This window comes from Humulus lupulus, chromosome 2 (assembly GCF_963169125.1).
Source record: "Humulus lupulus chromosome 2, drHumLupu1.1, whole genome shotgun sequence".
NCBI lineage: Eukaryota > Viridiplantae > Streptophyta > Magnoliopsida > Rosales > Cannabaceae > Humulus > Humulus lupulus.
In genome coordinates, this window is record NC_084794.1 from 155,930,378 (window position 1) to 156,002,466 (window position 72,089).

Sequence of the window (72,089 nt, forward strand, 5' to 3'; positions counted from 1 at the left end):
AAACAACAATTGAACGACCCTTGAGAACGATCGATCCTTTAATCCTTTAGCAGTCACCTAGTCATAACCAAATTTAACCTTCATTAATGAAAATCAACAAAGATAGGGTCTTGATCTAAACCCCAATCTCGGGACCTCGAAACATGCCCATACGGTGAGTAGATTCGATCCCGGGCCTTAAGGATTGAAACCCCGATCCAAAATCCCTTAAAAACACTCCAAACGGGATTTTGAAGAATCAGGGTAGCGCTACCCTCCTAGCGCCCCAGTGCTTTTCACAGAGCCAAACTGCCCCAGCACTCCCTGCAGGTAGTGCTGTAGCGCCCCTTACTGGGCGCTGTAGCACTACCTTCAGCCAAAGATTGCCCAGAAATCTCTTCCTTCAATTCTACCATTTCTAACCCAAACCAAAAGCTTCCAAACATCAAATTAAGTCCCAAATGAACCCGAATACCACCTCCACATGTCCTAAGCGTCACAACCCCAAGAACCCTAGCCAAAACACCCATTGAAACTGAACTTTCCAACTCACAAACCAGCTGGAACTCAAATGGAAAAACAGAGAAAATACTAATGTTTTTATGGCTAGAATTTTACCTTAATCTCAGCAACACACCTTTTTCAATGGTTCAACACAACCCTAACTTGGCAAAGCTTGGTTCCCCAGCTTGGTTCCTCAAAAAGGGCTTAAAAATCCAAAGGAAAATGAAAGAGGAGTGACCATCGGGAGAGAAGGGAAGAAACACTTTGTTTTGGTAAACTTCTACAGCCTTAGTGGCTGATATAAATCCTTTAGGGGTGAAAAGACCTAAATGCCCTAAACTCTGAAATAAAACCTTACCAGCCACCAAGGGCAAAATTGTCCTTTCGCACCTATTTTCGTTAATCATAATTAACACCCTCCAATTCCCACTATTCTCAATATTCTGAAACACCAATAAATTATATCCCATTACCCTTTAATTCCAGGTAATGTTCTAATCATTAAAATCTCTCCGAGACTCACCCCAAGCCCCGAACTTAAACCCGTTATGACCAGACCAAACACTTGCATTTCATGATCGTCTCATGCCGAAAGGCTCGAAAAAATCCACATATATTGTGGTACCATTCATGACTCACCCACATGCACGAAATTATACAATTACGCCATCAACGGGCCAAATTACCAAAATGCCCTTATAATTATAATTACACCCATATGCATGTATTTATCATCATATAATAATATAATTCACATAAACATGGATATAATCATTTAATGTCATAATAAATAAATTATGGCCCTCCCGACCTCCTAATCAAGGTCCCAAACCTTATTAGGAATTACATTAAACGATCTCGTAGATCAGGCTGTGGATCGAATTGGGGACTCTGAGCCGAACTCAGGTGATTTCTCAGATCGTCTTCGGACCTGCCACTTCAGTGGCTCTCAGTCCAATAACTTCCATTAGCGAAGCTCACTGCTCGTGGTTGAGGCTGAGGATCCAGACTATTGACTCGAGTCCGCGGGACATATGTAGGGGCAGACGGAGGAGGACTTCTCCTGCTGTTTCCATGAACAAGAATATCCCGTGCAGAATGAGGTGGTGTCGGAAGTCTTATGGGTGATGGGGAATGCCTAACTGGCGAGGCAATTCTAAATTAGCACGCAGTCGCTCTGCCCTACCATTTTTAGCTCTTTCTGCCTGGTGATCCGATCGTGATGCAGGAAGATTGATCGGAACAATTTTTTCTCTGTGAGCCCTCCCCGACTCCCCCTTGTCGGTTTCCATGGGTATTCCCATGCGCATGCGACGGTGGTACCGAACTTGGGGTCGCAGTTCTAACCGATCGACTAACCTGCTGATGACCTCATTTTGGCGATCTCGCGTTGTGGGCATAGAACTTGGGGTGGCAGTTCTGACTGACCGACTTGGTTTGGATCATTTATTCCTGTGGGACTTATGAGACCCACTTTGCCTCTTTCTGACATTAACATCGGTTGCAAGAGGGGGTAACCAGGCCAAAAGCTCCTCGATTTGCCTGTTTTCCTTAGCAAGATGGCTCCTTAACTGCATGTATTCTAGTTCTACTGCAGTTAAGTAGTCTGGGTTTGGATTCAGCGGCAATGACGCCGAACTCCCAGTATCGTTGTGGCCCACCGGTTGCTTTCCAGGTCATTGCTGAACTTCAGGGCCATGCTCATTTGAAACAGCAGTATGGTGGGCCCCTGCCCACCAGGCTGTTCCATCTCATTGTCATGCATCGATCGAGTGACCACCATGATGAGATTTGATTGGGATTTTGATGAAAGCACTAATTTTCCTCTCAATGAAAGAACCAAACTGTTGACGCGGTTTTTTGCGAACAGTGAATTAAGAAATAACAAGGTTGAATTAGTGCTTGATGGTAAACCGAAGTAAGAAAATAACTCTCAAGAACACTGGTCTTTTTACGTGGTTCAGTGGTTAAAATCCACCTAGTCCACGAGTCTACATATTTACTGCTTTTCTCTCTCTATTTTGACAGCGTTTCGGTATTACAGAATAATCGTCCCCTTTCCTGTCCAATATTCTCAGTATTTATAGAGAAATTCCTTGGACAGGTTTGGGTAACCCCGTGAGTCAATCACAGATTTGCGTATTTATTACATTTATTATGGAATAATCCCATTTAGACTAGGATATGACCTGATCATGAAATAAATAGACTCCTAATATCTGGGGCATTAACTATCACAGGCTGGCCATAAACGATCGTATAAAGTATCCGGGTCTTCGGGGATCTACGGACATGCCATATGTTCAATTCACCCCGAGCTGAACACACCACCAAGTTCGTATCATGGAGGCCATGCCTTATAAATACTATAAGCTCGTGCTTATCAATTTATGCATCCCTAGCTCATACAACCATCATGAAAATCGTGTTGTCTATATGGAACGTACATGGACTCCTTGTCTATTTCTTCCATGAATTTATTTTCCAACTGCATACGATCTGAGGGAAAGACCCGTGCTGAAATTAGGATACACAACATTAATTGTAATTTCTCGTATTATCTAGATACGCAAGTTGTAATTGTAATTAAGGCCCATTGGCCCATGTAACCTTCTTGAGCCTATAAATAAGAATCAAAGGGCTCAAGGAAGAGGACTTTTGAACCTTTTGAATTCTAAGAGAAAATTATAGTGTTATTATTCACTGAAATTGTAATCATCCCAAAGCTTGTGAAACTCGTGAACCCTATTTCATTGATCACAGTGTGGCGAATCTACATCAATAAGAGCACTAAGTGGACATAGGTCATTACCATCTAATTCGGGTCGAACCACTATATATTGTTTGTGTCGTTTACCTTTTCGTCTTGATTTCTTCTTGTTTTCATCTCATTTTATATCGTTTATCTGACTCCATGTCGTTGACCAATTCGAGGGTCAACAAACCTCGTTGTGACTTTTCTGCTAATTTTCTCACTAGGATCATCTCGTGCCAAATAACTCAAATATATCCACATAATAATGTGGTCTCAATCACAAAACACATATATTTACAAATATATCCTCAATGGGTCAAAATTACAAAAATACCCTTCTAATAAGACATGGGCCAACATGCATACTTAATACACCGAAACATGCTATAATAGTCATATCATAATATAACTCACATAAACCAAGAATTCCTAATGCCTGTACCTCGTGCGAAAGGTTGTCTTTTGAATATCCTCCTCCTTGATTCTCAGTTGGTGATAACCAGAACAAAGATCCATCTTCAAAAACACGGTCTTGCCTTGTAACTGATCAAACAAGTCATCAATCCTAGGAAGCAAATACTTGTTCTTGATATTCAGCTTATTCAATTTCCTGTAGTCAATACACATCCTCAATGTCCCATATTTCTTCTTAACAAATAACACTGGCACACCACATTGTGATAAGCTGGGTCTGATAAACCCCATATGATGTAACTCTTGCAACTAAACCTTTTATTCCTTTATTTCTACTAGGGTCATTATATAAGATGCCATGGATACTGATTTTATCCTTGGTGAAAACTCAATAACAAACTCGATCTCCTGATGCACTGGACATCCTACCAAATCTTCTAGAAACACATCTAGAAACTCGCAAACCAATCTGGTCTCCTCTGGTCTAGCTGGTACAGCCTTGGTGGTATACACCACACTACCTAGGAACACGAGGCCCGTTCACAATACCCATAAACATAAACGGGTCCTCTCCCTCAGGTTCAAAAGTAACCATCCTCCTTTTACAATCTATAGTCTCCCCGTACTTTGCTAACCAACCCATGTCCAAAATCATATCAAAGCCCTCCATAGCTAACTCAATCAAGTCCACTGACAATTCCTTGTTGTCCACTTCTACTGGTAGGGATCTAATCCATCTGCTAGAAACTATCGATTCCCTAGTAGGCAATAAGGTCTCAAACCCTACAGCATACAAATAACAAGGTCTACATAATTTATCAATCACCATATTGGATATAAATGAATGTGTAGCACCAAAATCAATCAGTAGAGTATATGAAGAGCCAGCGCTAGAAATCTGACCTATCAATATCGAAGGACTAGCCTCAGCCTCTGACTGGGTCAGCGTGAATACTCAGGTTGGAACTAGATTGTCGCCCTTCTTCGGTTCCTCTTTCTTTGACTGCGGGCAATCTTTTCTGAGATGTCCCACCACCTTGCAAAGGAAGCATGCCTTAGCAAGGCATTCTCCCAAATGGTGCCTCATACACCTAGCACACTCTAGATAGCTCCTACAGATCTCACTCCCGCCCTGACGGCCACTATGAGTACCTGAGAACCTTTTATCTGAACTACAAGTGTCGGACATATTCACAACATTCATCTTCTGATCACTGAGCCTCCGCCCCTACCAGACCTAGTAAATGGAGGTACCATCCTCCGTGCATCACACCTAGCAGTGTTCTCACACCATATCTTATCCTCTGTGCCCTCTGCAGTAAAGGCCTTCTAAACTACCTGAGCATATGTAATAACTCCGATACTGAGGTGATTCTAACATTTTGTGCTATCATCGGGTTTATTTGTAATGCCCCAAATTTCCTAATAAGGTTTAGGACCTTGATTAGGAGGCCGGGAGGGCCATAATTGATTTATTATAGTATTTAATGATTATATGCATGTTCATGTGAATTATATTATTATATGACGGTAAACGCATGCATATGGGAGTATTTATAGTTACGAGGGTATTTTGGTAATTTGGCCACTGTGGGCGTAATTGTATATTTTGGGTGCATGATTGTGATTAATTAATATAGCCACACTATAAGGTGGATTGGTTCGAGCTATCGACATGAGACGATCATGAGATGTAAGTGTTCGGTCTAGTCATAATGGGTTTAAGTTCGGGGCTCGGGGTGAGTCTCGGGGTGAATTTAATGATTAGAGCATTACTGGGAATTAAAGGGTAATGGGATATGATTTATTGGTATTTGGGAATGTTGAGATTAGCGGGAATTGGAGAGCGTTAATTATAATTAACGAGATAAACGGGAAAGGACGGTTTTACCCTCGGAAGCTTTTAGAGGGGTTTATTTGGCTTAGGGGTATTTTGTTCTTTTGACCCTAAGGATATATATGACATAAAGGGCTGTAGATTGATACTAAAACAGAGCCTATCCTCTCCTTTTCCCTTCCATCCCGTACAAATTTCCTCCCTCACCTCTCTTTGAATTTTGAGAGCTCAAATGGAGGTGTTGAGCTAGGGGATTAAAGGTGGCAGCTAGGGAACCTATAACAACCATCAAAGGGGATTCAAAACCGTGTTTGAGGTGAGTTCTAGTTATGAATTTAAGGTGTGCTCTGTTTTTTTGAGTTCAGTTTTGAGTTTCTTAAGTCTTTAAGCTTAGGATTGGACTTTGTGAATTGTTGAGTTTTTGGTTGGTTTGAGCTTCAGGTTTTGGTGGTTTTGGACCATTGAGAAGTTTGGTAATATTGATTTGATGATTTGGAGATGTTTAGATGGGTTTTTGGAAGGTTTTAGAAGTGGAAAAACGAAGAAAAATGGTTGGTGCGAAGTTGGGCCGCGGCCCTAGCTTGAAGAAGGTGGTGGAGGCTCTGTCAGGGGGGCGCGCCGCGGCATGGTCCATGTAGGGCCGCGGCCCTTAAGGGAAAAAAAATACTAAATGGTGGTTTTGTGATGGGAACTTAACTCTAAGGGCCTAGGATCGAACCTACTACCTAGTTGAGTGGGATTTGATATTCCGGAGGCTAGGGTTGGGTTTGGAAGTATTTAATTACTCATTTTGATGAGGTTTTATGTTTGGTTATGACTAGGTGACTGCTAATGGACTAGAATTTGATCGTTCTCAAGGGTCGTTCTTTTAATCGTTCTAGCTCGACTTTGAGGTAAGAAAACTACACCCTATGTATATGTGACATGCATGGCTATTAATGATGCATGTTGGTTGATTATTGAGTATGACATGCATGGCTATTATCGATGCATGTTGGTTGATTATTGAGTATGACATGCATGGTTATTATTGATGCATGTCGGTTGATTATTATGTGTGACATGCATGGCTATTCTTGTTGCATGTTGGTTGACTATTAAACGTGACATGCATGGCTATTATTGATGCATGTTGGACTATTGGATAAATTGCATATGATGCATGAGAAACCTGTGATTAGGACATGCTTTGTATACTGGGTGTGATATCGTTCAGAGCTTGAGCCTCTGTGTTAATGCATAGTCCTAATTGTACTAATATCTGTTAAGTAAGAATGTTGAATACCTTGTTTATGGTTATTGGACATGTGGTATATGTTTGGTGGCATGGCTTACCTGTGTATGGCGCTGACTTATTAGTCAGAATCGACAATGGTGTCAGATCCGTCTGTGAAGCTGTGACTTATTAGTTAAGTTCACCACGGGCTGAGCACTGGTCGTGTTTTACCGACCCAAGGGTCAGAGGTGGCAGTGCGTTGTAAACGCCGGGCCAAATAAAGATTAGATCTAATCGAGGTCGGCATTGAATGACTCATATGGGGTATTAGTGCTGGACCGACCGGAAGATCAATGAGAACTATAAGCGCTTGCCTGGTCTACGACCAGATGACTATAGCCAAGGTATATGACCCCGGTGACTGGTTGTCACATGGCTAAGGGACGTTGTCCATAGTTTCGACTCTAGAGTCGTGAGGAAGGTTATGTTGGTGACTAATCACCTTGCACCTGTCCTAATCAATCTTAAGAAAGAATAACTTATCGATTAAGCCCTGGTGACCCTATCGTCACATGGCTAGAGGGAGCGATGCTCAATATTGTAACTTTTGGTTATTGTCACCTATCTGTATGGACCGTTGGTTCTGAAGGGTTACTTTGGTTATTGTTGATATTATATCATGTTATACCGTGTTTTCTTGCTGGGCTTCGGCTCACGGGTGCTAGGTGGTGCAGGTAAAGGCAAGAGGAAGCTAGACCATCCTTGAGTTGGAGAGCTTAGGTGATGACGTGTACATATCCGGCTGCTCGTCCGCCATGGCCGAGGTTTAAAGTGGAACTAGGGTTGTACCCTGTTTTGCCGCTTAGAACGGCCTGTTGTAAATATTTTCGGTTAAACGTTCTAGTGAAACGTTACATCTTAACCAAAGTTTTTAATCCCTAAACCGCTAATCATACTTAGTTCACGATTTTGGCCAAATGACTCGGTTAGCGAGTTTAGCACTGTTTACAAGGCGCACCGTAACGGTCCCTGGAGTTTGGGGCGTTACAACTTGGTATCAGAGCGAGCCAAGGTTTATGGTTCCTGAAGACAAGCTGGGCATGTACACTCATCACTGAAGATTGCTTCACTCAAGGAATGGTAACTATTTCTGTAGCTATGTGTATAGCTGTTTAAATAAAATGTGAATTATTTACCTGCACATTGTATTAGGGAGCATGAGATTCTGATAGAGCCTAGCTCTTGACTATGTGATTATATGCTCCGTGAATATATATATATATGACTGTGATCATATGATTACCTGCTCTGTGAATATGTAAATTGTGTTATTGCATGCTGGAGTTGAGGCATGGTTTGAGTATTGGAAGAGCAGGGACTATGAATAATGTATGAATGCCATGGGCATGTTTGCAGCACTACAAGTGGTTTATGATTGTGGTGTGGTAAGGTTTATCCCATGGGAGAAAGCCCTTGACATGGTTATTATGATTAATGGGTCAAGTTATTGACTGCAGATTGAATCAGCAGGTTTATATTCAAGGCAGATTATGAGGCTTGGTGATAGCTATACAAGGGCTGGGAGTTACAGCCAGGGTATTAGTTCTTCGTCTGCATCTCTGAATGTTCAGCAGATGCTTACAGACTTGCAATTAAGATTGCAGAGGCAGGAGGAAGAGATCAGGTATTTGAAGCAACAACGGAGTTTGTTGGGTGGTACGTTTTCCTTTGCTATGCCAGGGGTGGCATCAGTTTCAGCTCAGCCTAGGGTTGAGAATAGATGGGAATTTCTCTATGGAAGATTCCTGAAGTTTTATCCTCCAATCTTTGAGGGAGGCCTAGATCCATTCAGAGCTGAGCAATGGATGGGTATGATCAGCTCCATTCTGGATAGTATGGGACTGGTGGGTCACGATAGGGTGATCTGTGCTACATGTGTATTGTGGGATGATGCCCGGATATGGTGGGAGGTAGTATCCCAGACACGAGACACAGCTGTGATGGACTGGAAAGAATTCAGGCAGCTGTTCAATGAGAAGTATTATTGTGATGTAGCTAAGACTGCCAAGATGAATGATTTTCTGAATCTTCTTCAGGGTAATGCATCAGTGACTGAGTATGTTACTGAATTTGATGAGTTGTCCAAGTTTGCCTTAAGCATGGTACCCACAGATATAGCTCGGAAAGAAAGATTTATTCAGGGGTTGAATCCTGGAATAGCTCAGGGCATTAGAGTTGCCCCAGTGAATGAAGTCTTTACCTTAGCTCAGGTGGTAGAGAAGGCTCTTGCTGTTGAGAGAATAGTAGTTGGGCAGCAGAGTGCTGGAGAGCATAGAGCCCAGGTAGTGGTACCTCCACTTATTGGAACAAGTAAGAAAGAAAGCTGGAAAACTCGTCCCATATGCGCACGGTGTAGGAGGCGTCATGTGGGAGAATGCCGAGCGAGGTCATGCTTTGCTTGTGGCGTGGTTGGACATTTCTAGAGGGATTGCCCAAGCCGAGAGGCAGAGCGTGAGCTAAGGGGGAAAAACAGCTCGATTCCAACTCGAGTGTTTATTCCAGGGCAATCAGAATCTGAGACCGAGACTAGCTCCTCGGGGATGACAGGTCAGTTTTCTAGTTCTGAATTGTGAATTATGTTGTTTGGCTTTGGCGACATGTTGCTCTTTTGTTAGTGTGTATATGGATGGCATATGTGGATCACATGGTTATGTTGCGATGGGAAAAGTAGCATGGTATTGGTAACTTAAGGAATAAGTTGGGTTATGGAAAGGACTCATCGTTGGTTTCATGAGTTAGTTATGACTGACTATGATTGATCCAGTGTGTGGATTGGTTAGGTAATTAAAGAACAGTCTTGAATGGCAAGGAAAGTATGGTAATTCTTGAGTTTGTTAGCGGAAAGTCTTGTGACAATTGGCATTATGCTTGAATTCGATATGTTTATGATACCGGATGTGAGGGCTGGAGTTTGTGCAGGGAGGTGCATGAAACTCTTAGCCAGCGGGGTGGATACCACTTAGATTGTGCTAGTGAGATCAAGACAGACTGGACTAGTCTGTGAGTTCTGAATGTGTTCCCAGGTGGTCTGCCAGGGCTCCTTTCTATGAAAGAGACTAGAATGGTGATTGGTCTAGTACCAGAAATAGAATCAGATATAAGTATTTTTTTGGGTGGCTCAGTGGAGTTATAAAAATTAAAGAGTTAGTTGCTGAGTAAGATGGAATTCTTAAAGGTGGATCTTGGATCTGGTTAGGACCAGTTAGAGATCAGGGAGAAGAAAATTATGTAAAAGATTGTGCTTGTATCAGATTAGAGCACTGCAAGTGCTGAATCTATCTTGAGAATTGTTTGATGCTAAGTGTTTGTGAATAAGATGTATAGCGCATTCAAGGGTAGATTTGAATGGGATTTATGACCGTCTTGGACGATGGTATAGTGGTGTTTTCTCTGTGGAGAATTGCCAAGAGTGAAGAGTGCCTTGGGGACAGGAGTGTCCATGGATAGTAAAGATATTTCAGGTGCCTTGGGAAGAAAGTGTTGGGTCTTCATAGACCAGGATCAGTTTGAGGATTGTTATGACATCCTAGTGATAGAGAAAAGTACTTGCCTATGCAACATGTTGGTTAAAGGATCTGGCCAGGACTGGGTAGAGTTTCTGGCGGGCCAAGTGGCCAGTTTATTGTTTGAGATTATTATCTCGAGAAAAGTAAAAGGGAAAGATGGTTAAGTGAGCCACAAACGGGCAAGATTGAATGGAAAGCTTTAGCTGGATTAGCTAAAGGTTGTTTGGTGACAGACATGAGTTTATGGTGGTATAGAGATCGGATTTGGGATCCGATGGACATTGAGATTAACTGAGAGATTTCTGATGAATCTCACTCTATTCTTTTATTAGCTTCATTCAGGCATCGTGAAAGGGTTACATGATGTGAAATCTTTATAGTGATGGCCTGAGATGAAGGGACATATATTAAGGCATGTGTAAAGTTCTTAACCTGTTAGCAGATCGAGGCAGAATATCAGGAAACAGCAAGGCCATTACAGCCTTTGGGTATTTTATAGTGGGAATAAGAGAGCATCGTGGTGAGTTTCGCGGTGGGATTCCTAGGTTGATGGATCGGTATGATTTGGCATTAAGACATTGTGGACTGGTAGTCCAAGTGACTTTATTTTATCAGTAAGGATAGAGAGCCTTCATGAACTCAAGGTCTATCTTATCAGATGAAGACTTTATTGTGACTTCCAGGTTTTGGAAGGGTTAGGAAGGCGATGAGTATATAAATGGAACTCAGTACAGTTTATCACTCTCAGACTGGTGGTAAATCAGAGAGAGAGGGTTATCCAATTATTGTTGGAGGAACATCTTATAAGATGAGTGAGGAAATATATATATATATGTCTTGATCCTGAGGTGGTTCAGGGGATTTGTGAGATTGCTGGAGCTTGAATTTTGGTTGCTCATTCCTCGGAATAGAGGGAAAGTATTATTGAACTGGAAAGTAGGAATGTGGAATTCCAGGTAGGAGAATGTGTTTTCTCTAAAGTATTACTATAGAGAGAAGTGAGGAAACCCCAGTTCAAGTTAAGCCCTAGTTTGCTTCAGCAATTGGAACCTAATTGGGTCAGAGCAGGGTGACTCTGAATCAGTTTTACTTTTGGCACTGGCAGTTGTATACAGAGAGTTATGTGCTTCCATGCAGTGGGCATGGGCCGAAGGAATTTATAAATTGAATTATGAGAATCTGAAGGTTAGGTTAAGTATTCCGGTAAGGAATAGCCAGTTCAGATTGTGACATAAGTAATGAGGTTCTGTTGAACAGAATGTACCTCGGGTTAAGGTAAGGCTATCGAAATACTGAAGTCAAGGAATGACTTAAGGAATTTGTGACAAGTAAGTGGAATTCTAGTTCCGAGCTGTTGAGTAAATTTCGAGGACGAAATTTCTGTAAGGAGAGGATAGTTGTAATGCCCCAAATTTCCTAATAAGGTTTAGGACCTTGATTAGGAGGCCGGGAGGGCCATAATTGATTTATTATAGTATTTAATGATTATATGCATGTTCATGTGAATTATATTATTATATGACTGTAAACACATGCATATGGGAGTATTTATAGTTACGAGGGTATTTTGGTAATTTGGCCACTGTGGGCGTAATTGTATATTTTGGGTGCATGATTGTGATTAATTAATATAGCCACACTATAAGGTGGATTGGTTCGAGCTATCGACATGAGACGATCATGAGATGTAAGTGTTCGGTCTAGTCATAACGGGTTTAAGTTCAGGGCTCGGGGTGAATTTAATGATTAGAGCATTACTGGGAATTAAAGGGTAATGGGATATGATTTATTGGTATTTGGGAATGTTGAGATTAGCGGGAATTGGAGAGCGTTAATTATAATTAACGAGATAAACGGGAAAGGACGGTTTTACCCTCGGAAGCTTTTAGAGGGGTTTATTTGGCTTAGGGGTATTTTGTTCTTTTGACCCTAAGGATATATATGACATAAAGGGATGTAGATTGATACTAAAACAGAGCCTATCCTCTCCTTTACCCTTCCATCCCGTACAAATTTCCTCCCTCACCTCTCTTTGAATTTTGAGAGCTCAAATGGAGGTGTTGAGCTAGGGGATTAAAGGTGGCAGCTAGGGAACCTATAACAACCATCAAAGGGGATTCAAAACTGTGTTTGAGGTGAGTTCTAGTTATGAATTTAAGGTGTGCTCTGTTTTTTTGAGTTAAGTTTTGAGTTTCTTAAGTCTTTAAGCTTAGGATTGGACTTTGTGAATTGTTGAGTTTTTGGTTGGTTTGAGCTTCAGGTTTTGGTGGTTTTGGACCATTGAGAAGTTTGGTAATATTGATTTGATGATTTGGAGATGTTTAGATGGGTTTTTGGAAGGTTTTAGAAGTGGAAAAACGAAGAAAAATGGCTGGTGCGAAGTTGGGCCGCGGCCCTGTTCTTGGGCACCGCGGCCCTAGCTTGAAGAAGGTGGTGGAGGCTCTGTCAGGGGGGCGCGCCGCGGCATGGTCCATGTAGGGCCGCGGACCTTAAGGGAAAAAAAAATACTAAATGGTGGTTTTGTGATGGGAACTTAACTCTAAGGGCCTAGGATCGAACCTACTACCTAGTTGAGTGGGATTTGATATTCCGGAGGCTTGGGTTGGGTTTGGAAGTATTTAATTACTCATTTTGATGAGGTTTTATGTTTGGTTATGACTAGGTGACTGCTAATGGACTAGAAGTTGATCGTTCTCAAGGGTCGTTCTTTTAATCGTTCTAGCTCGACTTTGAGGTAAGAAAACTACACCCTATGTATATGTGACATGCATGGCTATTAATGATGCATGTTGGTTGATTATTGAGTATGACATGCATGGCTATTATCGATGCATGTTGGTTGATTATTGAGTATGACATGCATGGTTATTATTGATGCATGTCGGTTGATTATTATGTGTGACATGCATGGCTATTCTTGTTGCATGTTGGTTGACTATTAAACGTGACATTCATGGCTATTATTGATGCATTTTGGACTGTTGGATATATTGCATATGATGCACGAGAAACCTGTGATTAGGACATGCTTTGTATACTGGGTGTGATATCGTTCAGAGCTTGAGCCTCTGTGTTAATGCATAGTCCTAATTGTACTAATATCTGTTAAGTAAGCATGCTAAATACCTTGTTTATGGTTATTGGACATGTGGTATATGTTTGGTGGCATGGCTTACCTGTGTATGGCCCTGACTTATTAGTCAGAATCGACAATGGTGTCAGATCCGTCTGTGAAGCTGTGACTTATTAGTTAAGTTCACCACGGGCTGAGCACTGGTCGTGTTTTACTGACCCAAGGGTCAGAGGTGGCAGTGCGTTGTAAACGCCGGGCCAAATAAAGATTAGATCTAATCGAGGTCGGCATTGAATGACTCATATGGGGTATTAGTGCTGGACCGACCGGAAGGTCAATGAGAACTATAAGCGTTTGCCTGGTCTACGACCAGATGACTATAGCCAAGGTATATGACCCCGGTGACTGGTTGTCACATGGCTAAGGGACGTTGTCCATAGTTTCGACTCTAGAGTCGTGAGGAAGGTTATGTTGGTGACTAATCACCTTGCACCTGTCCTAATCAAACTTAAGAAAGAATAACTTATCGATTAAGCCCTGGTGACCCTATCGTCACATGGCTAGAGGGAGCGATGCTCAATATTGTGACTTTTGGTTATTGTCTCCTATCTATATGGACCGTTGGTTCTGAAGGGTTACTTTGGTTATTGTTGATATTATATCATGTTATACCGTGTTTTCTTGCTGGCCTTCGGCTCACGGGTGCTAGGTGGTGCAGGTAAAGGCAAGAGGAAGCTAGACCATCCTTGAGTTGGAGAGCTTAGGTGATGACGTGGACATATGCGGCTGCTCGTCCGCCACGGCCGAGGTTTAAAGTGGGACTAGGGTTGTACCCTATTTTGCCGCTTAGAACGGCCTGTTGTAAATATTTTCTGTAATGGACTCTGAAACTTTATTTTCGGGATCCCAATGTATATATTAAACGTTCTAGTGAAACGTTACATCTTAACCAAAGTTTTTAATCCCTAAACCGCTAATCATACTTAGTTCACGATTTTGGCCAAATGACTCGGTTAGCGAGTTTAGCACTGTTTACAAGGCGCACCATAACGGTCCCTGGAGTTTGGGGGGTTACATTATTCCTCGAAAAAATCGTTCTCTCTAGGCTGCATCGATTGGTACCAAGTTAGAAGAAAACTTAGCCAACCTATCAAATTTCCGGGAATACTCAATCATAGTCATGTTTCTCTTAACCAAACCAGTGAACTCATCCACCTTCATAGTTCAAATTGCGTTGTTGTAGTACTTCTCATTAAACAAGTCCCATAACTCATCCCAACTCATAACAGTGACATTTTGGGTTCGGGATACAACTTCCCACCAAATGTGGGCATCATCCCATAGCATATAAATGGCACAAGTCACCCTATACTTATTGGTTGTTTGTACTTTGTGTTTGTAAGATTGATGTGATATATGAGAATGAATGACCTAAGAGAGTCGGAGCTGATGGTAAGCATACTGAACGCAGCTCGGCCTAAGCGAGCTAGGATCAGCCAGATAAACAAAGGGCTCAGCCACAACATTTGGTAGCGAACAATAGCAAAACCACGATGGAGTAAATGGAGACTAAGGACGCAGTGACGCAAGTAAATCCATGACAACGGAGTTCAACATAAAGGACAATGACAAGCTACAAACCGCTGCAACAATGAGGACAAGTAATGAGTTGCGACATGATGAAACAAGACAAATGCTACTGGTACAAGCAAAGGATTACCAGGGACAACAAGATACTTAGCAATCCTAAAGATGGATGCAAGAATTTGGTGGGATGCGGTTAAGCATACACAAAATTTAGACACCATGACCTGGGATAACTTTGTACAAGTCTTTAGTAAAAAGTACTATAGTGCTGCAGTGCTAGAAACCAGAGTTGATGAGTTCGTATCATTGACACAAGGCAGCCTTTCTGTCACAGAGTATGCCCAAAGGTTCGATAGGTTGGCAAGGTTTTCCCCTAAAATTGTTCTAACAGAGGCCATGAGGGTCCAAAGATGTGAAGATGACCAACGTTGAAGTGGTTAGTTATGCTGAGATTTTGGATAAGGCCCTTGATGCAGAGTATTTAGAGAACCGTGTATGGAAAAACAATGCTGCAAGAAGGGAGGCCAACAAAAACAAGGTCTTCCAAGAGGGAAATATGAGGAAGGCCTAGTAAGGGTAGGGCACTGGCATTTACAAGAGACCTAGAACCACAACGCCAAATTTTAACAACCATAACAATCATAACTTTCACAACAATGACGACCACAAAAACTACTATAACCACAAAGTTGAGTACCCCAACTGTCCTAAATGCTCAAGCCGACATTTAGGGGAATGTTAGGCAGGCAGAAACAAGTACTACAAGTGTGGTCAGACAGGTCACCTAAAGAAGGATTGGCCATAGTGGAGGGCAGGAGCTGGGCAAGGCAATAATGGCAATCTAGTGCCAGCTAGAGTCTTTGCTTTGACTCCAATAGAGGCAGCCAACAACAACACCATTGTCACAAGTCAGCTCTCTATTTCTTTTATAAGTTGTAGAATCCTCATTGATTCTGCAACAACTCATTCTTATGTAGCCTTAAATGTAATTGATAATCTAGGATTTCCTTGTAAACTCTTCAAGAATAGTTTTAGTACACTGTTACCATCAGGAGAGATTATGTTGTCATCTAGGTGGTTACAATCAGTCTCAATAGTAGTTGAGGGAAGGGAATGTACAGCAGACCTCATTAAATTAGAGATGTCAGAATATGATGTAATTCTTGGCATGGACTGGTTAACTAGTTTTGAGCTACTATAAACTGTAGAAGGAAAACAATAGAGTTCAAACCAGATAAAGGTTTGAACTGACAGGATTTTGAACACCTATCATATCGGCATTGGAAGCTCAAAATATGATGCAACATGGCTGTTTAGCATACTTTGAAAATGTTGTAGATAAATATAGAGAGACCAAAATGAAACAAAAAATGTTCACATAGTTTTGAGTTTCCAGAAGTGTTTCCCAAAGACTTACTAGGTTTCCCCGAGACAGAGAAATCAAACTTGTGATCGAACTTGCACCAGAAATAGCACTGATATCCATGGCACCCTACTGAATGGCACCTGTAGAGTTGAAGGAACTCAAGACCCAATTACACGAGTTTTTGGAGAAAGGGTTCATACGACCTAGTCATTCACTGTGGGGAGCACCAGTACTGTTTGTAAAGAAGAATGATGGGAGTATGAGAATATGCATCAATTACTGAGAACTCAACAAGGTCACAATCAATAACAAGTATCCTTTGCCTATGATAGACGATCTTTTTGATCAACTGCAAGGGGCGGTAGTGTTCTCTAAGATTGATCTGTGATCCAGGTACCATCAATTAGAGGTGAAGGAAGGAGATATTCCCGAAATGACATTCAGAACTTGTTATGGGCACTACGAGTTTTTAGTGATGTCATTTGGACTCACTAATGCCCCAGTAGTATTTATCGATATGATTAATAGAGTATTTAAGGACTTCTTGTGTAAGTTGGGAATGGTTTTCATAGATGACATTCTAATTTACTCTAAGACTAAGGATGAGCATGAGGAGCATTTGACACTGACACTTAACAAGCTCCGAAAACATCAACTTTACGCTAAGTTTTCCAAATGTGAATTCTAGTTAGAACAAGTAACTTTCCTAGGGCACATAATGTCCAAAGATGGGATAGCAGTAGACTCAACTAAGATCGAGGCCGTAAGGGATTGACCCCAACCCAAGAATGCCTTAGAGGTCAGAATTTTCTTAGTGTAACACCCTAGATAACCAAGACCGTTACACTGTGTATTTTAAAATGTTGCAAGACTTGCTAATCAAGTCATTTGAACAATAAAGTGTTCCTCAAGTTAACTATCAGGTTATGGTTAAAAGATTTTGATTATTAATGGTTCATTCTCATTAAAATAGATGTTTGGTAAATGGGATCCCAAAAACAGGGTTTAAGAGACAATTTACAACTCCCAAAAGTTTTGTACAACCAGTAGCCACTCTAACGGAAAAATAAAAAATTTAAGGCTCTGTCCCTATACTATCCCTCAGTCATGGCAGACGAGTAGTTGACAATGTATACCTCTCCCCCAGAGCTCTCCAACTCATGGTTGGTCCAACTTCCCTTTGCCTTTACCTGCACCACGTAGCACTCGTGAGCCAAGGCCCAGCAAGAAAACCATAATAGCAAGCACACCAAGCAACAATTAAATACAACCAATTTTAACTCAAACAGTTAAATCAGTTAACATAAATCAAATATAAAAACAACCAATGGTAAACACTTCATCTCAAAATACATATCAAAGTCAATTATGCAAATGCTTAGGGTTGGCAGGCTTAGGTCGAGCCCTTTGTTTATCTGGCTGACCCTAGCTCGCTTAGGCCGAGCTGCATTCAGTATGCTTACCATCAGCTTCGGCTCTCTTAGGTCATTCATTCTTATATATCACATCAATCTTACAAACACAAAGTACAAACAACCAATAATTGGGAACCTTAGTCCCTTTCTCAACCACACAAGGGTGCAGTTTTCTTACCTCGAATTCCGAGTGGAGAATACAATATGATCCCAAGCACGAGCCTCAGTCCTGAGCCTTGGCAATAAACCTAGACACAATGGCCAATGGGTAGTCATCAATTTCTAATCCATATAAATATTTAGGAAACATTAGCTAGTCACCAGGACCTTGGTTTCTACTAAACTAGGTAGCAGAAATCATCCCCAGCACTTAGGTTTGAACCCCCGAGCCCTTCTAATTATAAAAACCAACCTAGGACAAAATCCCCTAGGCAGGCCGCGACCTGGCCCTAACGGTCGCGGCGCACCCCCAAGTCAGAGACTCAACTCCCCAAGTCTTAGGGGGAGGTGCGCCATGACGTGCCTTCAAGATAGAGAGCACATCCAGGGCTATCTGGGCATGCGGGCCGCGATGCCCATGAGCTAGGTCGCGAGACGCCCCCACGTACCAAAAATTTATGGGTTTTCTCCAATTCTTCCTAGCTCCCAAAACTCAACTCGAAAATACACCCTAGTCAAAACCAGTTTGAGATTTCTAAATATCACCTCAGAAACACACCTAAAGCCTAGACTAAAAAATTTAATTCTCCCTAACCTCCAACTTCAAAAGCTAACCAAAGAACTTCAAAATTTATCTAAACCCAACCAAAAATTCAAAGATTAAGAACTAGAATTCTTACCTCTGCTTGTAACTCAAATCCCCAGCAGTGACTCTGAATGATCCTAGTGTGATCCCCTAGGTTTCCACGGCTGAATTCCCTGGCCTAATCCTTCAGTCCACCAAGAATTCTCCAAGCAAGAAAGAGGGGAATGGAAATCGTGCAAGAGAAGGGAAAGAAAGAGAGAGATAGAGATTTTGGGGTCTTCCTAATGTGTCTAGTGATTTCTAAATACTCTTAGAGCCTAAGCTGATCTCATCCTCAACCAATACAATGACTAAAATGCCCCCCTTGAGTTACTTAGCCGCTTAATTTCTCTAAGGGTAAAATAGTCTTTTCCCCCCAGTTCCTGGTAACTCCTCAAGTGTTCCTAATGTTTACCAATTAATCTCGTCGTCCAATTAATTGCCAAATACCTATTCAATATCTAATAAATCCCAAAATATTCTCTAAATTCCCAAAAATACCCATAGGCTCTCCCCGAGCTGGGTATTCAACCCTGTTGTGACTATTTCGCTAATCCGCTCACTAAGACCGTCTCGAGCCATATGCTGCAAATATATCCACATAATAATGTGGTCTCAACCATTTATCACATATAATCATATTTATGCCCTCAACAGGCCAAAATTACTAATATGCCCTTATAAGCTATAAAGGCCCACATGCATATCTAATACTCATAAACATACATATAATATATCCATATAATCATGTTAATCATGCATGCCACGTAGTCACGCATTTAACCAATTAAACATACACATAACCAATTATGCCCTCCCGGCACACTAATCAAGGCCCTAAGCCTTATTAGCGATTTTGGGTGGTTGCAACTATCCCCTCCTACTGAGAATTTCATCCTCGAAATTTACCTGAATAACTCGGGATACTGATCTCGCATCACTGACTCAAGCTCCCAGGTTGCTTCCTTGACCTTGTTATTCCTCCATAACACTTTGACTAGAGGAATCGTCTTGTTCCATAGAGCCTTGTCTTTCCTGTATAGGACTTGAACCGGCCGCTCCTCATATGACAAATCTGTCTGCAACTCCAAATCCTCATACCTCAACACATGAGTCGTATCTGAAACGTACTTTCGAAACATAGAAATGTGGAATACGTCATGAACTCCCAATAACAATGATGGCAATGCCAACCTGTAGGCAACTAGCCTGATCCTCTCCAGGATCTCAAAAGGTCCTATGAATCTAGGGCTCAACTTGCCCTTTTTCCCAAACCTTCTCACCCCTCACAGTGGTGAGACTTGCAGAAACACGTGGTCCCCTACCTGGAACTCCACGTCCCTACGCTTAGGATCAGCGTAGCTTTTCTGTATGCTTTGCGAAGCGAGCGTTCGAGCTCATATCTTATTGATAGCCTCATTAGTCTTCTAAACCATCTCCGGTCCAAAATACTTCCTCTCACCCATCTCATCCCAATGAATGGGTAATCTACACCTCCTTCCATATAACATCTCGTATGGAGCTACTCCAATCATTGATTGATAACTGTTGTTGTACAAAAATTCAATCAATGGGAGATACTTACTCCAATACCCCTCAAAGTCTATCACACATGCCCTAAGCATGTCTTCCCATACCTGAATCATTCCTCTCAGATTGTCCATAAGTCTGAGGATGAAAGGTCGTACTAAACTTCAGCTGAGTCCCCATAGCCTTCTGCAAACCACCCCAAAATTTGGAGGTGAATCTAGGATCCCGATCCGATACTATAGATTGGAAACCCCATGGAGATGTACTGTAGCGTCCCAAATTTGCTAATTAGGCTTAAGGCCTTGGTTAGTGTGCCTGGAGGGCAATGAGTGATTTATTATTATAATATGTGAATTTGTATGAATATGTGATTAGAGATGCATGTTTAGGTGAATTAAATATGCATGTGGACCCCGTTTGGCTATTAGGGGCACGTTTGTAATTTTAGCCCGTTCAGGGTGTAAATGTGATAATTGTGATACACTTGTGGTATATCTGTGTTGCACGATCTGAGACAGTCCTAGGGAGCCGTTAGCTAGAAAATCACAACAGGGTCGAAAACTCGACTCAGGGCGAGTGATACTGGCCAACCGGCCCACAACTACCTCTATCCTCGCTCTGGACATCTCCTCTGCCAACTCTCTCGATATCTGTGCAGAGCTAAACAACTATCACGGGCCCTTCCGGCTCAGCACATCTACCACTACATTGGCTTTCCCTGGGTGGTAAAGGATGTCACAATCATAGTCCTTCACCAACTCCAGCCAATGCCTCTGCCTCATATTCAGGTCCTTCTGGGTAAAGAAATACTTCAAACTCTTATGATCGGTGTATATCTCGCACTTTTTACCATACAAGTAATGTCGCCGAACTTTCAATATGAATGCCACCGCTGCCAAATCTATATCGTGGGTAGGGTACCACTGCTCATACTCCTTCAGCTGTCGTGATGCATAAGCAATAACCTTCTCATTCTGCATCAACACACGTCCGAATCCCAACCTCAATGCATTATTGTATGCTACAAACTTCCCTCCCTTCGAAGGAAGGCTCAACAACGGGGCAGTAATCAACCGTCGCTTCAGTTCGTGGAAGCTATTCTCACCATTATCTGACCAGAAGAACTTCAAATTCTTCCATGTCAATTCTATCATCGGTGCAGCAATATTCAAGAACCTTCCCACGAACCACCTGTAATATCTCACTAACCCAAGGAAGCTCCTCACCTCTGAGGCGTTCCTTGACCTTGGCCAATCCATCACTGCCTCTACCTTAGCTGGATCCACCTTAATCTCATCTACACCAACAATGTGACCAAGGAATGTCACTTTTGGTAACCAGAACTCACACTTCTTAAACTTGGCATACAATCGATGCTCTCTCAATCTCTGGTATACCTGTTGGAGATGTCGTTCATGTTCTGCCTCTGAAATGGAGTAAACCAAGATGTCGTCGATGAAGACAGTCACAAATTGATCCAAGAAGTCCTTGAACACCCTGTTCATTAAGTCCATGAATGATGCTGGGGCATTGGTCAAACCAAATGACATGACCAGTAACTCATAATGTCCATACCTCGTACGGAAGGTCGTCTTCAGTATATCCTCGTCCTTGATCCATAGCTGGTGATAACTAGATCGAAGATCAATCTTCGAGAACACCGTCTTTCCCTGCAGCTAATCGAACAAGTCATCGATCCTTAGTAAAGGGTATTTATTCTTGATTTTCAACTTGTTCAACTCCATGTAGTCTATACACATTCTCAGAGTCCCGTCCTTCTTCTTCACAAATAAAACCGGAGCTCCCCATGGTGATATACTAGATGTGATAAACCCCAAATCAAGAAATTATTGTAACTGTATCTTCAACTCTTTCAACTCCGCCAGAGCCATCCTATATAGTGCCCTCAACACCGGCTTAGTACCCGATGCTAACTCAATAACAAACTCCCTGTGCGGCGTCAGTCCTAGTAAATCCTCAGGGAAGACATCTAAGAACCTGCGTACTAATTTGGTTTCTCTTGGCCTTGCTTGCATAACCTTGGTGGTGTCCACCACACTTGCTAGAAAACCTATACAACCACCTTACAATAGGTCCCTAGCCCTCAATGCTAATGCTATGGGTATGCAGGGTCCATGCACAGTGCCCACAAAAACAAAGGGGTCCTCACCCTCAAGCTCAAAGGGCACCATCTTCTTTCTACAATCTATAGTGGCCCCATATCTGACCATCCAATCAATCCATAGGATCATATAAAAATCGTCCATGCTCAACTTGATCAAATATACTGATAATTTCCTACTATCTACCATCACTGGCAATGTTCTAATTCATCTTCTAGAAACTACCAGTTCCCCTGTAGGTAGTATACTCCAAAACCCCGCAGTATAATACTCACTAGGTCTACACAATCTATCAATTATCTTACTAGAAACAAATAAATGTGTAGCACCAGAGTCAATTATTGCAGTATAAGAGGAGCCAACGCTAGAAAGCTGACCTATCACCACCGAGGGACTAGCCTAGGTCTCTACCTGCATCAAGGTGAACATTCGAGCTGGAGACAAGCTCTCCACCTTCCCTGGTTCCTCCTTCTTCCCTATTGGGTAGTCCCTCTTGAGGTGTCCCACCACCCCGCATAAGTAGCAAGCCTTTGCCCGACATTTTCCCAGATGGCGCTTCCTGCATCTCGTGCACTCTGGATAACTTCTCCATGTCTCATCGCCTCTCTGGCAGCCACCTTGAACACCCTAACCCCTCCTATAGGACCAACAGTGGTCGAAGTGTCAGGAGTCTTCCTCTTCAGATCATTGGGGCCTCCACCCCTACCAAACCATGTGGATGTAGGAACTGCCCTGCAAACATCCTATCTCGCAGCATTCTCCATGCAAATCTTATTTTCTGCCTCTTCTGCGATAAGAGCCTTCTCAATAGCCTGAGCATAAGTCGTCTGCCCAGATACTAATGTAATCCTCACATCCCAGGCTATCATGGCATTAAGCCCCTAGATGAACCTATCCTGTCTGGCCGCATCTGTAGGCACTAAGTCTGGTGTAAACTTTGCCAGCCTATCAAACTTCAAGGCATACTCTCTAACTGTCATGTCTCCCTGTACTAGCCCTATGAATTCATTCACCTTTGTTGTCCTAATGGCAACATTATAATACTTCTGGTTGAACAGATCTCTGAACCCATCCCAACTCAAAGTAGAATATATCCCTGGTCTGTGATGCCACCTACCACCAAATACAGGCATCCTTTCTAAGCATATAGGTGGCACAGGCCACCCTGTCATTACCTTCCACCCACATAAAAGCCAGGATATAAGTGATTATACTCATCCACTATTCGGCCTTCAATGGATCTGGTCCTCCCTCAAAGGTTGGAGGATTTTGTCTCCTGAACCGCTCATACAGTGGCTCACATATGTTCCCAACCTCAGGTGGTTGTACAACTGGTGCCACTACTGGTGGAAAAATAGGTGTAGCACTCCCTGATGGAGCCTGTTGTCTTAAGAGGTGGATCTGCTGTTCTTGACTTTGTAATCGGGCTTGCATATCTGCAAGTATCCGCTGCCAGTTCTCAGGGACTAGAGGAAGGTTTTGGAATTAATCATCATCTCTAGCCTCAGACCCTGTGCTAGTTAGTCATATAGATCGCCTTGGATGCATAGCTATCCAATTTTATCTACAATCAATGACTCGGCGGTCAGGCAATGATGACAGGTTAACAGTCTTTCCATATTCCACCATTGAAACTCAACCACCCACAAGCAATCAAGATCCAAACAAGCATTCAAATATTCATTCACATACAACAACAATGATAATATCCATGCCCCATCATAACCACACAGCATTCAAGGGATAGGCTCTACCCGTACTCATGCTCTCTATCAATCATACAGATTAAAACATTTAAGCATGTAATCACATATATACAGTTACCCAACCCTGAGTCGAGCTTGTCTTTAGTGGCGAGTGTATATGCCCAGCCAATCTTTAGGAACCCTTAAACCTAGACCGCTCTGATACCAAGTTGTAACACGCTGGATAACAAAGATCGTTACACTGTGTATTTTAAAATAGTGCAAGACTTGCTAATCAAGTCGTTTAAACAATAAAGTGTTCCTAAAGTTAACTATCAAGTTAGGGTTAAAATATTTGATCATTAACAATTAATTTTCATTAAAATAGATGTTTGGTACATGGGATCCCAAAAACAGGTTTTAAGAGACAATTTACAACTCCCAAAAATTTTGTACTACTAGTAGCCACTCTAATGGAAAAATACAAAATTTAAGGCTCTGTCCCTATACTATCCCTCGGTCGTAGCGGACGAGCAGCTGACAATGTAAACCTCGCCCCTAGAGCTCTCCAACTCATGGTTGGTCCAGCTTCCCTTTGCCTTTACCTGCACCACGTAGCACCCGTGAGCCAAGGCCCAACAAGAAAACCATAATAGCAAGCACACCAAGCAACAGTTAAATACAACCAATTTTAACTCAATGAGTTCAATCAGTTAACAGAATTCATATATAAAACCATATAATGGTAAACACTTCATCTCAAAATACATACCAAAGTCAAATACGCAATTGCTTAGGGTTGGCACGCTTAGGCCGAGCCCTTTGTTTATCTGGCTGACCTTGGCTTGCTTAGGCCGAGCTCCGTTCAGTATGCTTACCGTCAACCTCGGCTCTCTTAGGTCGTTCATTCTTGTACATAACATCAATCTTACAAACACACAGTACAAACAACCAATAATTTGGAACCTCAGTCCCGTTCTCAACCACACAAGGGTGCAGTCTTCTTACCTCGAATTTCGAGTGGAGAATGCAATACGGTCCTGAGCACAAGTTTCAGTCCTGAGCCTTGGCGATTAACCTAGTCATAGTGGCCAATGGGTAATCATCAATTTCTACTCCATATAAATATTTAGGAAACATTAGCTAGCCATCGAGACCTCAATTTCTACTAAATCGGGTAGTAGAAATCGTCCCGAGTGCTTAGTTTCGAACCCTCGAGCCCTTCTAATTCTAAAAACCAACCTAGGACAAAATCCCCTAGGCGATCAGCGACCTGGCCCTAAGGGCCGCGGCGCGCCCCCAAGTCAGAGACTCAAGCCCCAAGCCTCAGGGGGAGGCGGGTCGCGACTTGCCTAAACGGTCCATGTGTAAGGCATTTTAAGCAGGGGAAAAAGTGGAATTTCATTTTCAAAGCACAAACTACTATTTAAGCAACATTATGAAGATTTTTAAAAGGAAATCCCTAAGAAGAGACAGAAGGAAACACTCTATGGAGGCAAAAGCTTGGAGATCAACTAGTTCTATCATTCTTTTTCTTCTTCTTCTTTTACTTTCTCTTGTAGTGATGTTTATATTTAGTTTGATGGTTTTTATTATGTTTAGCATGAGCTAATTTCTTATATTAGGGTGCTAATTGATTTTTCTAGAAACTTTATGATTATCTAATGAAGTTTTTTATGAATTCTCTATCAATATTGTGAATTATTTGCCTTGTGTTTAAGCTTGTGAATGCTTGATCACCATTTACATGATTTATATGATTTTAACTTGAGATTTGAAAAGTGAAGGATAAATATGCTATAGTAAAAATAATCATAAATTTATATTAAATGTGAGAACTTGTACGATTTGCGTAGCTTAGGGATTATGTAACGTCCTCCTAATCCAGGACCGTTACACTGTGTACTTTAAATTGTGTCAGACTTACTAACCAAGTCGTTTGGTTTAAAAATGTGTAACTATGGTTAATAGCAAGGGTTAGGGTTAAAAATTTTGGTCAAAATAATCGTTGACTTTTACTTAAAAAGATTCATACAGACATGGGATCCCAAAATATTACAACTAAAATTTTAAGAAATTGTAAATATATCAAAAGTTACATTCGATTATCCTAAGCGGCAAAAATAGGGCTACAACCCTAGTTCCTCTGAGATATCCTTGCCGCTGAAGCTCTCCAACTCATGGCTAGTCAAGCTTTCCCTTCCCCTTACTTGCACCACAAAGCACTCGTGAGCCAAGGCTTTGCAAGAAAACTCAACATGTGCATAAAAAGAAAATACAAATTCCCAGATACTTATCTAACTTGCCCATCAATAATAACCTACATATACAGTCATTCAGTTACAAACAAGTGGTTATTAGACCAACTTGGGGCCGCTGCCCTAAATAGTTGGCCATAGAACCAACCCCGGGGCCTATGCCCTAGCTACGTGACCATAGAGTCACTTGGTACCCTCGCCCGTAGCTCTGAGTAACTATCCATAGAGATAGAATGAACATAAAACACTGAAGCAAGTATCAACCAACATGTGAAACAATAGCTTAAACATAAACATCCTTGGGGCTTAAGCCCTAGTCATGATAATTGAAAACAGTCGGGCCAAGCCCTAATCACATATAACACGTATTGGGTGCAATTTTCTTACCTCAAGTCGAAGTATAGCGTAAATAAGAATGACCCTCGAGCACGATCCTAGTTCCAAACCCCTAGCGATAACCTACTTACAACCATAATATAGGATTCCATCAATAATAAGCAAATAAAGGCTTCTGGACCGACTCTGAGCCTCCGGGGCCTCCAATTCCACTAAACCGGGTAGTGGAATCGATCCCGAGCCCTAAGGAAAAAGGTTCCCATTTTTTAAAACTTCCTAAGGCCAAAAATGCCCAGGCGGGCCGCGACCTGACCCTAAGGATCGCGGTGCGCCCCTCCTACCCGAGAGCCTTCCCCTTTGTCAAAGGGAAGCAGGTCGCGACTTGCCCTTGAGGGTCGCAGCGCACCTTCCAGACAGAGACCTCCCAAGGCCCTGGGTTCAAGCTAAGTCGCGACCCCTCAAGAACAGAGTTGCGACTTGGCTTTGTGAACCCAGATTTTTCATACATTCCAGCAACCAAATTCAATCCAAACTATCCTAATGTCACCCCAAAACCATAATTCGACCCCTACAACAGTTCTAACATCTTCCCATCAACAAACCCCAACAAAAATCCAGTCTTAAAATTCATCCAAACACCAATTCAATTCTCAAGCTAAAAAGTTCAAGAACACTCTCTAAAACAGCCAAGCAAAAACAAAATTTCCATGAAAAAAAACATAATCTAGAGCTTACCTCAACTGTAAGTTAATCTGTTACGCTTCAACAGAACTAATTCCCCAAGTTTAGGCTTCAATTCTCCATGTTTCAACTAGAAATTCTCCTTAATTCATAAAAGGTTAGCTTAAGAAAGCTTTGAGAGGAAGAGAGTGAAGGAGAGAGAAAGAGTCGGTCAGTGAGAAGTGTTTTTGTGTTTTGTCTTATGTTTCCTAAGGCTTAAGTGACTTAAGCTAATCCCAAGGCTCAGGGTACCAAGAACGTCCCCGGGGACAAAATAGTCAAATTCCCTAGTATTTCCTCCTAACTCCCTAACTCCAAATATATCCCCAATTATTCATTTCCATTACCCGATAACCCAATTATATGTCGAATACCCAAAATACCCCTTGACTCGCCCCGAGTCAGGTATTGGGTCCCATTGTGACTTTCCCGCTAACTTGCTCCCTAGGATCGTCTCGTTCCGAGTAACTCAAATAAACCACATAATAATGTGGTCTCACACATATATCACATATATGCTCATAAATATACAATTATGCCCGCAACGAGCCAAATTATAACGTTTTCCCTTCTAATAAGAAACAGACCCACACGCATATTTAATATCCCTAAACATGCACAAGTAGCTATATTATTACATAATCCACATAATTACAATTAAATATAACAAATAAGCATATAATTCCATATATTGCCACCCTTACTCCCTAATCAAGGCCCTAAGCCTTATTAGGTAATTTTGGGACGTTACAGATTAGTTGTTCAATGCCTGTGATATGTTAATTTACCACAAAGATGTAGGAGATTTGCTTATTGTAGAGAGTTATATGTCATAGTAAGAATATAATTTACCATTGTAATCAGCTATCACAATAGAGATAGGAATTCTTAATATCAATATAGTTAATTTTTATTCTAAATTAGTTTTTATTTTAGTTTCAATCGGTTTATGGCTGACATTGTGCTTTAAGGAAATATTGGTATATGCGACAAAGTAGACAAAAGGAATTGATACCAGTAGATCTTGAAATTGAAAGAACTTTCAGAAAAAATCAAAAGATTAAGAGAAGGTTGGACTTTGACATGGCTAAAAATCAAGGGAATGCCGCAAACAATGTTGCTAATGTTAATAATATTCCAAATGTAGCAGATGACCCAGTGGAACAAGGACCAAGGACACTTAGAGGTTATGTGCTTCCTACGATCACGGGAGTGCATTCATGCATCAAACACCCCACTATTGTTGCGAATAGTTTTAAGATCAAGTCGACAATACTACAAATGGTACAGGCCAATGTTCATTTTGGGGGGTTGCCTATTGAAGAACCTAATTTGCACATAGCCAATTTCTTGGAGTTGTGTGCAACTTTTAAGATGAATGGGGTGAGTGATGATGCAATCAGTCTAAGATTATTCCCATTTTCTCTAAGAGATCGAGCGAAGAGTTGGCTAATTTCGCTGCAAGTCAATTCTATCACAACATGGGAGGAGTTAGCTTAGAAGTCCCTAGCAAAGTTCTTCCCTCCAGCAAAAGCTGCAAAGTTGAGAGGAGAAATTAATAATTTCTACCAGATGGAAGGGGAATCGATGTATGATGCACGAGAGAGATTCAAAGAGTTGCTAATGAAGTGCCCGCATCATGGTATAGAGAAGTGGATGTTGGTCCACAACTTTTATAATGGATTGAATGGTACTAATCGTACCATAATAGATGCTGCAGCAGGAGGTGTGTTCATGAGAAAAAGTGGTAATGAAGCTTATGAATTGTTACAGGAGATGGCAATGAATAACTACCAGTGGCCAACTGAGAGGGGACAGCCAAAGAAGGTGGCTGGTATGATTGAATTGGTTGCTATTTCCATGCTTACAACTCAAGTGCCAACTTTGACGAAACAATTACAACAGGCCAATCTCTCATGCCAAGCCATACAAGTACAGAATTTATGTGAGACATGTGGTTGTGCATATCCACTAAATCATTGCCCTACCCTGGATATGAATAATATGTCCATGGAACAAGTGCAAGCCATAGGGAATTTCTGAAGGCCAACCAACAACCCCTTCACAATGTCACTTAACCAAGGGTGGACGAATCACCCAAACTTCTCATGGACGAATAACCAAGCCGCACAGCAGCATTTCCCTAAAAACCAGCAATAGTTCCCACCTCCACAGCCACAACCACAACAGTCTTTCCAACAACCACCTCCTGGATTCTATCAACCGCAGGCTAGACTCCCACAACAACAAAATTTAATGACGCAACCTAAACCACAGTTTGATGTATTGCATCAATTTATGATTGAGACAAGGGCATCTATCAGGAGTTTGGAGACTCAAATTGGTTAGTTGGCCACTTTAATGACAAAACGTTCTCAAGGAAACTTACCGAGTACTACTGAAGTTAATCCTAAAGACCAATGCAATGCAATCTCTTTGAGAAGTGGTAAGGAGTTAAAAATGCCAAAAGTGGTTGATGAGAAGAAGGGTAAAGTATAAGAATAGGTTACTGAGAACCTTGAGAGAAAGTAGTCAGAAATAAGCATAGATCACCATATCAAGATTCCATATCCACAAAGGCTTCGAAATAATAAGCTTGACAAGCAATTTTCTAAATTTCTAGATATATTTCGAAAGCTACACATCAATATCCTGTTTGTTCAGGCATTTGAACATATGATAAGTTATGCTAAATTTATGAAGGAGATCCTATCAAAGAAAAGGAAATTGGAGGATTATGCGACAGTGGCACTTACTAAGGAGTGCAGAGCAATACTTCAAAAGAAGTTACCTCCCAAGCTCAAGGATCCGGGTATTTTCAACATTCCTTCTACTATAAGTAATGTGTTTTTTGAGAGAGCATTGTGTGATTCAGGGCCAAGTGTGAATTTATTGCCTCTATCTATTTATCAAAAACTGAAATTGGGAGCTAAGCCAACAACCGTGATGCTTCAGATGGCGGATCGCTCAATCAAACACCCTCGCGGAGTGATTAAGGATGTTCTGGTAAAGGTTGAAAAATTCATCTTTCTTGAGGATTTCATTGTTATGGATATAGAAGAGGATGCAAACATCCCAATAATTCTTGGAAGGTCATTATTGGCTACTGGGAGAGCATTAATCGATGTGCAAAAGGATAATTACAATTGTGAGTGCAAAAAGAGGAAGTGAACTTTAAGGTGTTTGCAGCAACTAAAGTTCCTACTTATTGTAGATTTGATGCAGTGGATGTTGATAGGAGTCCTACAAGTATGAAAAATAAGAAGGTAAAATATTAAAGGGGTACTCGTTTTATTCATCAAAAAATGCATCTGATTTTTTATGGAAATATGAAAGATGAGGATGTCAGAACTCTTAATTTTCTCAATTTTAAAAATCAAGTCTATTCATTGGATTTTAATGTGTAGTATTATTTAATTGGTGGATTAGATCCTCGTTAATTTTGAAGAGGAGGTTCAGCGTCCTGCTAAATAATGTTAACGACAGTGCCATTTGGGAGGCATCCAAAGATCTTTTAGTATTTTTCTTCTTTTATTTTAGTTGGACAATTATTTTTTATGTTAAGTGTTACATCTTTATGTTGTTTTTAGTTTTTCTTTCAAATTTTGGATTATTTTAGACTTTAGGTTGTAAATATGAACCGTGAAAATCATGAAAACTATTAAAAATGCAAATTTAGGCAGGTATCTATTTGGTTATGGTGCCCCTATTTAGAGCTGCGGCGTGGTGTTTAGCAGGGAGCAATAATATTTCACGAAGGCCAAGGAGTTGTGCCGCCCAAGAAATGAGTTGTGGCACGCCTACCCAAAAGAATGAAAAAAAAGGAACCACCATACTGATGTGGTGCGTGATTTGGCACATCCTCTTTCCTTATTCTTTTTGTGATACGTTGGGGGCAATGTGTACTTTAAGTTTGTGGAGATTTTACTTTGTTTTTAGTGGTTTTTAATTGTTTTGCATGTTTTACATGTTTTTAGTTTATAGTTTTGAATCAAGTTGTTTTGAAAGTGATGATACTTAAAACCATATGATGTGACTGATGTTTTTAGAACTATGTGAATCTGCGTGCTTGGTGAAATTAATTTAGTGATTAGCTTTGATCTGAGTTTTAATTTCCATGAAAGCATTAATTAATAAAATTATTACAATCATTTAGTGTATTCATGTTAAGTGGGTTTGTGGATTGAGATTTGAAAATATTCTAGAACTTGCATAGTTTGTTGATTGAGCTGAAATTGGAATGATGCATGCTTAGGAAGATGATTTAGGCAATTCTTTGGAACGATTGAGCCTTTCAAGCCAACTTTAATGTATGAAATCCCTAGTTACCCAATTTTGAGCCTAACATGATTCTTTTGTTGTTTGACACTTATTTTGAGCGCCTAATTGAAACCTTGTTATTTATCTTCCCTTTTGATATACCATGAGCATATGAAAAGTGATTGGGGGATGGTTTATAATAGAGTTTATATTCAGAAATTTGTGTCAATAGACGAATAAAAAAATTGAGAGAAAAAAATATATTGAAAATGAACTACACTCCAAATAAGAATATAAAGAAATAAGTTTGGGGGAGTGTAGTTTCATTAGAAAATGAAAAAACAAATTGAAAATTCAAAAGGGTGAATTCTCCAAAAGTAAGAAACTTTGGGAAATTTGGGGATTGTTTGTGGGTTTCCAAGCTAAAAAAAAGATTTGGTTTTATTGATGGTGTGTGCTTATGGTATATGTGAGCCTAAGCCTTTTGTTATAAGCTTAAAAAGTCTTTTTGATTCTTGAGCATGTTTTATCGTATTAGGGGAGATAGATGAATTATGGAAGCATATGAAATATTTGGTTTTGATGGAACGATTTGGAATATTTGACATGTATATGGTATTGTGATTGGTTGTTATTTATTTGTTAAGGTTGATTGGTGTAGCAAAGATCGAAGTTAATTATTGAATTGATTTTACTGAAATTCTGTGTAACGCCTTGGATAGCCAAGACCGCTACACTGTGTATTTATAAAAGTGAAGGGCTTGCTAATCAAGTCATTTAGTTAAAAATGTTTTACTGAAACCATTAATGAGCTAGGGTTAAAACGTTTTGGTCTCAAAAGATACATTTCATATAATTAAACATTTTACACAAGGGGTCCCAAAAGAAGCAACATTTAAAAAGTTAGTTTACAAAATTTCCAGAGTACATACAACCACTAGCCACTCTAAGGGCAAAACAGACATTTATGGTTCTCCTGTTCCTGTCTCCTCCTCAACCGTGGCGGCTGAGCAGCTGATCATGTACATTCTGCTCTCAAAGCTCTTCGAATCGGGGCTGATCAAGCTTGCTGTTGCCTTTACCTGCACCACGTAGCACCCGTGAGCCAAGGCCCAGTAAGAAAACATAACATTATAGTACAAACAATGATATCAGCTAAATAATCCTTAAAGCATGTTCACACACTTAGCATATCACACTAATTACATAGCCCATAGACATAAGCAAAGAATCAACAAACCAACACTTAGCTATTCAGCATGACAAGTCCACCAATCAATAATGACAATCAAATCACATGATAATCAGGGTCGACACCCTTAGGTCGCACCCTCTTTTTACCCCACTGACTCCGATCCGCTTAAACCGAGCTCAGTGCATAATAAGCTGTCCTCAGCTACCAATGGCTGAGCCACGCCCTGTGCGCCAATGTAAACTCCAGCACTATTAGGCCATTTGTTTATTATTTACATGGCATAATACCATCCTTTATAAAGCATACAAAATAGGGAACCCTTAGTCCCATTATAAACCCACAACCGGGTGTTGTTTTCTTACCTTTAGTTTCCAAGTGTACTTGTTACGTGAGATGCCTCTTGAGCACAATCCATTTCACGAGCCCCTAGTTTATACCTAGTCACAACCAAGATAAGAAATACCATTAATAATTGTGAAAGGACTTCTAGATAAGGTTCTAGTCTCCGGAACATCGAATTCCACCAAATACGGTAGTAGATTCGATCCCGAGCACCCTAGGTTAAATTCCCATGCTTAAAATCCCAAAAACCCAAATTTCCTTATGGGTCGCGGCTCAAGTTTCCTATGCCGCGGCATGGCCCCAAATAGAGGCTCATCCTCACCCAGAACAAGACACGGGACGCGGCCCTACAAGCCCCATGCCATGGCCCACCCTCCATCTTCAGCACTCATCAGCCTAAGAGGGTCGCGGCGCTCCAAGAATTATGTCGTGGCCCGACCCCATCGAACCCAGAAAAACCACCATTTTTTACTCTCAAACTTACTCAAAACCATCCAAAACTATCCCAATTCCACTACTCAATTATCACAAAACTTCTAACACGATTCCAGCAACACAACCTAGCAAAAACATAGCCTAGATACTCACCAAAATCCCACTTCAATCTCTGAAACTCAAAAGCTTAAAAACATCAAAACCAGTCAAGAAAACACTAAGATTCAGTCATTAAATCATAAATTCAAGCTTACCTACTCTAATGAACCAACTCTCTAAAAGATTTCTGAGCTAACTCCCAAGTTCCAAGCTTCAATTCAGTCATTCAATGTCAAAACCCATAAACACCTCAAAACTCAGCCATAAACATAGAATTTAACCACCATACATAAAGCTTGTGGCTTACCTTAATTTTTGATTGAATCATCAGCTAAATCCTTGAGCTAATCTCCTAAATCACAGCTCCAATTCTCTGAATCCCAGCCAAGTTTTTCTTAATTTTCTTGTGGTTTTCTTTGAGAGAGAAAGAGAAGAAGAGGGAAGGTCGGTTCTTAATGTTTCCACCGTGTTCTATGTTTTACTTAGTCTATCCTTAGGAATTAAGTCAATCCCGAGGCTTGGGGTACCGAAAACGTCCCCGAGGGCAAAATGGTAAAATTCCCCAGTATTCCAACCTAAGCTTCCTAACCTCAAATATATCTCCAATTATTTATTTCCATAACCCGATAACCCAAATAACCATCCAATACCCGAAATACCCCTAGACTTGCCCCAAGTCAATTATTAAGCCCCGATGTGACTTTCCTGCTAACTAGCTCCCTAGGATCGCCTCAAGTCGCATGCTGTAGATTTACCCACATAATAATGTCGTTCTCACAATTACAGCATATAATCACATTTACATTCATATAACCATTCAAGCATTCTTATCATAAAATCATGCATTAAACTTAATAAATTCACACACAAACCAAGTATGCCCTTCTGGCATACTAATCAAGGCCCTGAAGCCATATTAGTGAATTTGGGTCGTTACATTCTGGATTAAACATAGTTGAAAATTCTGAGCTTGTATTGCATGGTGTTTTTGAGGTTGGGGTTTGCTAGGTTATAACTTAATTCATGTATGTTTTTTAGTTGTTTTAGAAATGACAATATTTTACTCGAGGATGAGCAAAAGTTAAGTTTTGGAGAGTTTCATAAGGTAGTTTTTATAGTGTTTTATAGGGTAATTTTAGGGAAATTTTGAGCTTATTTAGTTATGTTTATGTAGTATGACGCTTTTTTTGCCTTTGTTGTTAATATTTCAATATTTATGGAAGAATTGGTGAAATGGCCTTGTTTGGCCTCGAGAAAGAAATGAATTAGCGAAAATCGAACATTAGAGTCGCGACGCTACGATGAAATAAAGAGCTGAAGGTTCTGGGAAAATGAGGGTCGCGATCCTTTTGGAGCCATGATGATATTAATTAAGGAATTAGAGCCGTGGCACAACCATAGTAGGGTCGCAGTGCTAGTTAAGTCAGAGACAAGGCAATTTCGAATCGTGCACACGGGCGCGGCGCTTGAGCGGCCAATGTGCATATTAGGGAATTTCAAGCAAGGGTAAAAGTAGAATTTCATGTTCAAAGCACAAACTATTATTTAAGCAACATTATGATGATTTTTGAAGGAAAAAGAAAACCCTAAGAAGAGACGAAAGGAAACACTCTGTGGAGGCAAAAGCTTGGAGATCAACTAGTTTTATCATTCTTTTTCTTCTTCTTCTTTTACTTTCTCTTGTAGTGATGTTCATATTTAGAATGATGGATCTAATTATATTTAGCATGAGCTAATTTCTTATTTAGGGTGTTAATGGATTTTTCTTGAAACCTTATGATTAACTAATGAAGTTTTTATGAATTCTCTATCAATATTGTGAATTATTTGCCTTGTGTTTAATGCTTGTGAATGTTTGATGATTTTAACCTGAGATCTGATAAATGAAGGATAAATATGCTATAGTTAAATAGTCATAAATTTATATTAAACGAGAGTACTTGTTTACCCTCGATTTGGCCAACGACGCGGAGTCAAGAATACGACAAGAAATGAGATAATAACCAAGAGTTTAATCTAATGGTAAAGAATAAACATAGACGATTTATAGTGGTTCGGCCCCAATGAATGGTAATGACCTACATCCACTTAGTGCAATTATTAATATTGAATCCCAATGTCGTGATCAAAGAATTAGGGTTCTTGAGTTTCACAAACCTTGGGAGAATTACAACAAGACGATGGATAATCGCACTATATGCTTTCTCTCTCAGTATTCATGAAAAAGATTAAAAGGTCAAAAGTCCCTTCCATGAGCTCTTTCATGCATATTTATAGGCTCAAGGGGGTTACATGGGCCAATGGGCCTTAACCTGCTCTGGCCTCTAAGGGCTTGCTGGCTGGAGTGGAGGACTGGGATTGGGAGTCCGCTGCGGTGGCGCACTCGGTGGCTGATCTGGCTGAGAGGGCGGCATAGCCTGTCCTCGAGCCAATTGAATGGCTGCTTCAAGAGCAGCCATGGCATCCCTTTGAAAACGGTCCATGTCCGCCTGCCCCTCACTCAGCTCCTAGCGCTGACGTTCAATTTCTCTCTGTTGCAGCACCATCGTCTCTGCTGCGTTCTCCTGATTGGCCCTCAGATTGGCCAACTCATCCTGCAACACCCCTAGTGTTGCCCTCAGTGTTTCCATATCCAACTCCTCCTCTTCAAACTCTGGATGTGGTTCATTCTCCACCACATTTGGAGGAGGAGGTTGAGATGATGCAGCGCCAGCGACCGGTCCAGCTTTCTTAGATGTCTTTGCCATTAGATTTTCTTACAGCTTCTTGAGTTCAACTCTCAACGAAAGCACCAGAATGTTGACTCTCAATTTGTCCAACGACACAGAGTTAATAATATGACAAGAAATGAGATAATAACCAAGAGTTTAATCTAATGGTAAAGAATAAACACAGACGATTTATAGTGGTTCGGCCCCAATGAATGGTAATGACCTACGTCCACTTGGTGCTATTATTAATATTGAATCCCAATGCCATGATCAAAGAACTAGGGTTCTTGAGTTTCACATACCTTGGGAGAATTACAACAAAACGATGGATAAACGCACTATATGCTCTCTCTCAGTATTCAAGAAAAAGATTAAAAGGTCAAAAATCCCTTCCATGAGCTTTTTCATGCATATTTATAGGCTCAAGGGGGGTTACATGGGCCAATGGGCCTTAACTATCCTTAATATCCGTGTATCAAGGCAATAAAGAGGAAATAATCAACGTAGTTATTACAAGATTACAATCTTTTAAGGAAATAAACTGAATCATACGACCAGCCTGGTCGTATCTAATCGTGAGGTTTGACGAAGCAATGTGTAGATGGTCGATAATCGAGCAGCATCTCCTTATTTCGACTCTGCCACGTATCAACCATGTGTGAGAAATCCTTGCCACGTCATCAGTAACCGTTTTTGGGTAAATAGTACCTATATGATTTGTGTAGCTTAGGGATTACGTGTTTAATGCCTGCGATATGTTAATTTACCACAAAGATGTAGGAGATTTGCTTATTGTAGAGAGTTATATTTCATAGTAAGAATATAATTTACCATTGTAATCCACTATCACAATAGAGATAGGAATTCTTAAATTCACATTAGGGAGGCATAGGTGGATAGTTGATGAAGTTAATAACCCTAATTCTTATTCCATTAAATTAATAATGAGTTATCTATTGTTTGATTTTATTTTTCATAGTTTTATTCCTCTAGTTTTATAAATTTGGAATTTATTATTTGTCGAATCAATTAGAATTAAAGAATAATTTTTTATAGTTAATAATAGTCTTCATGGGAATGATACTTGATTTATCACTTTATTACTTGTTACAATTGTGTAAAATTTTGTAGTTCAAAATTCTCACAACTATAATTTATGCCTTAAATTTAATACATAAAAAATACGATTTTTCTGTTCTTTAATAGGTATTTTCTCATACATGATTATGCAAAATTTATTTACAAAATAATTAAGTAAAATTATTTTTTCAAGGGATGATCAAAGAATTTATTTAATTAATGGGAACATAGTTAAATCTTTTTCAACTTTTATATAATTGTGACTTAATGTAAAATTGTGGTGGCCTTAAGGTCTTATTTTCTTGGCAAGGTTAATATTTTTTTATTATTAATTATTGAATTAACTTTGCTGAATGGTATAAGAGTATTTGTTGAATTAATTAATTTTAACAAAATTAATTATTTTATGGGAAGTAGAGAAATGTTGTCACTTTTTGAATAATAAATGAGATTTTATTATTTTAATGGAGATTTATCTAAAAGGCTAGTTAACAATAAACTAAATTATGTGATATAAAATCTAAAATGAAACCCTAAGATCTAATGAGGTAATATGGTAACGTTAATAAGTTGGCAAACTAATTATTGTTGAATTTTGTTAGGAAGTGACGATAAAATAAACTAGTAGAGTTTAACAACTTCATGGCGAGTTTAACGAACCCTCTCACGAATGAATGTTACATGCAAGTTCATTTTTAAGTTCAAATATATGTCAATTAAAAAAACAACTTTTATTAACATTGCATAACTATCTTTAAAGGTCTTTAGGCGGCACTTGAAAAGCGTCATGTTAATGAGTGTTGACAAAAATGTCAACTTTTCATGGCAGTTCACAACTGTCGTTAATAGTCATTTATGATGGTGATTCTCACAAGAGTTATAACAACGATTAAGAATTGTCATTTAAAAGGACTATAGATGATAGTTCTATCTTTAACGACGGTTTAAAGCTACCGAGTATAGTTCTTTCAAAAGAAAATATAGTTAATGATAGTGGGCAACCGCCTTTAAAATATACATTAGATGGCATTTAAAAATTGTCGTCTTTAGTCCCCGCCTCTCCATGTTGTGGAGGTAGAATATGTGGTTCATTACCACCGTCTATTATTATTTTAGGCAATGGTTTTGTACGAACTGTCGTTTAAAGTAGGTATTAACGATGGTTTTTCGTGAACTACCGTAAATACATGCTTATTTTAGAAAAAAGAATTATATTTTTTTTAATTTCCAATGCAAAAATTGCCTTAGAAAAGTATATAGTGCAATCCAGAAATGTAAAAATATTGTACAGAATACCAATTTGTATTAACAGTAGGGATTTCAAATCTAGTCTATAGCATATGATCTATAAGGGCTTCAATCCATTCTTCACACAACTCATTGATTTCATCCATTGTATAATCTTTTTTTCCCATTAAATTGCACAAAATAAAAGAAAAAAGGAAATTTTTATAGTTAGATGACACAAAACATAATTTAAGTAATATATTAACAATATATATTAGATCACTTATATTCTTTTCAAGAAGCTCGTTCTGGTCATTTGTGATTGTCATGAGTTCTTTAATATAAAGTATCACGTAGTATCCACACTATACATTTTTAGGTTATTTGGGACACTAAAATTTTAACGTACATTTTAGTAAGTTAAGTTATAAAATGTATGTTCAAAATTTTAGTATCCCAACAATCTGAAATATATGTTCAAAATAAAGCACACACAAAATATCTAGTATTTATTTACTTAGGTTCTAAACTATCGATAATATATTATATAACCCTTAATTCTACTGAAATTTCAACAGAGTTTCCCCTTAAAAATCACTAACCCCCTACAGCAAAAATAACACTAGACCATAATCAAACATATTCGCAGCATATATATAATCAATCAATATCAATAATTCATTCTTATTACTCAACATCATACAATTTTCCAAAACCTATCTCATCTTTATATATCAATTAATTCTTTAATTAAAAAAAAAGACTACCATAAGTAAAGAGTTTATGTTGAAGTAATACCTGAATTGTTATCCATTTAGGACCTCTCCTATTTCTTCTTCGACATTTTGATGCATTATATAATGCAAACCCACTAAAATTAAAAAGTTGCAAAACTAGTTGAATAAGCGCAAATTTGGGAAACAAAAAAGACTCAAAATTGAGCTACTTTAAGAACATTGAGTTGATAAAAATATTACATGTTCTAGCCCTGTTCAATGTCTTAGATCAACACAATGTGTGCTATATATAATTCATTTGAAATTGGATGATGATCACATCCCGTGAACAATAATTATAGAAAGTGATGATGATCAACTCAATGTCTTATACTTAATAAATATTTTGAAATGCATTCAAAAGTGGGAACAATAAAAGACATGAATATGGTCACAATTATCATGATAAATGTTATAAACATAACTTATTTTTAAAAACTCTTCACAAAATAATTATTCTGGATGATTTAATAAAGTGTTGAGCATGGTCAAGAAAGACTAGAGTTGTATGTTGTATGATATTTCTGCTATATTTATAATGAAAGTAATGGAATATTATTAAGTCCTTCAACTAAATAAAGTTGGAGAAAAGTGGACTAACATGTTCAATATCATACAATTGGTCTTGACTAAAGAAAACAAGTGTGAAGATTATTCATGCTAGGTGAGTTTCTATTACATTTGGGCTTTACGAAAACAATGTTTTATATATTCATGTTTAAAGAAATACATTTTTGAATACTATATAAAGAGAGATAATTACCTCTCAATTTTACTATTCCCAAGAAACTTGTACACGCCAAACCTATATCTGAGAAGATGACAAAAATCCAAATAAAAACTCAACTATATCTATTTAATCAAATCAATGGTAAAACTCATGAAACAAGAATTCAAAGTCTCTTGATTGTAATAACGAAATTCCACTCAATGTTCATAACAATATAAAATATATATACTCTGAATGAAAATACCCTCCATATGGGGTCAATAGGTTCTCCTATATGCTAGTTCAATCCCCACAACATTCCCTCTGTCATGCTTTCCATGAAAAAACTACATTGCAAAGTTCAACCATATGACTATTTTTCTTTAACATACCATAAAACTTCTTAACATAATTTGTAGAAAAATATAACCATTTGCTAAAGTGAATTACAATGTCATAATTTAAAAACATTCAACAAGCCCAAAATAAATTATTAATTGTCATATGGGTTCAAGTCCCCAAAACATAAAATTCCCAAAAGGTCAATCCACATGTACATCTTCATAGATAAACGCCAGCACTCACTAATCCACTTTGCCTTTGAGCTTACCTACAACACGAAACAAATAGGTAATCGAAATAGTTAGTAAGAATAACTTAACAAACATAACCACATAAACAGAGCAAGAACTTAAACCAACTGTAACTAGGCAGATAACCAACCAAGAATAGGATTCTAGTGAAATCGAAACCCTAGCATACAAATTAAGAACGTGTGAACATTCTGGCAAACTTATGGTAATGCCTCATAACAAAAATTCATATCATGAAAATACACCTGCACGTAAAAGATCTGAGAGCATACATACAGTCTTAACTGGTAACATACATAACATTCCTAACATACTTCACGTTCTTATCATGCATACTTAGTTTTCTTACATACTCATTAATTTTAACATACATACTTACTTAGGGTTTCGTAGGAACAATCAAACATAATTTAACATATCTTCACATATATTACCATAGTGTCGACGGGTGTAAACTAGTTACACCGGTGACCCAGACTCCAAGAAGAATTCGGCATACTTTCTTAGTCATAGAGACTTGATTCCGGGATCAACTTACTAATGTGTCACAGAGTTTAACCGGACTCTTATGTCACTGGTGCTAAACCGAACTTCTTACATATTGCGGTGGCCAACCGATCTTAGTTACATAGTCACTGGTGGTAACCCGGTTTCTTACTTAGTTCCCGGTGGCTAGCCAGAGTTCATAGTCGTCACGGTAGCTAGCTAGACTGCTTACCTTAGTCATCAGTATGCGAACCCTCTAGGACCATGGTCTTGAGTAAACCTTCTAAGACTAGTTATAATTATTAGCTTATATCTTAGTTATCTAAACTAGTCATGATCGTGTTGTAGCCAAACAAATCATAAGTTTTCTTACCCGGATTCCTTAGCGCTTGCTTGTGGAAATCTTCTATCCAGAAGCGAGCCTTCCCGCTCAGATAACATTGTAGTGAAACCACATAGTGACTCGAATTAATTATGGTAATCATCTAAGATTGTTCATTTGTAATTTGGGCATTGAAAGTCTAATACTTAATTCTTATCATGCATTAGTGTTTAGAAAATTTATTCTTAAGCATTAGTGAAAACTGGTTTCCATAACAAGTGTAAAGGTAGAGTCCTTAGTTATCTTAGTACCCAAGGCGTACCCTTGAGTATTCTTAATCGTTAATGAGCCCGCGTAGTCTTAAGTCTAATAGTAACGGGGTCTACTATCCGTTCTTGCAAGTTTTGTAAAAACATCATTAATTCATCTTATTAAGAAAATACTCATTTTTTTCTCTTATTAGAAAATACCATCAAGGTACCTCTCTTATGGAGAATTAATTACTAATTCTTATTCTTTTTAATTTCTAAAATTATTTTGAAAATAAATAGCCTTTAAAAAGTAATAACCCTCTAGAAGGATTATTTGGTCTATTTTTAAGGAAATTTGATTTTAGTATTTATGTTTCAAAAGTGGGCAATTGGACCTGTTAATTATTTTTAAGAAAAATTTTCTTTAATTAATTTAAAGAACATTCTCTAATCAAGTTAAAATGATTTAAAGTCCATTAGGAACAAAATTTGTGAATAAAAAGGTTTAGTAGAAATTTGTTAGAAAAATCTAATATTTTCTAAGAGTTGGAAAACTGTCTTTTTTGTTACAAAGTCCCAACTTTGTAACGTCGTCATTTCTAAACCGCTTACTTAAATTGTTCAGTTTTTGCAAAATTCTAATTTTGAACCCCCAAATTTGAAAAATCATAACTCTAAAAATACAAAGAATTTTTGGAAACAGTTTCATGAGATTAATATTAAATATGTCAAGAATATTCAATAAAACGTTCAGCCAAAAATTATAAAATATACCCACTCAACTAACGGTTCAAAGTTTTAAGGACACAACAAACAAACCCTAATCCAGCTTGCACTAGATTCCCAAAAAGCTCATAACTTGAGTTATATAAAACCTTTTTCAGTGGTTCAAGATGTTAAAATCTTGTTCTCTTTCCAAATAACACATTATAAATATTTCATTGAATAATTAGGTCGTTTAAGTATGATTTGGCCCTTTGAAGCCACTGTAAAATTTTGGCAGCAAGCATGCATTAATAAATCCTATGGAACTTTGGATTCCAAGCTACCAAACACTACATAAGCCACATGCATGAATCATCACCCAATTAAATAACCTTATTACAACCCAAATAACTAATTTAACTCACGAAACAACAATCAAATCATATTTTCTAAGGCCATTAACATATTATGGTAAGAATCAAGAATGTTGGCTATTTATGTTCAAGCCTTTGGGGTGGTTGAGCTCTTAGGGTTTCGGACCACTTCACATACTTAAATCCCTTCCCATAAACACTAAGAATCAGAGAGATAGAAAAAGAAAATGAGAGGGATGCTTAAAAAGAGTTTGTTCTAGGGTTTACCTCTTTCAAAAATTTCCTTCTAAGCTTGCATGCATGTAGATGATGGTGCTCAACTTGGAGATCTGACTAGTAAGGCTTCTCTTGAACCCTAGAACACAAGGGTCATGCATGGCTTTTAGATCACATGCATGCACAAGGAACCCTAGGGTTTCAGATTTGAATGAGAAGTAGAAGAATCAATCACAATAGAGGATTTCACTTACCTTGAGCTTGGTCTTACTTAGGATTGGCACCCTAGCTACAAAGGAGTCCTTCCTTGAGAGGGAAATGGAGAGGGGCAAAATGAGAGGGAAAGAGACTTTGATTTTTTGCTCTTTTTCAGAGTTAGAGAAATGAAAAAGGAAGGGGAAGGAGGGTGCCTCAGTTTTGGGGGAAAATTGTAGCAAAAAGTGTTTTGAGAAGAAAAAAAACAAAACAATGATTTTACCCTTAGCTTGTGAATGGGTAAGTGTAACGACCCAAAATCACTAATAAGGCTTAAGGGCCTTGATTAGCATGCCGGGAGAGCATAATTGGTATATGTGTGATTTAATAATTTAATGCATGACTATGTGTCATGCATGATTAATATGATTATATGACTATGTGACATGTATGTTTGTGAGTATTAGATATGCATATGGGCCCTTTATAGCTTGTAAGGACATATTTGTAATTTTGGCTCATTGAGGGCATAAATGTGGTTATATGTGATAAACTATTGAGACCACATTATTATGTGGATATATTTTCAGCATATGGCTCGAGGCGGTCCTAGTGAGCGGATTGGCGAATTAGTCACAGCGGGGTTCAATACCCGGCTCGGGAGGGGCCTAGGGGTACTTTTGGGAATTTAGAGAATAATTTGGAAATTATTGGACATTGAATAAATAATTGGTAATTAATTGGATGGCGGGATTAGTGGGTAAATATTAGGAATGTTTGAGGAATTAGTGGGAACTAGGGGAAATGACCATTTTACCCCTAGGGACAACTTGAGGATTAATTAATTTAGAAGGGCAATAGGGTCTTTTGCCTAGAAATTAAGGGATGTACTTAGAACTTAGGACTAATGTAGAAAGAGGTAGAAACATCTCAAACTCTTCTCTCATCTCTCTCATTGTGCTTGAAGCTGGGGAAGAAAAGGGGCAGAACCTTAGGCTATGAGCTGGTATTCTTTGAAGGAAAACAAAAGGGAAGGCTAGGGGTGATTCGAGCTGGAAATTTAGCTGGAACTTGTGAGAATTCCACCATAATTAAGGTAAGTTCATAACCGGTTTATTTGGAGAATTTAGTTTATTAGAATGGGATTTAAGTTAAGTAATTGAATGATGGATTTCCACTGACTTGGGATAGAAACTTCAGTCTAATTTGTGGTGGTTTTATGTTTAAATTTGTGAATTAAGGTCTTGAATTCATAGCTAGCTTGATTGTGGATGGGGGGTTTGTTTAGGTTAAATTCTGGAGAAATTATGCGGAAGGTTGGTTGGGAGAAACATGAGAAAAACCCAGGATTTCTGGGTTCGAGGAGGGCGAGCCGTGACCCAGCCCTGGGGCACCGCGACGCGTGTGGCCTAGGTTACTATAATGCCCCGACTAATTCTAAACCTTGGACCATTAAAAACTACTAAGGCATCGCTACTATTTTGGAATACATATATACATAAAATATTAGAACTTTATTTAAAATCTGAAATACGGTACGGAATACAAAATATGGGATCCCATCGTTATTTACATAAAAACATAAACATAAACTTTAATTAATTGTTTAAAAACTAAGTGCAGAAATACATAAGAACATAAATTAAAAGACTTGAAACAACGTCATCCTCGATCTTCCAGCAATCCATACCCAATACACATGCCAAGTTGCCACGAATCCATCCTACCTTCCAAGCTCATTTTCCTACACCATCTAAAATAAAAGGAATGAGCCTAATGCCCAACAAGGAAAATCTACTAAAAACATATATCATACATCATAAGACTATATCATAAAACATATACTACAAAACATATGACGTAAAAACGTATATCATATAGGACTACAATATTAATGGTCATTAACGCATTACCATGGTATGTGATTAAACCATCTAGGACCATCTAGGTCCTCAGTCTACTAATCGAGGTAGGTTAGATCACAAAGCAGTATATGATAACGCATCTTGGTCCTCTGTGTACTAATCGAAGTAGAGTAAATCATAACTCTAATCCACAATAATGATAAAAATCTTGGGGTTTGCTATCTAAGCAACTATAAGCCCCAAGTGACTACAAAACATATTTATACATAGCACATAACATATCATTGCATATAAGCATATCATAATACATATAATCTAACCTACTTTCCTTACCAAAAACTGGGATATTGGAGACAAGAACGGGATTGGAAAACTCCTAAAACAAACAGTAAAAAAAAACATGATTTTCTAAGGAAATGGAGATGAAAAAGAGATATAAACCATCAAGATAGAAACTTGCCGAAAAACCTTAAGTTTCAAGAAACTTAAATACCTAACCAAGAAGCCATAAAATCAAGCTAGGATCTGAAAGAAAATAAAATAACTATAATGAACTAAATGTGAGGATAAGAATACCTTGGATAGTCTAAGACTTTGATCTACACCTCAATACCAAGATGTCACTCTATCTTACTTTCCAAGTGTTTAGAAAAGCTTAGATTGAAAAAGCTTTTATCCCAAAACCCTACTGTTTTCTCTCTAGAATAAACTTAGCAGCTTGGAGCCTCTGAAGAATGCTTGAATAATGAATGAAATGGCTGAGTACTAGGTTCTATTTATAGAGTTCAAGGAGTGAAACTAACCCCTTTTAAAATGAATAAATAAATTAATATAATTGAATAAATTTGAATTTTTGGTTAAACAGATGCCCAGAACTCGGTCAAAAACGTTCAACAACATGTCCAGGTGGTTGAGGGTTGTTTCTAATTTAAATCCACAAAGTTTCAAAAATGGCTCCAAGAGTCGATATATCGCATACCCTAGGAGATATATCGCCCCTACCTATGCCCTGAGCTTCCATGGTTTCATTCGTGGGAAGTCGACGTGTTTTCCGTATCAACCTTAGGCGAAATATCGGTCCCTATAGCTGCGATATATCAGCCTACACTGATATTTTAAAAATGTTTGCACATTTTCAGCACACTTGAAGTTTGTTAAAACAACTTTGGCTGAGTAAAACGTGATCCTAACAGTTGCTGGAAGGTTCTAGAGCTTCTAGATCTATCTTTTATTAATTTATTCATCTAAAATCCTTAAATCTTTAATAAACATGCATGTGACAAGTGTCACACTCTTAATTATTCTATCTAAACCTTAGGTTATAATAAATAATATTTCTAGGACCAGCTATATTAATCAAACCTTATGTTAAAATTAATATTTCTAAACTATAGGTTAAACTTATAAGATCTATAACTATTTCTACGAGTTTCCAACTAAATCTTGGCTTGAACCAATATCCACGAAAACTAAAATACTACAAGCTACTACTAAGTAAATTCTCCCCTACTTAAAAGAATTTTGTCCCCAAAATTTACTTACCAAACAATTCTGGATACCGTGCTAGGATGTCTTCCTCCAACTCCCATGTTGCCTCCCATTCTGAACTATTACTCCATAGGACCTTGACTATCGGGATACTCTGAGACAATAATTCCTTCATCCTCTTCTCTAGGATGCTAACCGGTCATTCCTCGTAACTCGGGTCTTTCTTGAGTGCTATTGTATCATACTTAAGGATGTGAGGTGGGTCTGACACATATGTACGCAACATCAAGATGTGAAACACATTGTGGCTATCTGCTAGAGCTGGCAATAGGGCTAATCTATATGCAACTGCTCCCACCTTGTCCAATATCTCAAAAGGACCTATAAACTAGGGACTAATTTTTCCATTCCTCCCAAACCGCTTCACTCCTTTCATAGGAGATATCTTTAAAGAGACTTGATCTTCGACTTTGAATTCCACATCTCACCGCTTGGCAACCCTATAACTCTTTTGTCTTCTCTGACCAGTGAGCATACATTTTCTAATCAGCGTCACTACATCCTGAGCCTCTCTAACAGCTTCGGGTCCAAGAAGTTGTCTTTCTCCTACCTCATCCCAATGTAACGACGATCGACACTTCCTTCCATAGAGTAAATCATAGGGTGCCATACCGATCGTTGCCTGGTAGCTATTGTTGTAAGAGAATTCTATAAGTGGAAAATACTTACTCCACGATCCTCCGAAGTCTAGTACACAAGCGCGCAACATATCTTCTAAAATATGTATGGTACGCTCGGACTGATCGTCTGTCTGAGCATGAAATGTCGTACTGAAACTTAGCTTGGTACCCATGGTTTGCTGCAAGCTTCCCCAAAATCTAGATGTAAACACCGATCCTATATCAGATACTATGGTGTTAGGGATTCCATGCAATCTTACTATTTCTCGAACATAAATGTATGCGTACTAGTCTGCAGTATACGTAGTCTTGATAGGCAATAAGTGAGTTGACTTGGTGAGTCTGTCTACTACAACCCAGTCGAGTCATGTTGCTTATTTGTTCGTGGTAATCCTGTCACGAAGTCCTTGGCTATGTCTTCCCACTTCCATTCTAGAATACTAAGCGGTTGCAATAAGCCTACAGGTCGCTGATGTTCCACTTTCACTTGATGGCATATAAGGCATTTGGACACATACTCTGCTATGTCTTTCTTCATTCCCGGCCACCACTATAGTGCCTTAAGGTCGTGAGTCATCTTGGTCGACCTCGGGTGAACAGAGTATGGGGTAGTGTGTGCCTCTTCTAAAATCTTCATCTTAATTCTATGGTCATTCGACATGCACACCCGTCCTTTATATCTCAAGAACCCCTGTCATGATATGGAGAGATCAGTAGTCCTGCCTTCTTTGACTGCAGCCATATGCGATATTAACGTGTCATCATGCCCTTGCCCGATCTGTATATCTTCTAATAGACTTCACTGGATGGACAAGCTAGCCAGTTTACCAATGACTAGTCCTATTTTGGCATTAATCAGCTCTTGTTGAAGCGACTTTTCTATTTCGAATAATACTGCTAAATTTCCATAACTCTTCCGACTTAACACATCTGCAACTATGATTGATTTTCCTAGGTCGTATAGGATTTCGCAGTCATAATCCTTTACTCGTTCTAACCACCTGCGCTGCCTCATGTTGAGCTCTTTTTGTGTGAAGAAATATTTTAAGCTCTTGTGGTTCGTATAAATCTCGCATCGTTCTCCATAAAGATAGTGGCGCCAGATTTTCAATGCGAAGACCACCGCTGCCAACTCTATATCGTGTGTTGGATAGCATTGCTCGTACTCCTTCAGCTTCCTTGAGGCCTAAACACACAACCCAAACCCAAACCTTGCTTCGACACATCACAGTATACTACAAACTTGTCGGTGGGTGTCAGTAAACAAAGAACTGGGCTGAGCATAGTTTATCTTTGAGCAACTGGAAGCTCTCTTCACATCTATCCGTCCAGTTGAACTTTTATTGTTTCCGAGTCAGGTTGGTAAGCAGAGTGGCTATCTTAGAAAAGCCTTCTAAAAATCTTCGATAATAGCATGCTAGCCCAAGAAAACTTCTCACTTCATACGCATTCTTAGGTCTTGGCCAATCTTTCACAGCCTCTATCTTAGTTGGGTCTACTGCAACTCTGTCTTTGGATACTATATGGCCAAGGAACGCTACTTCCAAAAGCCAAAATTCGCACTTCTTGAACTTGGCGTAAAGTTGATGCTCCTTCAGTCGCAGCATAGTCAATCTTAAATGTTCCTCGTGCTCAACTTCATCCTTGAAGTACACCAAAATATCGTCAATGAACACTACGATGAATTTGTCCAAGTAATCCTTGAAGACCTCCATAAATGCGGCTGGAGTGTTTGCAAGAACAAAAGACATAACTAAAAACTTATAATGTCCATATCGAGTTCTAAAAGCTGCCTTTGGTATATCCTCTTCCTATACCTTGAGCTAGTGATAATTGGACCGTAGATCAATCTTTGAAAACACAGTCACTCCTCGGAGTTGATCAAATAAGTCGTTGATCTAGGGTAGCATGTACTTATTCTTAATTGTCACCTTGTTCAGCTTGCGGTAATCGATACACATCTACATGCTTCCATCCTTCTTCTTCACAAATAGAACCGGTGCTCCCCATGGCGAATGGCTCGATCTGATGAAACCCAACTCTAAGAGTTCTTGTAACTGTGTTTTTAACTCCTTGAGTTTGGTTGGTGCCATCTGGTATCATGCCATTGAGATAGGCTTGGTTCCCAGTACTAGTTCAATTGTGAATTCAATTTCCCGAGTAGGCGGTAACCCTCGTAAGTCGTCAGGAAATAATTTTGGAAATTCCTTTATAACGCGGATGTCTCCAACCTTTAGTGGTGTTTCTTTTGACACATTTGTGACGCTTGCTAAGAATGTGTGACATCCTTTCTCTATCATCCTCTAAGCTTTGAGAGATGAGATAAGTGGTGTCCGTAGTCCTGAAACCTTTCCCATAAAACATAGTCTCTGACCGTCAGGAGTTTCTAATGTCACTTGCTTACATCTACAGTCGATGGTTATGCCATGCCTTGCTAACCAATCCATGCCCAATATGTGGAGTCCAAGAACTTTACTTAGCTAGTTAGATAGTAGTATTATAGTAATTATAGTATTATCTTTATGAATGTGGATTTTTGGTTCAGACCGAGATTTATTTGGACACTCATAATAGTACTTGTAGATTTTCTAAGTTTAACCTATAGTTTAAGAATATTAATTTTAACCAAAGGTTTGATTAATATGACTGATATTGAGGATAATATTTATTATACTATAAGGTTTAGATAAGAACCAATAGGATTTTAAGCACATGTTATGTATGGGTGATTAAAGATTAAGTATTTTGAGGATTAAATTTAATAAGGGTAAAATTTGAATACTCTAAGGTCAGTCAGCAACTTTGAAAATGTTTAAGGGCTTAGTCAAGGTTGTTTACTCAATTCAAATTAAGCTAAAAATGTGTAATTTCGTGTTTAAATAATCAGCGTATGCCGATAAATCGCAGCTATAGGGGGCGATATATCGCAACACGTAGATACGGAAAACACAAAACGATGCACGTTTGCCTCGGGCATAATGGTCCAGGAAATATATCGCCTATAGGGGGCGATATATCGCCTCCTTCAGCATATTTTGAATGTTTTTGAAATCATTTTCCATTCAACTCTTCAACCTCTTGATAAGTCCAGCGTCTTTTTGAACGAGTCTGCAGCCTCTGCTGAACGATAATTCAAATTATTTTCACTTAAAAAGCCATTATTTTTATTCAAGTTAAATTAAGATCCTTTCATTCCTAAACTCTATAAATAGGACCTAGTACCCAGCCATTATTCATCTATTGCTCTAAGTTCAGAGGCTGCAAGTTGCTAGGTGAGTGTGAGAGTGTAAACACTTGGGTTGGGAATCATAAGCTTGATCATAATAAGCTTATCAAACACTTGGGGAAGTAAGGTTTTATAGTATTTCGGTTCAAGGTTTAGATTGGTCTTACAAGTCTTCAAGGTATTTCCACACTCTAGTTCATTGGTATTATATTATTTTCTTTCTCATAGTCTTCTACTCAGCCTTCTAACCTTATTTTTATTTTGGTTAGGAAATCTAAGAACTTGCACATAAGTTTTTGGTAAGTATTTTCTCAATGGTTTAGTCCTTCCATTCCTTTCATTTCTCTTCTTCACTATACTCACTCTTTTTTTCAAATGATTTTTAGGAGTGTTCCAAAGTCCTAACTCTGTCCTCTTATCCCGGTATTTTTGGTAAGGAAAATAGGATAGAATTCATATGTTATATGTTTTATATGTTATCTTATGGTTTTTATGTTATGAAATGTATGTTTGTAGGCTTGGGCATATGATCCATATGACTAACAAGCCCCAAATAGATTATGGGCATATGACCTGCTTAGCTAGTAGGACCCCACTAATCTAATGAGCATATGACTTGTTTAGTCTATGGGACCCCAAGTAATAATGGCCATTATAGTATGTGTATGATATAAGTGTTATGTTATGTTTTTACGTTTCTTATGAAATTTATGTATGTGAACTATGTGTTAGATTTTCCTTGCTGGGCATTAGGCTCATTCCTTTTTTTTTATATGTGCAGGAAAATAGTCTTGGTGGCAGGAAAGGTTCTTGGAAGCTTGGAGAATGTGTATTGAGGTGGAATGGATTCAAGAGCCGAGCGTTACGATTCGAGGATGTAGTTTTGTTTTATGGTTTTTTTTTACATGTATTTTTCCGCACTATTTATGTAATCTCTTTTCATTTCAATTAAGATATGTTTTGTTTTTAAAACAATGGGATCCCATATCCTAACCTAAATTTTATGTAAGTTTAACTCTTATTTTTACAAGTTTCGTAATAAAGTTATGGTATTTTCACTTGTAAGTTTTATTAAGGATTAGTATGTATAGTTTTCGTTAATGGTCCAAAATTCTAGAGTAGTTGGGTCATTACAGTTGGTATCAGAGCAAACGGTTCCTTCACATGAAGTTCTCCTCGATACACACGCTCAAAGCTCTGAATCTGACCGCCAAGTAAGTATTTAAGTTATAGTTATTTTGCTTAAGTGTATAGCTAACGACTTTAGTGTTTATGTTTTCAGTTAAGTATGAACGGAGCATTAAGCAATGAGGATATCCGAGCCATTAAGGCTTTAAAAATAATAAGGGAGCCAAGGAACACCGTAGGAACACTAGAGAAAATCACTCGGAGATTGATCTTGTTCCACAAAGAGATAGGTCATCTTCAAGAGTCTAAGCAAATCATGATGAGAGCTACAGAACAATATGCCCTAGTAATTAGGCATTTAAAAGATTTTCCTTCAGTAATTTCAACTTTAGAGGAAATATGGGAGACTATAAATAATGATGATGACTTACAAGTAGCCCTAAGATATTATTCTCTCATACTTAAGTTCACCTATGATTTAGAGTTTCAATTCACTAATGAGCAACAGCATAGGATCTTCTTGAATCTTCCCCGAGGAAATTTTGAGGCTCAAGACAATTTTGAGGAGATAGATGACGATATGCTAGATGAAGGATCGGATGTAGAAGATCCCGATTTTTAGAATAGTAGTTTTCAGTGTTTGTTTTATTTCTTTCTTTATTTTATGATTGTAATGAGTGAAAAACTTTTTCCAAATGAATAACATGCTATTTTATTATCATGTATGAGTTTGATTTTATTTTCGCAATCATAATAAGTAATAAATAAAATGAATAATGACTAAGTTCGGTGAGGGTGGATACAAATCAATGAACCAAGTTTCCTTATTGAGAGTTAGGGGGCCATAGTAGTGGGAACGATTTTACTGATCCCAGCCCTCCCTCAATATGGTTAACATTGGAACAAAGATAAGTTTCGAGCCTGAGAATTAATTCATATAGGATAAATAGAAACACACTTAGAATATAAAGATGACTTGTTTTTCTAAGTATAGAAACCCACTCTAACTAATAAATAAAGACCTATATAATTTTTCATAAGAAGTCATAATAAATAGGTCCGAGATATGTTTGTTTTAGAATAAGTTTTTGCCTTAGAGCCTATTAGGTAAAGTTCTAACATGTTTCTTACAACTGTTAGAACTCTGCTACGATGTCGCTCCGAAGATCCGCACGCACCAACGGAAACGCCTCCAACGTTGTTCCAGCAACCAATGAAGTCCCTCCAGTTCGCCGAAGGGGAGTGCGTGCTACTGCCCGCCGCAACGTGCCGGCACCACCAGCTGACAACACTGCGAAGATCGCCAGACTGCGACAGCAAGTCGAGGAACTTTTGCAGCAACAACGCCAACAGGCTCAAACTCAGCCTCTGCCGCAGCCGCAGACGCAGCCACAGCAAATGGCCCCAGCACCCCAACAAGTTGGTCCATATAGGGGATGGCCAATGAAGAACTTCGTGCCATATCCAGTACCAAACATGGAGCCAGTATATGAGAGGTTCCGTAAGCTGAACGCTCCAAACTTCGAAGGGACTACAGACCCCTTTGAAGCAGAAGAGTGGCTAAGGAATGTGGAGCCGATTCTGACGCACATGAATCTCAGTAATGCGGACTGCATATCCTGCGTCTCATCTTTGCTCAAGAAGGATGTCAGGATATGGTGGGACTTGGTCCAGCAATCTCATGATGCGGCCACCATGACATGGACCCGATTTGTGGAGCTCTTCCACAAAAAGTACTACAATTCGGCTGTACTCGCTACGAGAGTTGAGGAGTTCACTAACTTGATGCAGGGTAGTTTATCAGTGGCAGAGTATGCTCATCAGTTTCACCGCTTAGCCAAGTTCGCATCCGAGATGGTTCCAACTGATTTTCTGAGGGTGAAGAAATTTGTTAGAGGACTTCGACCGAAGATCGAGATAGGGGTTAAGCTAGCAAACCCGGGGAACACTACATATGCCGATGTTCTTGAGACGGCAATAGAAGTAGAGAGGTTGCAGGCTAATGTAAGTAAAGAGGAAGCCGGGAAGCCTGAACCTAGACAGCAAAGTCAACCACAGACCAGTCGAAACAACAACCATAATGGCAGCAATCAGTCCAGCAACAACGGTAACGGCCAGAAAAGACGGCATCCGGATAACAAGAAATTCGACAACGATAAGAGGGCACGAACAAATATTGGAGGAAATAGGACGGGCTACGTGGAATATCCGCCATGTCCTAAGTGTCAGAATTAGCATCCTGGAGAATGTCGCGCAAACACCAAGGAGTGTTTTAACTGTGGTCAAGAAGGGCATCGTAAAAGAGATTGTCCTTAGCAAAATCCAGAAGGGAAGAAGGACGAAAAGATGGTTCCTGCTAGGGTTTTTACTTTAACCCAAGGAGAGGCTGATGCTAGCAACAAGGTGGTCACAGGTCAGGTTTCTATCCTCAATAACTTATGTTATGTATTATTTGATTCAGGAGCCACTCATTCGTATATCTCATTAGGAATGATAGAAAAACTAGGCAAACCTTGTGAAAGATTTAGAACTAGGTTTGTAACCGAGTTGCCTTCGGGCAAAGTAGTTCTATCATCACGGATAGTACGAGGCGTACCGATCAAGATTGAGGACATAGAACTAGAAGGAGACCTGATAGAACTGGTGATCAAGGACTTCGACGTAATATTAGGCATGGATTGGCTAGCACGGCATGGCGCAACCATCGACTGCAAATGGAAGAAGGTGATGTTCGAAACTCTTGACGGCCAAAGATTATGCTTCATGGGACAAGCTTCAAGATTACGCACCCCGCCAGTATCATCTCTCAAAGCTCAGAGAATGATGGAGAAAGGATTTCAAGCATTCTTAGCCAGCATCACAAACGTGGAAAGGGAGACGCCACTTAAGGTTGGAGATGTCCGAGTTATACAAGAATTTCCAGAGGTATTTCCCGATGACTTGCCAAGATTGTCGCCAACTCGAGAAATAGACTTCACGATAGAACTAGTACCAGGCACCGAGCCTATCTCTAAGGCACCATACTGGATGGCACCTACGGAACTCAAGGAGTTAAAGACGCAGCTACAAGAACTCCTAGACTTGGGTTTTATTAGGCCAAGCCATTCGCCATGGGGAGCTCCGGTACTATTCGTGAAGAAGAAGGACGGAAGTATGCGGATGTGCATAGACTATCGTGAGCTGAACAAAGTAACGATTAAGAACAAGTACCCGCTACCTTGGATTGACAATTTTTTTGATCAACTCTGAGGCGCGACTGTATTTTCAAAGATCGATTTACGGTCCGGGTATCATCAGCTCAAGGTAAAGGGAGAAGATATTCCTAAGACAGCCTTTAGGACTCGTTATGGACATTACGAGTTCTTGGTTATGTCTTTTGGTCTTACTAACGCACCAGCCGTGTTTATGGACTTAATGAATAGGGTCTTCAAGGATTACTTAGATAAATTCGTCGTTGTATTCATCGACGATATCTTAGTATACTCCAAGAATGAAGTAGAGCATGAGGAACATTTGAGGTTGATTTTGACGCGATTGAAGGAGCATCAACTCTACGCAAAGTTCAAGAAATGTGAGTTTTGGCTTTCGCAAGTGGCGTTCCTCGGGCACATTATATCAAGAGACGGAGTTGTAGTAGACCCATCAAAGGTAGAGGCCATGAAGGAGTGGCCCAGACCAAAGAACGCATCTGAAGTAAGAAGCTTTCTAGGGTTAGCAGGTTATTATAGGAAGTTTGTAGAGGGCTTTTCTAAGATAGCCACTCCGCTCACCAACCTGACCCGGAAGCAACAAAAGTTTAACTGGAATGATAAGTGTGAAGAAAGCTTTCAGTTGCTTAAGGATAAGCTTTGCTCAGCACCAGTACTTAGTGTACCGACACCCACCGATAAGTTCATGGTCTACTGCAATGCATCAAAACAAGGATTGGGTTGCGTGCTAATGAAAAATGACAAGGTGATAGCCTACGCCTCACGACAATTGAAGGAGTATGAGCAGCTCTATCCATCTCACGATATGGAGTTGGCAGCGGTGGTCTTTGCGTTAAAAATCTGGCGCCATTATCTTTACGGAGAATGGTGCGAGATTTATACGGACCACAAGAGTTTAAAATACTTCTTTACACAGAAGGAACTCAACATGAGGCAGCGCAGGTGGTTGGAGTTAGTAAAGGATTACGACTACGAAATCCTATATCACCCAGGAAAGGCGAACGTAGTTGCCGATGCGCTTAGTAGGAAAAATTATGGGAATTTAGCAGCCTTATCCGGAATAGAAAAGCCGCTACAGCAGGAGCTTATCAGTGCCAGAATAGAAGTGGTTGTAGGCAAGCTGGCTAACTTGTCTATACAATCAAATTTGTTAGAGGATATACGAATTGGTCAGGGACATGACAACACACTAGCAGCACACATGGATGCAGTCAGAGAAGGAAAGGCTACAGATTTCTCAATAACTAGCCAAGGATTATTGAGATATAAGGATCGGGTATGCGTGCCAAGTGATCAAAGTATTAAGAAGACGATTCTAGAAGAAGCGCACATGTAATGACCCAACTACTGTAGACTTTGGACCATTAACGAAAACTATACATAGACCCTAATCTTTAATAGAACTTACAAGTGAAAAAGATCATACTTTATTAAAAACTTGTAAAAACTAATGTTTAAACTTACACAACTCAAAGCAGGATATGGGATCCCATTGTTTTAAAAAGAAAACATATCTTAATTGAAATGAAAAGAGATTACATAAATAGGTGCGGAAAAATACACATAAACCATAAATAAAGACTACATCCTCGAATCGTAACGCTCGGCTCTTGAATCCATTCCGCCTCAATACACATTCTCCAAGCTTCCAAGAACCTTTCCCGCCACTAAGACTATTTTCCTGCACATATAAACAAAAAGGAATGAGCCTAATGCCCAGCAAGGAAAATCAAACACATAGTTCATATACATAAATTTCATAAGAAACGTAAAAACATAACATAACACTTATATCATACACATACTATAATGGCCATTATTACTTGGGGTCCCATAGACTAAACAAGTCATATGCCCATTAGATTAGTGGGGTCCTACTAGCTAAGCAGGTCATATGCCCATAATCTATTTGGGGCTTGTTAGTCATATGGGTCATATGCCCAAGCCTACATACATACATAACATAACACATTTCATAACATAAGAACATAAGATAACACATAACATATGAATTCTACCCTATTTTCCTTACCAAATTACCGGGATAAGAGGACAGAGTTAGGACTTTGGAACACTCCTAAGAACCATTTGAAAAAGAGTGAGTATAGTGAAGAAGAGAAATGAAAGGAATGGAAGGACTAAACCATTGAGAAAATACTTACCAAAAACTTATGTGTGCGTTCTTAGATTTCCTAACCAAAATAAGAATAAGGTTAGAATAAGTAGAAGACTATGAGAACTTTTAAAGAAAAAGTACAGAAATGAACTAGAGTTTGGGTTACCTTGAAGACTTGTAAGACAAATCTAAACCTCGAACCGAAATACTCTGAAACCTTACTTCCCCAAGTGTTTGATAAGCTTATGATGATCAAGCTTATGATTCCCAACCCAAGTGTTTACACTCTCACACTCACCTAACAACTTGCATCCTCTGAACTTAGAGCGAAAGATGAATAATGGCTGGGTACTAGGTCCTATTTATAGAGTTTAGGAATGAAAGGATCTTAATTTTACTTGAATAAAAATAATGGATTTTTAAGTGAAAATAATTTGAATTATAGTTCAGCAGAGGCTGAAGACTCGTTCACAAAGATGCTGGACTTATCAAGAGGTTGAAGAGTTGAATGGAAAATGATTTCAAAAACATTCAAAATATGCTGAAGGAGGCGATATATTTCCTGGACCATTATGCCCGAGGCAATTGTGCATCGTTTCATGTTTTCCGTATCTACGTGCTGCGATATATCGCCCCCTATAGCTGCGATATATCGGCATATGCTGATTATTTAAACACGAAATTACACATTTTTAGCTTAATTCAAATTGAGTAAACAGCCTTGACTAAGCCCTCAAACGTATTCAAAGCTGCTGACTGACCTTAGAGCATTCAAATTTTACCCTTATTAAATTTAATCCTTTAAATACTTAATCCTTAATCACCCATACATAACATGTGCTTAAAATCCTATTGGTTCTTATCTAAACCTTATAGTATAATAAATATTATCCTCAATATCAGCCATATTAATCAAACCTTAGGTTAACATCAATATTCTTAAACTATAGGTTAAACTTAGAAAATCTACAAGTACTACTATGAGTGTCCAAATAAATCCCGGTCTGAACCAAAAATCAACTGTTATAAAGATAATACTATAATTACTATAATACTACTATCTAACTAGCTAAGTAAAGTTCTTGGACTCTACAGCACAGCACCCCATACTCAGTTCACCCAGGGTCAACCAAGATGACTCATGATGTTAAGGCAATATATTGGTGGCCAGAAATGAAGAAGGACATAGAAGAGTTTGTGTCTAAGTGTCTGATATGCCAACAAGTGAAAGCAGAGCATCAGCGGCCTGCAGGTTTATTGCAATCGCTTAGCGGACCAGAATGGAAGTGGGAGGATATAGCCATGGACTTCGTGACGGGTCTGCCAAAGACGAATAAGCAACATGATTCCGCTTGGATAGTAATAGATAGACTAACCAAGTCGGCTCATTTCCTGCCTGTTAAGACTTCATACACAGCAGACCAATATGCAGACATCTACATCCTAGAGATTGTACGGTTGCATGGAATCCCCAAGACAATAGTGTCAGATAGAGGATCGGTGTTTACATCGAGATTTTGGGGAAGTTTACAGCATGCTATGGGTACTAAGTTAAGTCTTAGTACAGCTTTCCATCCTCAGACAGATGGGCAGTCTGAGCGTACGATTCAGATTTTAGAGGATATGCTACGCGCGTGTGTACTTGATTTTGGAGGATCGTGGAACAAGTACTTTCCGCTGATCGAGTTCTCTTACAACAACAGCTACTAGTCAATGATCGGGATGGCACCTTATGAGTTTCTATGTGGAAGAAGGTGCCGATCACCGTTGCACTGGGACGAGGTAGGAGAAAGGTAGCTTCTAGGGCCCGAAGCTGTTAGACAAGCTCAAGAAGCAGTAGCGCTTATTAGACAGCGTATGCTTGCTGCTCAAAGCCGTCAGAATAGCTATGCGGATGCCAAGCGACACGATGTGGAATTCCAAATTGGAGATCAAGTCTTCCTGAAGATATCTCCTATGAAATGTGTCAAGCGGTTCGGAAAGAAAGGCGAGCTTATCCCCGATTCATAGGTCCTTTTAAGATATTGGACAAAGTGGGAGCAGTTGCGTATATACTAGCCTTACCGCCAGCACTAGCAGATAGTCACAACGTATTCCACGTCTTGATGCTACGCAAATATGTGTCAGACTCATCTCACGTCCTCAAGTACGATAAGATAGCACTCCAGAAAGACTTAAGTTACGAGGAACGACCGGTTAGCATCCTAGATAGGGGGATGAAGCAGTTACAGTCCAAGAGCTTTCCTATAGTCAAGGTCCTATGGAGTAATAGTTCTGAACGAGACGCAACGTGGGAGTTGGAGGAGGACATGCAAGGCCGGTATCCGGAATTATTTGGTAAGTAAATTTCGAGGTCGAAATTCTTTTTAGTAGGGGAGAATTGTAGAGTCCAAGAACTTTACTTAGCTAGTTAGATAGTAGTATTATAGTAATTATAGTATTATCTTTATGACTGTGGATTTTTGGTTCAGACCGAGATTTATTTGGACACTCATAATAGTACTTGTAGATTTTCTAAGTTTAACCTTTAGTTTAAGAATATTAATTTTAACCTAAGGTTTGATTAATATGACTGATATTGAGGATAATATTTATTATACTATAAGGTTTAGATAAGAACCAATAGGATTTTAAGCACATGTTATGTATGGGTGATTAAGGATTAAGTATTTTGAGGATTAAATTTAATAAGGGTAAAATTTGAATACTCTAAGGTCAGTCAGCAACTTTGAAAATGTTTAAGGGCTTAGTCAAGGCTGTTTACTCAATTCAAATTAAGCTGAAAATGTGTAATTTCGTGTTTAAATAATCAGTGTATGCCGATATATCGCAGCTATAGGGGGCGATATATCGCAACACGTAGATACGGAAAACAAGAAACGATGCACGTTTGCCTCGGGCATAATGGTCCAGGCGATATATCGCCTATAGGGGGCGATATATCGCCTCCTTCAGCATATTTTGAATGTTTTTGAAATCATTTTCCATTCAACTCTTCAACCTCTTGATAAGTTTAGCATCTTTTTGAATGAGTCTTCAGCCTCTGCTGAACGATAATTCAAATTATTTTCACTTAAAAAGCCATTATTTTTATTCAAGTTAAATTAAGATCCTTTCATTCCTAAACTCTATAAATAGGACCTAGTACCCAGCCATTATTCATCTATTGCTCTAAGTTCAGAGGCTGCAAGTTGCTAGGTGAGTGTGAGAGTCTAAACACTCGGGTTGGGAATCATAAGCTTGATCATAATAAGTTTATCAAGCACTTGGGGAAGTAAGGTTTTATAGTTTTTCGGTTCAAGGTTTAGATTGGTCTTGCAAGTCTTCAAGGTATTTCCACACTCTAGTTCATTGGTATTATATTATTTTATTTCTCATAGTCTTCTACTCAGCCTTCTAACCTTATTCTTATTTTGGTTAGGAAATCTAAGAACTTGCACATAAGTTTTTGGTAAGTATTTTCTCAATGGTTTAGTCCTTCCATTCCTTTCATTTCTCTTCTTCACTATACTCACTCTTTTTTCAAATGATTTTTAGGAGTGTTCCAAAGTCCCAACTCTGTCCTCTTATCTCTGTATTTTTGGTAAGGAAAATAGGATAGAATTCATGTGTTATATGTTTTATATGTTATCTTATGGTTTTTATGTTATGAAATGTATGTTTGTAGGCTTGGGCATATGATCCATATGACTAACAAGCCCCAAATAGATTATGGGCATATGACCTACTTTGCTAGTAGGACCCCACTAATCTAATGGGCATAGGACTTGTTTAGTCTATGGGACCCCAAGTAATAATGGCCATTATAGTATGTGTATGATATAAGTGTTATGTTATGTTTTTATGTTTCTTATGAAATTTATGTATATGAACTATGTGTTAGATTTTCCTTGCTGGGCATTAGGCTCATTCCTTTTTGTTTATATGTGCAGGAAAATAGTCTTAGTGGCGGGAAAGGTTCTTGGAAGCTTGGAGAATGTGTATTGAGGCGGAATGGATTCAAGAGTCGAGCGTTACGATTCGAGGATGTAGTTTTGTTTTATGGTTTTTTTTACATGTATTTTTCCGCACTATTTATGTAATCTCTTTTCATTTCAATTAAGATATGTTTTGTTTTTAAAACAATGGGATCCCATATCCTAACCTAAATTTTATGTAAGTTTAACTCTTATTTTTACAAGTTTCTTAATAAAGTTATGGTATTTTCACTTGTAAGTTTTATTAAGGATTAGTATGTATCGTTTTCGTTAATGGTCCAAAAGTCTAGAATAGTTTGGTCATTACACAATATTACGTCGAAGTCTTTGATTTCTAGCTCTATCAGGTCTCCTTCTAGTTTTGTGCCCTCGATTTTGATTGGTACTCCTCGTACTATTCGTGATGATAGGACTACTTCGCCCGAAGGAAACTCCGTAACAAACCTAGTTCTAAATCTTTCACAAGGTTTGTCTAATTTTTCTATCATTCCTAACGAGATATACGAGTGTGTTGCTCTCGAATCAAACAATACTGAACACATATTATTGAGGATTGGAATCTGACCTGTGACTACTTTGTTACTAGCTTCGGCTTCTCCCTGGGTCAAGGCAATGACTCTAGCTGGAACCATCTTGTTCTCCCTCTTTTATTCTTGTTTGAGCTGCGGACACTCCTTTTTTTGATGACCTTCCTAGCCACAATTGAAACAACCTTTGGTATTTGCACGACACTCCCCAAGATGTCTCTTTTGGCACTTGGAGCACTGAGGGTATTCTACATAACTCGACCTATTATTTCCATTGTTATTCCGTGCTCTTTTGTCACCATCGGCTTGCTTACTATCAGGATGCTTTCTTTTCTGGCCATTATTGTTGTGCTGGTGGTTGTTGTTGTGGTTCAGACCATTTTGCGTCTGATTCGCTACTTGGTTTCAGAGTTGCTGGCCTCCTCCTTATTAACATTTACCTGAAACCTTTCCACCTCTATAGTCGTTTCTAGGGCATCAGTGTAAGAAGTGGTTCCAAGATTTGCAAGCTTGACTCCCAGCTCAATCTTGGTTCTGTGTCCCCTGGTTACCTTGGTAACCCTCAAGAAATCAGTTGGGACCAACTCTGGTGCGAACTTGGCTAGACAATTGAACTATCGAGCTTACTCGACAACTGTTAGGTTGCCCTGCTTCAAACTAGTGAACTCATCTACCCTCGTAGCGATGACTGCCTAGTTGTAGTACTTCTTATGAAACAGTTCCACAAATCTGGTCCAAGTCATGGTGGCTACATCATGAGTTTACTATACTAAATCCCACCAGATTCTAGTATCCTTCTTCAGAAGAGAATAAGCGCATGATATGCGATCCGCATTGCTGAGGTTCATGTGTGCAAGTATCGAATCTACATTCCTGAGCCATTCTTCCACCTCGAAGGGTCAGTTGTCCCTTCAAATTTTGGAGCGTGCTACTTACGGAAACGCTCGTAGATTGGCTATATTTACTGAGCTGATTAAGGCTCGTAGTTCACTATCGGCCATCCCCCATATGGACCTACTTGTTGGGATGCTTGAGTCGCTGGCTGAGGCTATGGCTGAGTCTGAGACTGCGGCTGAGTCTGTTGTCGTTGTTGCTACAGCAGTTCTTCCACTTGTTGACGTAGACGGATAATTTCAGCGGTGTTTTCCATCAGAGATAGTGCATTTCTATTTTCAGCAGCATTGGTAGCACGTGTTCCCCTTCTTCGGACTGGAGGGGCTTCGTTAGTCTCGTTTGTGGCGCTGGAGGCATTACCATTCGTGAGTGCAGACCTTCGTAGCGACATCTTCAGCAAAGTTCTAACAGTCGAGAAAAACATGTTAGAACTTACCCTAATAGGCTCTAAGGGAAAACTTAGTCTAAGCAAACATAACTCGGACCTATCAGTTATGATTTCTTATGAAAAATTATGTAAGCCTTCTTTATAATTAGGATGTGTTTCTATACTTAGAAAATCAGCCATCTTTATAATTTTCTAAGTCTGTATCCAATCATCCTATATGACTTAATTCTCAGACTCAAAACTCGTCGTTGTTCAAAATTTAACCATATTGAGGGGGGGCTGGGATCAGTAAAATTGTTCCCACTACTATGGCCCCCTAAACTCTCAATACAGAACTTGGTCCATTGATTTGTATCCACCCTCACTGAACTCAGTCATTATTCATTGAATTTATTATTTATTATAATTGTACAAAAAAATCAAACTCATACATGTCATTCAAAAAAATAACAACTTTATTCATTTGGAAAAAAAAAGATTTTCATTGTACAATCATAAATTCAAAAATAAATAAATAAACTAAAAAAAATAACTAGGGTAAATCTAAAAATTAGGATCTTCTACATCTGACCCTTCATCTAGCATATCATCGTCTATTTCTTCATAATCAGCATTATCATGAGCCTCAAAATTACATCGGGGAATATTCATTAAGATATTATGTTTTTGTTAATTTGTGAATTGAAATTAAAACTTAGAGGTGAACCTTAGTAAAATAAAATAATATCTCATGGCTACCGCTAAATCATCTTCATCATCTATAGTATACCATAATTCTTCTAATTTTTAAACTATAGAAGGAAAATCTTTAAAAGCCTAATTACTAGGTCATATTGTTCCATAGTTCTCATCATAATTTTCTTAGTAGTTTGAAGGTGAACTATCTCCATGTGAAATAGGATAAATCTTTGAGTGATTCTTTCTAACACTCCTATTGTATTCCTTGGCTCTCTAATCCTTATCAATACCTTAATGGCTCGGATATCATGACAGGTCAATGCTCCATCCATTTTTAACTGAAAACATAATGACTAAAATGTTAACTATTAACATAAACATAATAATCATAACATAAACACTTACATTGGCGGTTAGATCCAGAGATTTTGCATGTGTATCAAAGAGAACTTCATGCATATGAACTGTGGGCTCTGATACCAACTGTAATGCCCCGACTAATTCTAAATCTTGGACCATTAAAAACTACTAAGACATAACCACTATTTTGGAATGCATATATACATAAAATAATTGAACTTTATTAAAAATCCAAAATACGGTACGGAATACAAAATATGGTATCCCATCGTTATTTACATAAAAACATAAACATAAACTTTAATTAATTGTTTAAAAACTAAGTGCGAAAATACATAAGAACATAAATTAAAAGACTTGAAACAACGCCATCCTCAATCTTCCAGCAGTCCATTCAATTAATCCATCCCCAATACACATGTCAAGCTGCCACGAATCCATCCCGCCTTCCAAGCTCATTTTCCTACACCATCTAAAATAAAAGGAATGAGCCTAATGCCCATTAAGGAAAATCTACTAAAAACATATATCATACATCATAGGACTATATCATAAAACATATACTACAAAACATATGACGTAAAAACGTATATCATATAAGACTACAATATTAATGTCCATTAACACATTACAGTGGTATGTAACATCTAGGTCATCAGTCTACAATCGAGGTAGGTTAGATCACAAAGTAGTATATGATAACCCATCTAGGTCCTCTGTCTACTAATCGAAGTAGGGTAAATCATAACTCTAATCCACGATAATGATAAAAATCTTGGGGCTTGTTATCTAAGCAACTATAAGCCCTAAGTGACTACAAAACATATTTATACATAGCACATAACATATCATAGCATATAAACATATCATAACACATATAATCTAACCTATTTTCCTTACCAAAAACCGGGATATTGGAGACAAGGACGGGATTGGAAAACTCCTAAAACCAACATTAAAAAAAATCATGATTTTCTAAGGAAATGGAGATGAAAAAGAGATATAAACCATCAAGATAGAAACTTACCAAAAAACCTTAAGTTTCAAGAAACTTAAATACCTAACCAAGAAGCCATGAAATCAAGTTAGGATCTGAAAGAAAGTGAAAGAAAATAAAATAACTATAATGAACTAAATCTGAGGATAAGAATACCTTGGATAGTCTAAGACTTTGATCTACACCTCAATACCAAACTGTCACTCTATCTTACTTCCCAAGTGTTTAGAAAATCTTAGATAGAAAAAGCTTTTATCCCAAAACCCTAATGTTTTCTCTCTAGAATAAACTTAGCAGCTTGGAGCCTCTGAAGAATGCTTGAATAATGAATGAAATGGCTGAGTACTAGGTTCTATTTATAGAGTTCAAGGAGTGAAACTAACTCCTTTTAAAATAAATAAATGAATATAATTGAATAAATTTGAATTTTTGGTTAAACAGATGCCTAGAACTCGATCAAAAATGTTCAAGAACAAGTCCAAGTGGTTGAGGGTTGTTTCTAATTTAAATCCACAAAGTTTCAAAAATGGCTCCAAGAGCCGATATATCGCCTACCCTAGGCGATATATCACCCCTACCTATGCCCCGAGCTTCCGTGGTTTCGTTCGTGCGAAGTCGGCGTGTTTTCTGTATCAACCTTAGGCGACATATCGGCCACTATAGTTGTGATATATCGACATACTCTGATATTTCAAACACGTTTTTTCACATTTTCAACACACTTGAAGTTTGTTAAAACATCTTTGACTGAGTAAAATGTGATCATAACAGCAACTGGAAGGTTCTAGAGCTTCTAGATCTATCTATTATTAATTTATTCATCTAAAATCCTTAAATCCTTAAAAAACATGCATGTGACAAGTGTCATACTCTTAATTATTCTATCTAAACCTTAGGTTATAATAAATAATATTTCTAGGACCAGCTATATTAATCAAACCTTATGTTAAAATTAATATTTCTAAACTATAGGTTAAACTTATAAAATCTATAAATATTTCTATGAGTTTTCAACTAAATTTTGGGTTGAACAAATATCCATGAAAACTAAAATACTACAAGCTACTACTACTACTACTATCTAGCTAAGTAAAATTCAGAGACGCTACAGTTGCTCTCTGAGATGGGGGCGCGTCGTGACCTACTAAGCCAAGTCGCGGGCTGCCTCCCCTTTGGCTTGGGTCCTGGCTCTCTGACTTGGGGGCAAGTCGCGACTCGCCTAGGGATTTTAGCCTTAGAATTGTTTCTAGAATTGGTAAGGCTCGGGGGTTCAAACCTAGGCGCTCGGGACACATTCTACTACCCAGTATAGTAGAAATTGAGGTCCCGGAGGCTAGTTTCTGTCTCCAAAGTATTTATTTTGATTGGAAGTTAACAATAACCCATTGGACATTGTGACTAGGTTTATCACCAAGGCTCGGGACTAAGGATTGTGCTCGGTACCATTCCATTATCTCTGCTTGGAATTAAAGGTAAGAAAATTGCACCCTTGTGTGGCTGTGTTGGGACTGAGATTCCCTGTATTTGAATACACATGTTGTATGACTGTGATAATGCCTTGTGAGCATGAAATGAATGGCCTAAGAGAGTTGGGGCAGATAATTTGCGCACAGGACGCGACTGGGCCACTGTGAGCTGGGGTTAGCTAGATAAACAATGGACTCGACCTAAGCGAGTTGGAGTTAGTGGATTAAACAGAGGGTGCGGCCTAAGGGCATCGACCCTGAGTACTGCATGATGATTGAGATAAATTGTTGAATATAAATGTTCATTGTTGTTAGCATGAAGCTATGGCTTGTTGAATATATGGCTAACTGTCTTGTGAATTAATTGTTTATCATCATTGATTATGTATTATTTCTATGGTTTTCTTGTTGGGCCTTGGCTCACGGGCGCTACGTGGTGTAGATAAAGGCAAGGGTAAGCTAGACAAACCATGAGTTGGAGAGCTCTGAGGGCGAGGTGTACATTGTCAGCTGCTCGTCCACCACGGCCGAGGGAAAGTACAGGGACAAAAGCCTAAAACTTGTATTTTTCCATTAGAGTGGCCACTGATTGTATATAACTTTTGAAAGTTTGTAAACATCCTTTGGAACCCTGTTTTTGGGATCTCGTGTATCGATCTTGGTTATCCAGGGTGTTACAACTTTGTATCAGAGCCGTCTAGGTTTAAGGGTTCCTAAAGACTAGCTGGACATGTACACTCGCCGCTAAAGATAAGCTCGACTCAGGGTTTGGTAATTGTACATATGTGATTATATGCTTAAATGTGTGAAAGGAATATGAATCATTTATTCCGTGATTAATAGGGAACATGAGATACTGATAGGGTCTGGCCCTTGACTGTTGTGTGATGATATTGAGGCATGCTTATTAGCATCGTTGTTGCATGGAATGAATATTTGAATGGTTGTTTGTAGTTTGATTGCTTATGGTTGGTTGAGTTTCGATGATGGGCTATGGAAGGATTGCTACCTTGTCATCATTGTTTGACCACCGAGTCATTGGTTGCAGATAAACTTGGATATTATGCGTCCAAGGCGATCTATACGACTAGTTGGCACAGGGTCTGAGACTGGAGATGATGACCAGGACTAGAACCCTCCGCCAGTCCCTGAGAACTGGCAGCAGATACTTGCAGATATGCAAGCTCGATTACAAAGCCAGGAAGAACAGATTCGTCTTCTGAGACAGCAGGCACCGTCAGGGAGTGCGACACCTATTTTTCCACCTTCTGTGGCACCAGTTGTATAGACACCTGAGGTTGGGAACAGGTGGGAGACACTGTATAAGTGGTTCAGGAGACAGCATCGTCCAACCTTTGAGGGAAGACCAAACCCACTGAAGGTCGAACAGTGGATGAGTATGATAACTTCTATCCTAGATTTCATGAGGGTGGAAGGTAATGACAGGGTGGCTTGTGCCACTTACATGCTGAGGGAGGATGCCCGTATCTGGTGGGTAGTGTCATCACAGACCAAGGACATTTATACTTTGAGTTGGGATGGGTTTAGAGACTTGTTCAGTCAGAAGTACTATAATGTTCCCATTAGGCCAGCGAAAGTGAATGAGTTTGTGGGATTAGTACAGGGCAACATGACAGTTACAGAATATGCCTTGAAGTTTGACAGGCTTGCGAAGTTCGCACCAGACCTAGTGCCTACTGACGCAGCTAGACAGGACAGATTCATTAGAGGGCTTAATGCTATGATAACCCAAGATGTGAGAATTATAACAGTACCTAGGGGGATGACTTATTCCCAGGCCATTGAGAAGGCTCTTACCACTGAGGAAGCGGAGAATAAGATCTAGAGGGAGAACTCTTTGAGACAGGAGGTTCACAGGACGTTGCCTCCATATTCAAGGTCTAGTAGGGGCAGAGGCCCCAGTGATCTGAAGAGGAAGATCCCTAACACTTCAACTGCTGTTGGTCCTGATAGGAGGGGTCGGGGTGCTCATGGTGGCCGCTAGGGAGACAGTGAGACATGGAGAAGCTACCCAGAATGCACGAGGTGCAGAAGACGCCATCCGGGTGAATGTCGGGCAAAGGCCCGTTATGTGTGCAGGGTGGTGGGACACCTCAAGAAGGACTACCCAACAGTGAAGAAAGGGGAAGAAAGGAAGGTGGACAGCTTGACTCCAGCTCGAGTGTTCACCTTGACACAGGCAGAGGCCGAGGGTAGTCCCTCGGTGGTGACAGGTCAGCTTTCTAGTGTTGACTCTCCTTTTACTGTATTGATTGACTCTGGTGCTACACACTCGTTTGTTTCTAGTAAAGTAACTGATAGGTTGTGTAGACCTAGTGAGTATTATACTGCGGGATTCGGGACTATACCGCCTACAGGGGAACTGATGGTGGCTAGGAGATGGGTTAGAGCACTGCGAATGATGGTTGATGGTAGGGAACTATCAATAGACTTAATTGGGTTAAGTATGGAGGATTTTGACATGATCCTTGGGATGGATTCGCTGGTCAGATATGGGGCTACCATTGATTGCAGGAAGAAGATGGTGACTTTTGAGCCTGAAGGAGATAATCCCTTTGTTTTCGTGGGTGCGATGCATGGACCCCGCATACCCATGATATCAGCATTGAGAGCTAGAGACCTATGACAGGGAGGTTTTATAGGTTTCCTAGTTAGTGTGGTGGATACTACCAGAGTTTTTCCAACAGGGCCGAGAGAGACCAGATTAGTACGTGAGTTCTTAGATGTATTCCCAGAAGATTTACCAGGGCTGCCGCCGCACATGGAGGTTCAGTTCTTCATCGAGTTCGCGCCGGGGACAGAGCCAGTGTCGAAGGCACCATATAGGATGGATCCCATAGAATTGAAACAATTGAAGAAACAGTTATAAGAGTTTCTTGATTTAGGGTTTATCAGGCCTAGCTACTCGCCATGGGGTGCTCTGGTTTTATTTGTGAAGAAGAAGGATGGGACTCTGAGGATTTGTATCGACTACAGGGAACTGAACAAGTTGACCATCAAGAATAAGTACCCCTTACCAAGGATTGATGACTTATTTGATCAGCTGCAGGGAAAGACGATGTTCTTGAAGATTGATCTTCAATCTGGTTATCACCAGCTAAGGATCAAGGACGAGGATATACAGAAGATGGCCTTTTGAATGAGGTATGGGCATTATGAGTTTTTGGTCATGTCGTTTGGTTTGACCAATGCCCCAGGAGCATTCATAGACCTAATGAACAAGGTGTTCAAGGACTTCTTGGATCAGTTTGTGGTTGTCTTCATCGATGACATCCTAGTGTACTCCAGTTCAGAGGCAGAACACAAGCAACATCTCTGACAGGTCTTGCAGAGATTGAGATAGCACCGGTTATACACCAATTTTAAGAAGTGTGAGTTTTGGCTACCAGAAGTGACATTCCTTGGACATATTGTTGGTGAGAATGGGATTAAGGTGGAACCATCTAAGGTGGAGGCAATTAGTGATTGGTCGAGGCCAAGGAACGCCTCGGAGGTTAGAAGTTTTCTTGGATTAGTGGGTTATTACAGGCGGTTTGTGGAAGGATTTTCAAAGATTTTTGCACTGATGACAGAATTGGCACGGAAGAATCTGAAGTTTGTCTAGTCAAACAAGTGTGAGAATAGCTTCCAGGAATTGAAGCGTCGACTGATTATGACACCAGTGTTGAGTCTCCCTTTGGATGGTGGGAAGTTTGTCGTATATTATGACGCATCAAGGTTGGGTTTGGGATGCGTGTTGATGTAGAATGAGAAGTTATAGCTTATGCATCATGGCAGTTGAAGGAATATGAGCAGTGGCACCCTACCCATGATCTGGAATTGGCAGCGGTGGTATTTGCACTAATGGTGTAGCGAGATTATGTGTATGGGGAGAAGTGCAAGATATACACCGATCATAAGAGTTTGAAATACTTCTACACCCAGAAGGATCTAAACATAAGGCAAAGGCGTTGGCTAGAGTTGGTGAAGGATTATGATTGTGATATCCTTTACCACCCAGGGAAAGCCAATGTAGTGCCAGATGCGTTGAGCCGGAGGGGCCCGGGACAATTGTTTAGCTCTGCACAGATATTGAGGGAATTGGCAGAGGAGATGTCCAGAGTGAGGATAGAATTAGTTGTGGGTCGATTGGCTAATATTACCTTACAGTCGACCCTGCTAGAGCAAATTAAAGAGGGTCAGTTGGTAGATGTACGGTTGCAGGAAGTTAGGGGGAAAGTCTTAGCGAGAGTGGCTAAGGACTATTCCATTTTAACGACTGGGTTATTGTGATATAAGGGTCGGATCTGTGTCCCGACTGACATGAGAATTAGACGTGAGATATTGGATGAATCCAATACTACGCCGTACTCACTCCATCCAGGCACCATGGAAATGTATCAGGATCTACGGACGTTGTATTGGTGGCTTAGGATGAAGAAGGATGTAGTAGAGCACATGGCCAAGTGCTTGACTTGTCAGCAGGAGAAGACTGAGCATCAGCGACCAACAGGGTTGCTACAGCCTTTGGGTATTCCTAAGTGGAAATGGGATGATATTATGATGGATTTTGTGGCAGGTTTACCCAGGAAAGTGGGGCTACAAGACTCGGTGTGGGTCATAGTGGACAGATACACCAAGCCAGTTCACTTTCTGTAACGACCCAAATTCGCTAATAAGGCTTAAGGGCCTTGATTAGTGTGCCTGGAGGGCATAATGGGAATTATGTGTGACTTTAATGAGTAAAATGCGTGATTATGATTTAAAGCATGTTATATGACTATTTGAATATTTGAGATGCATGACTATGTGTATTAGTATGCATGTAGTCCCTGATTAGGTTAGAAGGGCATAATCATAATTTTGGCCATTATGGGCATAACTGTATTGATATATGTGATAATTGTCGAGACCACATTATTATGTGGATATATCTGTGATCTGTTACTCGAGACGATCTTAGTGAGCGGAATAGCGAAAAAGTCATGGCGGGGATTTATACCCGACTCGGGGTGAGCCTACGGGTATAAATGGGAATTTAGTGAGTATATTGGGGTCTATTTTGACATTGAGGAATATTATTGGTGATTAATTAGGTATCGGGAATCAAGCGGTAAATATTAGAGACACTCGAGGAGTTAGCGGGAATCGGGGTGAAATGACTAAAATGCCCTAAGAGGATTAAAGGGTTAGAATTAAAAGGGAGGGCATAATAGTCATTTGGCTTACCTGAGTTAAGTGTTACTAAGGCTTTATGTTAGTGGAAGTTGTAGAAAGGTATAGAAGTCTGAAAAGAAAAGAAGGGAAAGAAAGAAAAAGGAAAGGGAGAAAACAGAAAGTTCCTAAGGTTGGTTTATGCTTTCTTCATTAGTTTCTTGAGTATTTTTGAGGCAAAGATCAGGGAGGAGCTAGGTTAGGCTGAGCATCAAGAATCCTAAGCTAGGCTTGGAGAAATGGTAGAGGTTCAGTAGGAATACTCTAACATTTGAGGTAAGGCTTTGTAGTTTCTTCTGTTGCTGGTTTTGATTTGTTAACTATGTGTATGAGCTGAGTTTGATGGGAACTTTAGGGAATTCTGGCCAAACGTTGAGGAAGAGCAAGCTAAGGAGGTGTAGAGGTTGTCTTGAAATCGAATTCCCATTAAAGGTAAGAAATTCTAAGCTTTTAACTTTGATGTTTAACTGGTTTCTGCTGAGTTTTGATGTCTATAAGTTGCTATGGTGAATTTTGAGATTAGGGATGCATGTGCTTGAGTTCTGGGTATTTGGGGTACTTGGGATGAGTGGAGTATGTTCATAAGGTTGTTTTTGAGTTTGGTGAAGGTTTGGAGAAGTTTTTGTTGAGTTTGGTTTGAGGAAATCGCAGGAAGGAAAATTGAGGTGGTGTCTGTCTGTGACTAGTGCTACAGCGCTAGCCTTTGGGCGCTGTAGCGCTAGGCCATGCATGCTGAGGGGATTTTGCTTCTG

At 39.4% G+C, this 72,089-nt stretch overlaps 1 non-coding gene across 1 annotated transcript; it reads right to left on the reverse strand.

Annotated features, from left to right (window-relative positions):
* Nucleotides 1–28,687: 28,687 nt before the first annotated feature.
* On the reverse strand, nt 28,688–28,794 carry LOC133820180 (small nucleolar RNA R71). The gene has a single exon (XR_009886609.1). It is a non-coding gene; the product is annotated as a small nucleolar RNA R71 (small nucleolar RNA).
* Nucleotides 28,795–72,089: the final 43,295 nt, after the last annotated feature.